Source organism: Pituophis catenifer, unplaced genomic scaffold (assembly GCF_029215685.1).
Source record: "Pituophis catenifer annectens isolate HBS135680 unplaced genomic scaffold, rPitCat1.0.hap2 SCAF_6, whole genome shotgun sequence".
Lineage (NCBI taxonomy): Eukaryota > Metazoa > Chordata > Lepidosauria > Squamata > Colubridae > Pituophis > Pituophis catenifer.
Window position 1 is genome coordinate 22,306,500 of NW_027256886.1, and position 72,089 is coordinate 22,378,588.

At 39.0% G+C, this 72,089-nt stretch overlaps 1 protein-coding gene and 1 pseudogene across 2 annotated transcripts; both read right to left on the reverse strand.

The window, feature by feature from the left end:
- Window positions 1-18,268: 18,268 nt before the first annotated feature.
- On the reverse strand, window positions 18,269-52,364 carry TIPARP (TCDD inducible poly(ADP-ribose) polymerase). 2 transcript variants are annotated; one of them, XM_070945180.1, is made up of 6 exons: window positions 52,038-52,364; window positions 47,820-48,782; window positions 25,721-25,889; window positions 24,762-24,943; window positions 20,926-21,195; window positions 18,269-19,046 (listed from the first exon to the last, which is right to left on the reverse strand). In XM_070945180.1, the coding sequence occupies exons 2-6, from the start codon at window positions 48,719-48,721 to the stop codon at window positions 18,599-18,601; spliced, it is 1,971 nt and encodes a 656-aa protein (XP_070801281.1). In that variant the 5' UTR covers window positions 48,722-48,782; window positions 52,038-52,364; the 3' UTR covers window positions 18,269-18,598. The 2 variants fall into 2 exon arrangements, with proteins under 2 accessions (XP_070801281.1, XP_070801282.1); XM_070945181.1 differs by lacking the exon at window positions 52,038-52,364 and adding an exon at window positions 51,730-51,779.
- A 2,610-nt stretch (window positions 52,365-54,974) lies between these two features.
- Window positions 54,975-56,480, reverse strand: LOC139318359 (protein phosphatase 1 regulatory subunit 12A pseudogene; annotated as a pseudogene).
- Between the last annotated feature and the right edge of the window lie 15,609 nt (window positions 56,481-72,089).

Below are 72,089 nucleotides of genomic sequence, written 5' to 3' on the forward strand. Positions count from 1 at the left end.
TGAAGAACACAATTGATTGTTCTGGTGTTTACAATCTGTAATTTTATAATACTAATTGGATGCTGAGCTTGTCAATTGAAAGATCGGCAGTTCAGAAGTTCGAATCCCTAGTGCTGCATAACAGGGTGAGCTCCCGTTACTTGTCCCAGCTTCTGCCAACCTAACAGTTCGAAAGCACATAAAAATGCAAGTAGAAAAATAGGGACCACCTTTGGTGGGAAGGTAACAGCATTCTGTGAGCCTTTGGCATTTAGTCATGCCAGCCATATGACCACAGAGACATCTTCGGATAGCGCTGGCTCTTCGGCTTTGAAATGGAGATGAGCACCGCCCCCTAGAGTCGGGAACGACTAGCACATATGTGCGAGGGGAACCTTTACTTACCTTTTTAATTCTGTTTTGTAAGCCTGCTTTGGGATTATTACATTTACCAGGAAAAACAGAGAATGAATGCTATCAATCAATAAGTAAATAGTCCCTAATTCTATTCCAAGTTCAATTTTTTTTAATATTGTCAATTTTTAGCTATTAAATCTTCAGACTTGATTTAGATGGATCAAGTTAAGAACATTACACCATTAGTAAAACAAAGTCATTGGATGTCAGAAAGTAATCATGAACCAAGGCACTACTTGTATAAATATCTCCTGTTTCTGAAAGATTGAAAATGAAATGCCTTCAAGTTGGTCTATCTGTATTATTGATACCATGTTGACCTGGGTAACGTATTCTTTTTTCAGGAGCAGTGGATAGACATCAGAAAGCTTAAATTATGATTGGTCAAAATTTAATAATCTCCAAACCTTGATTTTGCTCTGCAGAGCATTTCCCAGAACAAGATGGGAATATGTGCCTGAATATCTAGTTTTTTGTAAGGAACAGAAATACATTTAAAAAAAAAAAAGTGATTTTCTTTATTTTCCATACTTTCACAATCCACCTTTTTGCTGTTATGAACCTAGGAAAATTCTTGGTCATCAGACCAATTGGACTATCTAAAAAAGAAGCAGCAAATCATCTGGCCTTTGGAACACATTGTTAATGCATTTAGAAAAAGCAGGATAATTGAAAGAAACAAATATTTTCTAGATGGCAGGAATGAATCTGAGAATTTGCCAAACTCTGGAAACAGTTGGACTGTCAGAGGATGTAAAGTTTCACTGAACCTTATAGAAGGAATGCCCTCCAGAAAAGAGAAACACGTGGAATGTCCAGATCTTTGAAAAATGGATTGCTTTATTGAGAAGAAAGAACATATTTTCAGGAGCAATAAGAAATGCAACAAAGAAGGCTTAATCATGAGTTAGGCACGTCTGCATCACATCTGCATCATGTGGTTGTCAGGCAGATTAGAGATTAGTGAAGCAGTCCATTGCCAGTGTAACCCAATTACAGGAAGAAGTTTAGAGCTGCCCCAAATTCATTAAAGAAAGCCAGCAATTGTACCAGTTTATATAGCCTTGGTTTTTCTTTTTGTCCAAACTCTCAGTTTTACATTTTTTTAAACAGTTTGAGTAGATGATGCTAAAGTACTTTTCCTAAACCCTGTGGAATTATGTTCTATGAGGGCACATAAAAAGCGGGGCTAAATTGTTGTATTATAATATTATTTAATATTTAATATTAATATTAAAATATTTAAAAAAATTCTTTAATATTAAAAAAATTCTTTTTGACAAGTTTTCATAATGCCCAGAACTATGAAATAGTCAATCATATTTGAATCTAGTGTGAGATGTAAACACAGCCTGTGAATAAATCAGTATGCCTTAAAAAGGGCCAGGGTATTTACGAGACCGCCTTCTGCTACCGATAACCTCCCACCGGCCAATACGCTCTCACAGAGAGGGCCTCCTCAGGGTGCCGTCGGTCAAGCAATGTTGGCTGGCGGCCCCCAGGGGGAGAGCCTTCTCTGTGGGAGCACCCGCCCTCTGGAATGAGCTACCTCCCAGAATACGGCTGATTCCGGATCTCCGCACTTTCCGTAAGGCCCTGAAGACGTTTTTATTTCAGCAAGCCGGCCTGGCCTGAATAGGTTTTATGGGTTAGTTTTTAATTGTATCGCTAGGGGTTTTAAATTGGGGTTTTAATTTAATTTATTTTTAATTATTTTAACTTTTATATTGTATGTCATTTTAATTCTCGGCTGTTCACCGCCCTGAGTCCCTTCGGGGAGAAGGGCGGGATATAAATTTAATAAATAAATTAATTAATAAATAAATAAAAAGATGGAAATGTGAATTAATTCCATAAATCATAATCATTAGACACCTTACACAAAGATGGTCATCCTCTGCTACTTGTAGAGAAAGACTAAGTAAATCCAATTTTTTTTTTTAATTTGATTTATATGCCGCCCTTCTCTGGAGACTCAGGCGGCTTACAATGTGCTCAGCAATAGCCTTCATCCTTTTGTATATTTATACAAAGTCAGCTTATTGCCCCCCACAACTGGGTCTTCAATTTACCTACCTTGAAAGGATGGAAGGCTGAGTCAACCTTGAGCCTTGGCGAGATTCAAACCTGCAGTAATTGCAGGCAGCTGGTCTTAATAACCAGCTTAATAACAGGGTGCCTTAGACCACTGTACTACCAAGGCTCATTTGACCTGCAATATTTTCCTACTTGCTTTTTAATCACTGACTTCTCTGCCCTTCCTAAGTGCAAGCAGTTCAGGCAGGGATTTGCTCTCTTGCACTTTGTAATGTGCAATACGTATTATACTGATGCTGTAAAAACCAAGGTAATAATAACAATGCATCTTAATCAATGTAAGATAGCAGACTGGTTCATATTTAATTGTAGAAATTACATATTTATTTGGATAGAGTTGCTTTCCTTGTTTAGCAAACACTTGAAGTTTCTGGTTTAATTTGATATTAGTTTTTATTCTCAGAGAATTAGTTTTTATTCTCAGAATTTTGGTTGCCAAAAATTCAACAGGAAAAAAAATGCATGAATCATTCTCTGTTTTCTCTTGCCATATCCAGGATTGGCTCCTATACATGTAGCTCCTGATTTTGCATATTCACTCAGCGGGAATGTGTTGAAGAAAAGAGGTGGGGGGGGGATGACTCTTAGCAGCCTGTCTCTTTCCTTTTAACTACAGGGAATGTGCTAGTAATTTTGCAATGTTTGTGTAAACATCCTGTCATGGGCAGTGAGTTGGATATTTGCTCATGACCTTAAATTAGGCTTTCAGTTTTGGTTTCCAAAAAAGGCAAGCCCAAATACCAACCCGTTGGCATTAATCCCAGCTCCTTGACAGCTTCAGTCTCTCAGATGCTCTGGGGACTTCATCTCTGCCAAATATATGGACAGCCCTTTAGATCTTTCCAAATTTTCCCACAAGGCTGGAAATAGCTACTGAAGTCTGGCCCATAGTGCAGCCTGTCTCCCTTGGAGGGCTCATTCCTGACGCCTGAAAGGCTAACCTTGTAGACATCTAGCAGACCCGCCTTCTTCTACCTGGCGCCTCCCAGCTGGATTTAGAAGATTGGAGATGAGATGAAAGCCTCGTTGTGAGGATGTGGCATAAAAAAAGGTTGCCTGGGTGGATGAGCCTTTGCTACCCCTCTCCATGTCTTCCTCCATTCCCCCTCTTGAAAGCAGGTGAAAGAAAGGAGCAACAGAGCAATCCTCCTTTTTTAAGGGACACAATGAATTCTTTTAATGCCTATCTCTAGATACCAGAAGGCATAGTTAATTCTCTCTTTTTCGTTTGCATGATACTACCTAGGTTTTTAGGTCATACAGGCTACTTTGGGGACTTGGGAGGCCTCTTTATGACCTGAAAATAATCTAATTGTGACCTGCTCTTGATCTGGGTTTGCATATCATTTGGGCTCTTTAAATGATCTTGTCAAGCATAATAGGCAAATAGAGTCATTGACTGTTAGATGGGCGGTAAGTGTACAGATTTATCCATGCATCTACCACTTACATATTCGGGATTACTGGGCATTATCTCTTCCTTTCAGTAGCCTTTCAGGAAATCAGCTCTCCTTGCCAGCTATCTGGTTAATGCTGATCTAAACTGGAGGATGAAGAAAAGCCAGTTAAATTTCTGGAAAATCTGTAGGGTCAGTGGGAGAGACCGGGTGAGTGGAGGAAGCATCTAAAGTTCTCTTTTTTCCACTGCTTTGCTATAGATAACAATTTCTCATTGCATTATCAGTGGAAAAACTGGTCTGCTCTCCACTGGTCAGTTTAGTTTGATCACCTTGCTAACCAGAGAAAGTAGATAGGTACTTTGCAGTACCTTTGCAGTCTGAGAATGGTGTAAGCTCAGTGATGCATGATCTTGCACGTTAATAGCAATAGGCACTATTTGTACTGAAATCCTGGTTTTCACTGTGGACCCCAGCATATTCATGAACACCATGGGACCGTGGTGGTGCAGTGGTTAGAATGCAGTATTGCATGCTAACTCTGCCCACTGTCAGGAGTTCAATCCTGACCGGCTCAAGGTTGATTCAGTCTTTCATCCTTCCGAGGTTGGTAAAATGAGAAGCCAGATTGTTGGGGGCAATATGCTGACACTGTAAACGACTTAGAGGGGGCTGTAAAGCAGTACTGTATGAAGTGGAATATAAATCTAAATGCTATCTCCCATTGATGACTATCAGTCCCTTGTTCCGGTGAAATTTAAAATTTAAATGTAGGGTTTAAAAAATGAATAGTAAGTGAGAATATTACCTAACAAACTACTGATTTCCAGAATCATTTCAACTTTTAAGAATGCCCTGAGCTCTTCAGGCATGCTTTGAAAATAAAGAGCTATATCTCACTGTCTTGCTTCAAATGTTTCTACTTCCCCCGAAAAAAGGCAAAGTTAATTAGAGAGATAATCATAGCTAATTTTTCCACCAGTTGTGCCTTCTAGGGAATTGGTGTTCTGGAACTGGCTAGAGTAATTGTGGCAACTGTTTTGTGAATGGGGAACTTGCCTAACTAACCGTGCCAGGGCAGCCATTGGATCCTCTCAAAATGTCAAACACAGTCACTGTGCCCAAATACCTGATGATGTTTGCATAAGAACAGGGGTCTCCAAACTTGGCAACTTTAAGACTTGTGGACTTCAGCTCCCAGAATTCCCCTTGCTGGCTGAAAATTCTGGGAGTTGAGGTCCCAAGTTTCCAGTTTTGGAGACCCCTGCATTAGATGATGTATGAAACCAGTGTCAGTTAACAATTGGTTAGCAATCAGCAGATCTGCCTTCACTGTACAGAACCTTTGCTTGGATTCTCGAGCAGACAGACACACCCAGTTTGGAGTATGCAAATATTTTCCAATGCTAGCAAAGACTAATGATTAACTGCTACCACTGGGTAGTTACAGTTCATCCCACCAAGCACGAGGCACGTTCATCTCCGTTTGAATGCAGAACTAGAACTTGGCTGTCATCTGATATGGAATTGCTAATTTGATAACAGGGCTGCTACATATGTTCCAGAGCTGTTGGTATGGAAACAAACACAGACACTGTCACGTTAGTACTTTACTGTCATATCTTCTTGTTGCATAAATAAATAAATAAATAAATAAATAAATAAATAAATAAATAAATAAATAAATAAATCTGGATAAATCTCAGGACAGGTTGGTAGGAAATGTAAATTAGTAGAGATTTAGAATAAAGTATGGAATTGCCCATATGCTTTCAGCCTTCTATAGAGCCAGTCAGTGTCAGGGTTCCAAGTAACAGCCCCAAGGAAAGAAAACTCCGAGGCTTGAGTTTCCTCAAAGTTCCATTTTATTAGAGATGTCATATTGGCACATCTGGGAAAACCCAAATCTGAAAGCTTCCAGGTTTTCCCCACCCAAAGGAAAATTCAAGAACCTGCCCAGCACCCACATGTCTATCACATGGTCCAATCCAAACACTGTGCCAACTGGAGATGCCTCCCAGTTCCAGCCTTTCAGGTGCAGGGCAAGATGTCCTTGACTCTCTGAGAAAGGAATGTTATTATGACTTATATCACCCTGGCTCCATACAATCCCCCCTCCCAATTTCCCACAGTAATAAATGTGGCAGGGCTGAAGGCCCAATGCAAAAGGTGGCTTCCAGGCCTGCCAGTCAGATTCAAAGAAATGCATAAGAGATTCATCAAGCCCACTATTACTAAACTTTTCTGTTGCCAAATCCACAACCCCATCATTTCTCATTCTTGTGGATTTCCAAGAAAAAGCAAGGCACTCATTTGTTGTTCAGCTCCCCACCCATCCTCACATCATTAGAAAGCTATGTTGGCATAACATTTGGCATAACATTTGCTATCCCTCTGCCAATCCCTGTTCTGGCTTTAAACCTTCTGTTCTGACTTGTTGTACAGCTCATGTTAATCAAAGTCAGTGGTTAAATCTAGTGGTTTGGCTGCCCTTCCTTTCTCTCAGCATCAGAACCCCATAGAAAATGATAAGCTAATCACAATGATCTGGGATATGGTAGGGAGAAATGGCTAGACACATGGAGTCAGACAGCTTTCAAAGTACTGAACAGATAGTCCCAACTTTTTGTTTAGCAATCATTTGAAGTTAGAATGACACTGGAAAAAAATGACTTATGACCTTCAAAAATGACTCACGTGACCTTCGATCACGTGACTTACGACAGTCCCGTGATCAAAATCCAGGTGCTTAGCAACTGGCATATATTTACAATAGTAGCGGTATCCCAGGTCATGTGCTCGCTATTGGTGACCTGCCCATCCAGCTTCCAACAAGCAAAGTCAATGGGGGAAGCCAGATTTGCTTAACGACCATATGATTCACTTAGCAACTATGGTGATTCGCTTAAGAACCGTGGCAAAAAAATAATCATCATAAATCGAGCTTAACAACTTAACAACTACCTGGCTTAGCAGTGGAAATTCTAGTCCCAGTTACGCTCATAAATCAAGGAGTACCTGTAGTGAAGTAGCTGATCCAAAGTGAAGCAGTGGGAGGGGGTTCTGCTTTTATGGGAAGTTTTTCTACAACCCTCAGTTCAGGCATTAGGTTGTGGCTGATTCATAGATGGCAGAAACTGTCTAGTAAAGCAGAAGAGCTTTTGCTACTTCAGTAAGCCTTCCCCAAAGTCATGGGATAGTGTGCCATTTCAGTCATGGGATAGTGTGCCATTTCTTTAGATAACCCTGACTCCCCTTAGGGCTTTGGCGGAAAAACACTAAACTCGTGTTTTGCCTGCTTTTAGAAGAAGGCTGAAGTTAGGTATGAAATCTGCCTAATAGTTGATAGGAAGGGGGGAAATTGCTTAGTGCAGTCGGAGGCCTCCTTTGCATTCTAGTTCCCCACATCTTTCACTCCTATGTCTGCCATCTATTAGCTCACATTATTTTTAAACATACTTTAGTGCACTTTAGATCCCCAACCAGGGGTAGGTTCTACTTACCTTTACCACCAGTTCGCAACGGGATTGCGTACGTGCCCTTGCTTCACTCGCGCATGCGCAGATCGCTGATGATGACATCCGGGGTGGTGGGCGGGGCCTCCCGCTGGTTTTACTACCGGTTCTTGTGAACCGGTCCAAACTGAGGGCAACCCACCACTGTCACCAACCTTTCCGGCTCTGCAGACTAGCAGTGGCGGCGGCAGAGGTGGCAGTGGCAGGTTGAAGGGATAGTTTCAGGCATGCGCACTAATCCCGCACATGCACAAATGAGCTTCATGCACTCTCCCACTGCTTGTGCAGCCTGGTTCCCACTGGGCTGTGAACTGGTATTGGTCCACAGCCTGAGGCAGGGATGAAATCCAGCAGGTTGTGACAGGTTCTGGAAAACCGGTAGCGGAAATTTTGAGCAGTTTGGAGAACCGGTAGCAGAAATAGAGCGTTGATAGTACAGTGGTTTAGTGCACCCTGTTATTAACACAGCTGCCTGCAATTTCTGCTGGTTCAAATCTCTCCAAGGCTCAAGGTTGACTCAGCCTTCCATCCTTTCTAAGGTAGGTGAAATGAGGACCCAGTTTGTGGGGGCAATAAGCTGACTTTGTATAAAATATACAAAAGAATGAAGGCTATTGCTTAACGCATTGTAAGCCGCCCTGAGTCTCCGGAGAAGGGCGGCATATAAATCAAATTTAAAAAAAAAAAAAAAATTCAAGTAGTTCGGAGAACCGGCAAGTACCACCTCTGGCTGGCCCCAGAGTGAGCTGGGAATGGAGATTTTGCAACATCCTTCCCACAGGAGTGAGGTGGGAATAGAGATTTTGCAGTACCCTTCCCCTGCCATGCCCACCAAGCCACACCATGCCCACCAAGCCACGCCCACAAAACTGGTAGTTAAAAAATTTGGATTTCACCATTGGCCTGAGGGTTGGGGAAACCTGCTTTAGTGTGTTTGTTTAAAAGTTGGTGAAGGGGTGTTTCCTGAATTTCTCTCACTCTCCTCCAGTCAAAATCCCCCTCCACCATCAATTTCTCAGCTACTCTTGGGAGCCCAACTTGGGCTTTTGAGCTAGAGATGGGCTCAGGGACTCACAGGGGAGAGCCTGCTACTCAAAATAAAATTGCCTCCTAAAGCTATTCCCCAGGGATTGGAGGAGGGGTGGCTGCCCATGATGGTCATTGAATGCTGGACCCATCCCATTTGCCTGATGATGCTGACAGAATGATTAAGCAAAAGAGGCCAGATTGTATCCATGATAATACCTGTGCTAGGATAAGGGAGGAAACTTTTTTAAAATACTGGAGCAGTTAAGGATGATAATATTCCTAAATGTGTGCTGTGGATGTGATGAGAGCAACCTAATGAGGACATGGCAGAAAGAAATGAATTTGCAGGGATGTTTGAGCTATGGATCAGTGCAAATAGGAAAAATGTTTGGTGTCCTTTTCAGCTTTGTTGTATCATCTTTACTATGTAATCTTTAATCAATTACCTTTCTTAGAGCTTTCTTAGTGCTTCAGAGACTAAAGATTGCATTCTCCTAGCTGTCTTATGGCTACAGAATTGTTTGGTTTTCTCTTCCAAAGACAGAGCTCAGGTTCCAATTTCAAACCAACATCAGATTTCTCTTCCTTACGGTCATGCCTGCAAGGGGGGGTATCAGAAATCAGAATGGGACAACTTGCCAAAGCTCCTAGAAATATCAGAAAAGATGGATGTGGTAGAGATCAAGATTAATGGCTCTCAGCTCTTAGCATTCTTCCTATCCCAGGGGTGAAATCCAGCAGGTTCTGACAGGTTCTAGAAAACCGGTAGCGGAAATTTTGAGCAGTTCGGAGAACTGGTAGTGGAAATTTTGAGTAGTTCAGAGAACCGGCAAATACCACCTCTGGCTGGCCCCAGAGTGGGGTGGGAATGGAGATTTTGCAATATCCTTCCCCCAGGAGTGGGGGGGAAATGGGGATTTTGCAATATCCTTCCCCTGGAGTTGGGTGGGAATGGAGATTTTGCAGTCTCCTTCCCCTGCCACACCCACCAAGCCACACCACGCCCACCAAGCCACACCCACAAAACCAGTAGTAAAAAAGTTTGGATTTCACTACTGTTCTATCCCCTCACAGTTGACCATCGTATTAGGAGGTGTTGAATATGTTCAAAATAGTTGAATATGTTCAAAATGGAATGTAAAAGAGAAGGTGGGAGAAAAATCAGTTTTCTGGCAATGCTGGAGCACTGCAACTTTGAAGTGTTGCAACTCAGTTATGTCTATGGAGATGCTCAGTTATCCATGGTCATAGTTGTTCCAAAGGTGCTTTTTCAAAAGGAAACTGGACTTTGTTTTACCTTGAAGACATTTTGCTTCCCATCCAAGAGGCGTCTTCAGTCAGAACTGAAAAGCTTTTGGATGAGAAGCAAAATATCAGTTAATTTTTGAGGAAGTGAGATCTAGAATTTAAAGTACATCATTCCTTTTCTTTCAGCACTGGTTTCATTGTCAACACTGAACCTAGAACATGAAAACTGAGTGAAGAGAGAATATAAAAATGTTAGGCCAGGCTGCTGAAAAATGGGCTCTTAATTCATAATTTTGAAGAATTTAGTACTGTACATTGCATCAGCGCTACATTGAGAAATTGCAAAAATCAAGCATTGTTAACCTGTTAGATATTCCAGTTCTCATAAGAACAGCTCAGACTTTATCAACGGGGGGGAAAAGAAAGAAAATTAATTACATGGAATCAAATAAAAATATTTATAGAGTTGACTGTTTGGAGAATTTCCTCCCCACCACTCTAGAGAAAAATTGAGTTTGCTCTGGAGAAAATTCTATTGTATAATTGGCCAAAGATGTAAGAAGGGAAAGGAAGATAGATTTATCTTTAACACTCAGCTGGATGTTTAGCACCTGCAGAGAGAGAATTGGCTCAGAGCTTTGCACAATATGTCCCAATGTGCGTGCTTCTACCCAGGAGGTCCTTCCTTATGGGCCACGTGAAGGAACAAGAATGGAAGAACAGTTTTACAGCATTCCCAAACTCAGTATCGCTATACCAGCCAAAAAAATCATGCTGCTAATAATATGTAAGGGTTACAGTGAGGATTGAAGGAATAGTTGGAATACCAGAACTGTTTATTTAATCAGTTGACTTCTAGAAATTAAAAATGTTTTTGTTTCCTTCTGAGATAATTGCCCCCAACAATTTGAGCCCTCATTTTACCCACCTCAGAAGGCTCAGTCAACCTTGAGCCTGGTGAGATTTGAACTGCCAAATTGCAGCCAGCCAGCAGAAATAGCCTATAGTACTGCACTCTAACCACTGCGCCACCGTGGCTCAGATGTTATATTACAGCAGATTTCTGCTTTGTTGCTTTGTATCTCTATCCATTTGAGCAACCATCAACAAAATATATTAGACAATTCACAAGTTTGCAAGATACTCCAGCTGCAGCAGATTCCATGTTCTTATTATGCAGCCTTGGATCTTAGAAGTATCAGTGGAGGTTCTGTCTAGGTCTTATCAGAGGTTAGGACAACTTCCCTTTCAATCCTTCAACTAGCATAAGAATTAACATACATAATTAACATTAACATACATAACATACATCCCAACTAAAGAAATCTATCTTGAGGATCTGAGACTGTCAGCAGGATCTTGTACTAATAAACCTTTCATTGCCAACTTTAAAATTCCATGAGGGTTTAGCTCAAGGTGCTTGTGCAGGTGGCTTACATAGATTAAACATTAAGAATAACCTTGTTTAGATCCTACTTTCTACCATTGTTGAATGCAAAATAGTCAGCATGGAATTCCCCCTAGACTTTGATCAACAGAGATCCACTTATTCATATGGGATATCTGTGTTACCAGGACCACAAAATATGCTGGCTAGGAAGGTTCCGTTTTGAATGGAACTCTCCCTGGCTGGCAGTTATGATATAGTCCTTACAAGAAAGAAAGAAGAAATGAAAGAAAGGAGGTCTTAAGAGTACACGTTTCAAGAACTGATAACTTTTTTCAGGCTAAGGACTTCCCATTGTCTTTTGAGAGGTGCCCTGAAGCTCTGTAAAACCAGGAGAAAGATAAATGGGCAGGGTTAGGATAAAAATAAAATGTTGATGTAATTTCAGTTTAATTAAATATTGCCCATATGATTGTTATCTGGCTAAGTTCTTACAAGACGTGAGTTTGAGGACCCAGTTTGTGGGGGCAATAAGCTGACTTTGTATAAAATATACAAAAGAATGAAGGCTATTGCTTAACGCATTGTAAGCCGCCCTGAGTCTCCGGAGAAGGGCGGCATATAAATCAAATTAAAAAAAAAAAATTCACCACTTATACAGTCTTCTGAAGTCATCCAACCAACTTTTGTGCCAAAATAAGAGTAATAAAGGTGATTTTTCTATCATCTCAACACTGCCAGTTTCTAATGAGGAATTTATCTTGATTCTGAATGAAGCCAGTTTTCTGGGTTTGCAAAATACATTACACTATAAACTAATCAAACAGGGTGGCTTTTCCCAACATATTAACCCATAAGATACCAATCAAGATTATTCGTAACCAAGATTAGATATTGTGTTCATCCTACCGTTACCTGACTCAGTTAAAAATATTAGATGAACACAGCTTTTGCATACTTCATATCTTTCTTCTGTCACATTCGCAATCAGTTTAATTGGATTTGGGGGATACATCCAATGATGTCATGCTTTTTTCTTTTATCTTTTCTTTTATGTACACTGAGAGCATATGCACCAAGACAAATTCCTTGTGTGTCCAATCATACTTGGCCAATAAAATATTCTATTTTCTATTCTATTCTATTCTATTCTATTCTATTCTATTCTATTCTATTCTATTCTATTCTATTCTATTCTATTCTATTCTATTCTATTCTGTAAGCAGCACTGAGTCTCACTGTGTAGCCCTGGCATATTGCAAGAAACTCAGTTCTTCTGCAAGTTTGAAATAACTACTTCTTCAGCTGAGAAGCTGTACTTTTTGCTTTTCAAGTTCAGAATGGTTTACACAGGTTTTTTCCTCCAAACATTCAACAATTTGTGACCAGGGGCAGAATTATTGTCTCTGTGAAGTATATAACATATGGAGCCCTATGGATAAGTTGCTATTTTATTCCAGTCAAATCCTGCATTTTTCCTTCATTGCTATCTATGTCCTACTGATATATTTTTTAAAAAAGTTTGACATTGTGGACAAACTCCAGCCTAGAAGCATTCATAAGATTTTCCTGAACTTTGTTCTAGTGGGGTTACTTTACTGCCCAGATTCCACAAATTGCTTGTTCAATAAAAAGGGTATGTTTTTTAACAGTCCACTTAGTTAAAATTTACCTTCAACCTTTTAACAACCTTAGCTGCAAGAAATATTTTCCATACCAAGGAACAGATACCACCCCCTTTTTTTTAACTTCTGTGAAAATCACGTCCTGTGAACATCGAGAAACAACCATGAAAGTTAAGTGTTTCCTTTTCTAGATATAGGTAGAGTGTGTGGAGAAATAAAGATAAGAATCTTTGCAGATGGTGGTTCATCCATCTATCACACAATCTGTTTTCTGTACAAAGGAAATGGAGGCCTATCACTTGGGCAAAGCAAAGCACAGGGTAGTGAACTGAAAAGAAAAGCAATAAAATAGAAGCCAGGTGTTCTGTGATAAGTGCTGCTGTATACGCATCTGTGGTTTTCTCAGGAAAAAAAAATCATTACAAACAAATGTCCCCAATATTCAGGAACAAATACTATCCTTAGATAAAAAGCCCATTAACAACAACAAAAGTGGCAATAATTCTAAACGGGGATTGCTTTTGGCAAGGTAACTTGAAACCCTCCAAATGTTTCAGATAAGAGCTGCCATAATTCCTTCTGTCTGGCTATGTTGGTTGCATTAGATGGAGGTTAAAATTGAGAACAAGTGAAGGGTACTATTACACTGCTTATCCCTGGCATGTGGGAAAGGAGGTGGTTTTATTCTATTTTATCTGAAATTTACATTACTGCCCAATTCACACAAATAGGGAAGTCATGGTCTAAGTGAGAAGTCTGGGTCCCATCAAATGACATTGCCTTAAGAAAGTCACCTGAACTATACTTATCCTATTAGAGAAGGGCTGTCAAACTCGTGGCCTGCAGCCTAGATGCATCATGCACTGGCCATGCCCATGCCCGGTTTAGCGAAGAGGAAAAAATTCAGGATGCTGCCATGATGACATGAGTTTGACACTCCTGTATTAGAGCATCTGGAATATAGTACTACAACTAACTCAGTCCTGTGCCATGGTGGGTGGGTGAGGGGACTCTGTAGGGTATACCAAGCCCCTTAACCAGCTCTGAAAACTCTTTGGAGCCAGGACAACAAAGTAGTAGTCTTACATGAGCATTTAAGAGTGCACTCAAGACTTCATTGCTGCAGTCTAGCCATGCTGCCATTATGTACTCCCTTCTCAACATGTTTGTATACATGAATAATGCAGTCTAGGTCCATCCAACAGCAAACTGAGATGGTATCATAGCAACAGCACTTAGATTTATATACTGCCCCATAGTGCTTTACAACACTCGCTGGACAGTCAAAGTATTGCCCCCAACAATTTGGGTTCTCATTTTACTGACCTCAGAAAGATGGAAGGCTGAGTCAACCTTGAGCCCCTTCACGATTGAATTCCAGGCTGTGGGCAGATTTGCCTGCAATACTGCATTCTAACCACTGAGCCTGATGCAGTGCTGCCATTATGTACTCACGTGTGCTCTCATCCTAACATATGCAGATCCACGAGTCACGACATTTGCACAAGGACCTGGTCATACATTTCAACCTCTGGCAGTTTGTATGCCTGTGAATCTATCCTTTTGAATTTTGACTGCCATTTCTGTGTTTAATAAATATGCCACTGATTGATTAGACCCCTATACCTTTTTTTGTCGAGACCAGACAGATGATGGAAATCTTACTAGAGGTTATGGTGTATACATTTCACTTGACTCTTAAGAATTCATCTCCATGAGTTGCAGAAAGCATAACATGGCACAGCCCCTGCTAGTGTTCAATTCCATATGATCCTCAATATATAAAAAATATATTGCCCAAACTTGTGTTTTCTTCCCTGAAATGCTGATTAAAAAAAATAAAACCCTCCAGAGAGCAGTTTGAATGAGAAAACATTTAAGCATGTGATCCTTCAGCAGCAGCCTGAAGTGATCAGAATCCAAGAGCAGTACTATTTTAAGCTGCTTGGTTCTAAGAAGCCAAGCCAGAGAATAATATAGATGCCTAAGGATGAAGGAGCCTTCTGTTGTATGTCCCAATGCCAACATGGGTGTTGCCATCACTGGGAAGGCAGCCTGGGTGGAATCTTCATTCCAGAAATCTGTATGCCACTGAAGTTTCCTCTGATCCAAGCTAATCTCAATTCAATGACTGGAAACAATATAATTAAACTAGGGCCCCCATTCTTTATTATTTCCTGAACTCTTGAAACAGCTTAGTTTTTCAGTGAAAAGTATGCAGGCATACAGTGGGGACAGCTGAAATACTACAATTTCCTTTTCCCCTCTCAATTTCTTCAGGTTTTCATTAAGAATGCGAGTTGTAATAAAAGTGTATATCAGCGACAGAAGTATAATGCATATTTTATGTAATGTAACCTACCCAGAGATTTTCAGATAGGTGGAGATAGGGCTGTAGTACAGGTAGTCCTCAATTTACGACCATAATGAAGTCCAAAATTTTTGTCGTTTGTTAACGTCTCACTTAATTTTCCCTCATTTTACGTCCTTATTTGCCACAATTGTTAAGTGAATCTCTGCAGTTGTTAAGTTAGTAACATGGTTAAGTGAATTTGCTTCTCCATTGACTTTGCTTATCCAAAAGTTTAAAAAACGTTCACGTGACCTCAGGACACTGGAACTGTCATAAATATGAGTCAGTTGTCAAGCATTTGAATTTTGATCACATGACCCTGAAGATGTTACAATGGTTGTAAGTGTGAAAAATTGTCAGAAGTCACTTTTTTCAGTGCCACTGTAACTTCGAATGGTCACTAAATGGACTCTTGTAAAGTTGAGGACTATCTGTATTCAAGTAAATAACAAATAAGCCAGGGGTGAAATGCTCCCGGTTCGGACCAGATCGCCCGATCCGGTAGCGATGGTGGCGGGTGGTTTGGAGAACCGGTAGCAAAAATCCCTGCGCCCCTCCCCCCCACCATGCCCAGCTGAGCCGCACAATCATCAGAGGCTTTTTCTTTTTTTTACTTTTAAAAGCATTTTTTCTACCACCTCTTCCGATGAAAAAATGCTTTTAAAAGTAAAAGAAAAAGCCTCTGATGATCGTGCGGCTCAGCTGGGATCGTCACAGGCTTTTCAAAACATTTTTTTCTGCAACCTCTTGGCCGAACAGGTGGTAGAAAAAACGCTTTGAAAAGTCTCTGACAATCCCAGCTGAGTTGCCTGATTGTCAGAGAGGCATTTTTTAAAAAGCCTCTCTATCAGGCAACTCAGCTGGCATCGTCAGAGAGGCATTTTTTAAAAAGCCTCTCTGATGATCCCAGCTGAGTTGCCTGATTGGCAGAGGCTTTTCAAAGCCTTAGAAAAAATGCTTTGAAAAGTTAAAAAAAAAAAGTTGGCCATGCCCACCCAGTCACATTACCCCCCCAAGCCACGCCCACAGAACCTGTAGTAACTAATTTTACATTTCACCCCTGAAATAAGCCATTTGGACAATGTAAATGTAAAGCATGTAAGACAACGATGGCCTTTCAACAATCAAAATTAATTCTCGTACTATAGTGTGCTTGTTTGTGAGTTAAGAGTGTTGAGTGAACCCAATCATCATGAACCATGGTTAGATATGTTGTAGGACCACAGTCACAATACTGTGCACTGCAAAACTGACTGGGTGGGGAAAGCATTAATTCTCACTTCTGAACAAATGGAAAACACCTGGCCAATGTTAGCATTATTTTAGCCTGCTTCAGTGATTATAGTGGAGCAGAAGTGAAGACTATGCTATGTTTACATATGACTGGCAGCTGGCTTGCCCTTCATTTTAAAAGCAATCTCATATATTATTTTTCTTTTGGAAAAAGATAACAATAGATATCTATAGCTATATAAGACAAAGAATTCCCTACCGAAATTAGCAAGGCAGAAAATAGAAAGGAATAATTTTTTAAAAAGTGATATTTATGCATTGTTTCCCTGACAACTGTGAATACCATAATGTTCACAATGAGTTGAAGAGTACAAGTGAATAGAAATAAGCAACTTTGTTATAAGAGACAACTTCAACAGCACTGGCCTGCAACCTGCACTTATTTATTGTTCAGTGGGCTATTTCTGACTATAAATAATTGGTCCTGTGTAAGACTAGAGACATTCTTTAAAAGTAGAAATATCTGGCCCCTTGCAATTTTCCTTTCTTCATTTAAAGATCAAAGGCCAAGGGCCTACCTTGAGTTCCAAGAATGGAATTTTGTTTTGAATGGATAAGCTTTAGCCTTTTGTACCAAATTATCTAAAATATAATCAATACCTTCTTTCTGGAAGGTAGGCCTTTCTTTTCAAACCCTGTTCAATGCATCTGGGCAAACCCTGTATTTTATCATCTGCATGCCAAACCAGCAGCATTAATCGATGAAACATAACAGTTGCAACCAGATAATTTAGGGCACAGCTGGAAATGCATTAGCCAAGTAGGCAAGGGACACTGGCATCCTCAGTGCAGCTACCGGTATCTTCTTTCATGAAAAGCCAGATAACATTCTAGATAACACAGGAAGAGTAGCTTGACAAAATATTGGGGAAAAAAGGAAATAGGAACAAAATGTTGTTTTTTAAAGTTAAAACACACAAGGGCATCAGCTTCTGAATGAAAAAACAAACTGACCTGGCTAAATTTGGAGCTTAAGCCATATGGGATCTATATATATTGCTTGCTTCTTAATTAGGGCCATTAGAAACTGGTGAAATTATGAGAAAGACATGGATGTTACATGCAAGTAAGGAATGCAACTAGTTTCCACAATGGACTCATTGTCAAGGTGCTATCCAATGAACTTGTTAGGTTTGCATCTCATAGGTGTCCCCATTCAAAAATCTCCACGGCCCTAAAGGATTTTTTTTTTTTAAAGGCAGGAAAATAAACCCTTTCTAAGTATAAATCAATTTCATCATCTCCCCAAGCATGTCATTTTGTTGTCTTTATCTCTTAGCCATCTCTTCTCATTCATGAAAACCCCAATTGCTGAACGCTTAAGAGGGAAAGTAGCCATGAGAAAATGAAGTGTTTCTATGGAAGCAGTTGGCTTTCCCTTCCTGCTATCACTATGTTTTCTCTAGCAGGAACTGAATCCTCAACCTTGTTCCTTTTACTGAAGCAGATAATATATTACACTTGGGCATGTTGCCAGGAGATACCTGTACAGGTGCAGAGTTGTGATGTAGCCACACCTGCCCTCCAGATATAATTCAACGGTGAAGTAAGGGGACAAGTACCTCCAAAAGCCCAAGAAAGAAGCCAGGTAGGAAGAGCAAGAACTCAAGGCAGACAAAGAGCCTTGGTACTACAGTGGTTTAAAGCACCCTGTTATTAACACAGCTGCCTGCAATTTACTGCTGGTTCGAATCTCTCCAAGGCTCAAGGTTGACTCAGCCTTCCATCCTTTCTAAGGTAGGTTAAATGAGGACCCAGTTTGTGGGGGCAATAAGCTGACTTTGTATAAAATATACAAAAGTATGAAGGCTATTGCTGAGCACATTGTAAGCCGCCCTGAGTCTCCGGAGAAGGGCGGCATATAAATCAAATTAAAAAAAAAAAAAAAAAAAAATTACAAGTTTTCAAGATATCACTGGGTCACACTATTAAGTTTTTAAAACATTAAATTTACTAACATAAATAGTGTTTATAACAAAAGGCACAGTCTTTTTTTTCTTCTCAGCTATAAACAATGGAAAATATTTACAATTTGCACAATTGGTCTTTTCAGGATTCTTTTTCTTTCTTTTTTTTTGTTTTGTTTTGTTTTGTTAAAAAGGTTATTTTTTTCCACTCCCTGTTCCTCAATACCTTTATTAAAACTTCCCCAAACTTGATTTCTTCTTCCCCAAAAAAGGGGTTCATTCTACAAACAGCAGATTAAAGTCCATTAACAACAATAATTTATCAATGGAAATTATTTCTCTCTCTGTCTCTCAGATGGTAACAGTATTACTAACTTCTTCATACTGGATAACAAAATAAGGGTAACTCTGGTCATCGTTAAAAATGACAAAAATCTGTGGTTCAAAGTAGTTGTCCACACAAGAATCATACAGATCACTGGTGATGCTGGCAGGGTTCACAGGTGGAGGTCTTCTCATGGTGTGGTTCCCTACTGTGTACTTTCCGGTCAGTACTTTTGCCAAAAACATGTAGTGGATCCCTTTGGGTGACCGCTTGGAGAAATTATGGGAGTAGCTGGCTTTCCGAGCAAAGTAGCTCCCTTGCCCGAACATGGTGGCGTGTTTCCCACATACCCGAGGGTCGAAGTTGTGCTTGCAGATACCATCTACCACGTCTTGGGAGGTCCCATGGAACAAGTGTCTTTCATTCATAATCTTGTCTAAGCCGGTCATTTTTTTAGACATGTATTCTTTTTTCCTGGAAATGAAATATAGACACAGATATGGGTATATCTTTTCAAATTCCTAAAAGTTAAAAGTCTGCCTAATGGAACTTTAAAAAGAGCAAGGCATTTTGTAGACCCTGGAGTTTGAGTGGTATGTCTTTGCCCGAAATAACTCTCAAAGCTGTCCATGATTCATATCTGGAAGATTGGATGGCTTGCTTTCTCTACTGCTTATCTGGTGCTCTTTAGCTGTCCTTAACAACTGCCCCCATTGCCAATGCTTATCCTGCTTCTTTTGTGTCTGTTTTGACTCGTTGCCAAATGGTACTGCCTGATCCTTGCACACACCGACTGTGAAAAACCAAAAAAGCAGGTTGATTCAACCAAAGAAATTGGTTGATTCCACCAGTTTTCTCTACTGAATGACACTGCCAACAAGATCAATCATAGTCTTGCAGCAAGAATGATTACTTACTGCTTAACATCCACATTTACTTAATGATTCCTGCAAAAAAGGGCAGAAAATTACTTCTGGTCATGTGGGTGCCTTGACTTATGATCACAAGGACTGTAATTCCAGGCTCAATTACAGTCATAAGCTGAGGACTACTTGTAGACTTCCCTTACTTTGTAGGCTAGGAATGAGATGGAGGCAACATCATTGAGACATGGCAAAAACAAAAACAATGCCAGGCCATGTTTGTACTGTGCTTAAATGAAACTGGGGAAAACACAATACACAACCTAATTATAAAATGCAGAAATAGTAGCATTGCAAAATCCTCTCCTGGGTCTACCACCTGCCTTTCTGCTCTTCTTAAGGGGAACCTTAATCCTGAGAAAACTTACTTGCAGTCAAATGTAACTAAGATTTAGAAAACACAATTATAAATTACTAATCTGTACCATTTCAGAGGGAAAGCTTTGTAAGTAGAATACTTGGCTAGACCGTAACATTAGCAATACCTTTTTAAAAAATTGCTATCTTAGAAATTTACCCCCATCCCAGATGGTACTTTTTCTATCAGCATGCAGTACAATATATAGAAGTGATATTCCAGGGACAGAAAAAAAGCAAATAAAATTTGATTTTGTAGCTCTATTTGTGGGATCTGTCACTGGGATTTCTGCTCTTCTCAGTTTGGGTTAGAAGCTAAAACACAGTGCCAACTTAACAAAACGAGAGAAGCCAGGAAGCTCTATTCAAATTCAATCAGGCCAAACAAAACAGCTGTTCATCACCAAGGCTGGTGCTTCAACAAAAGGCCTCTTTCATCGGTTGCAAGAGAGATGCAGGTTTTAGTTCAGAGGGTGGCTTTCAGCAAAGCAGGAGGCACTTTTTCTGTCTAGGCTGCACTCCTTCTGAACAATTTGTACACTACGACGACCATTCCTGATATTTCCCAACAGACAGCTTGCCTGCAGTTTTCCTCCCTCCAATGTAGCTGAAGTTCTTGTTTGTGTTTCTAAGGACAAGCTCTTCACCGACATCTAGGCCAATAGTATATAAGGCGGTGCAGCAACTGGCCCCTTTAAGAAGCAAGATTTGTTTAATTTATATGCCTCCTTTGTTATTTTTATACATAACTCAAGGCAGTGAATATATCCAACTTTCCTTCTCCTAGTTTCCTCCCAAACAACAACCCTGGTCAGGTTGAGTTGGGCTGACTGTGTGTGACCGATCTAATGTCACCCAGCAGATTTCATGAGTAAGGCAGGGCTAGAAGTCACAGACTTCCACTTTCTAGCCTGGTACCTTAACCACTAGAACATGCTGGCTCTCTTGTTGAAGGCATTGGCAGTAAAAAAAAAAAAAAGCTTTTCCAAGAGATGTCACTATTATTGTCCCATCTCTCCCAAAACCATGAAATAATGAAGTTAAAGGAGATTATTTATCTGATTTTGACTCACCTTTTGTACTTCTCCCACAAAAACTGGTTCTGAACTCGCAGTATTTTCAAGATTTTATATTTGGTCTCGGGCACAGTCTTATGAAAGAGATTATAAATGGTTCTGTAGCTTTTGTCTTCCTTTGAAACAGGCACTTGGATAAAGTCCTGAGCCGGGTCCATGTTAATCCATGTTTCTGGATAGAAACTGGGAGAGGTAACAGCATTTGGGGATAAAACTTGTGATGGGATAGATTCTGTCATTGGCACTGCCAGGCTGCCACTAAGTGTCCTGGAGAAATTGGGAGAGAAATGGAAGAAAAGGATTCAATAGGATATCTGTAACGTCTGTAAACTGTTGGGGGTCCTCCATATTTTTTTTAAAAGTGGGAAAGGGTGCTAAAAGAAAAAAAGAAACACTGCTCTAACCTCTCACCTTTTGTATTCTTCAATACATTATTGATTCTCTTCAGTTTTTTGTTATCTGAACTTTGATAAACATTATCTCTTCATTGAGGTTATTAATGAAAATACTTAAAGACTGTTGTGTCTTGAACTAAACCACAAGGCATACCAGTTTGATGAAGAACCGCTGATGACCTATCTTTAGTATAGCTTTCAAGTTTGCTATGAACCCAATCAATAAATATAATCTCCATCCCATGCTTATAAACCATGTCATGGTAACTTTGTCAAGATGTTTTGCTGAAGTCTAGATGTATTATCTCCATAGCTTTCCCTCAACTAAGGAATTTCTCCAATCTGAAAATAAGATTTGTTCCCAAGAAATCCATGCTGAATTCTTAACAACCTGCATAATTTTCAAGGAGGTGCCTTCAGATCTCTCTCTTTCATGATCTATTCTAGAATCTTCCCATATAGTAATGTCAGACTGATTGATAGTCCGTATTTTGTATCCTTCCTTTTCTCATTTCACAAGACAGGAATATATTTTCCTTTCCCAGGTTTGTGTTATTTTGAACTCTGTTGATGCTCCTTTTATAGATTTTTGGCCAGACTATCATCAGATTACTTCTGTATCGTAGAATGCAAACATCTCTGACCCAGAAAGTATTGACTCATTTAGATCAGTACATATTCTCACTTATATTTCTGTTGAGCTTAAGCTGACAGAGATTCTGTTCCTTCAACTAGGTTTTCCTAACTGTTTGGTAGAATGCATATTTCTTACACTTAGAAGATATCTGAAGAAATACTTTTAGTTGTTCTTAACATTTCCTAAGGGTACCTTATATCTGAATTTTAGTTATCTTGACCCCATCTCTACAAATTTGGGTTACTTGCACATTGTTGTCTTTGCTGACCTATTCTTCTTTCTAACTCCTTTATATCGCATACACATAAACACACAGGTTTGGTTTTTCAGATTTTCTTTTACATCATTTTCTTCCACTGTAGTTGCTATCATTATCCCCAATTGAGTTTCTAGTTATTTTTAGGATTTCCCATTGCTACCCATCTTGAATTCCCTTTTTCCATTCCTTTTGCTATCATATAATCCTATTAATCCTTGTTCTGATCCGTGTATATTAAAATTTGCACCTTTAATTGCATTCTGCTTAGTGTCCCATCCTAAACAGAATTTCAGCATTCACTGGTCACTTTTGCTCAAATCCACATTCTCTAGTAGCTCTTCCCTATTGGTTAAGGTCAAACAAAGAATGGCTAATCTCTCTTGTCTCCTAGACAAGAGAAAGGTCAGGAATTTCCTGGAAGTAGAGGCCTTGGCAGAGTTTTTCTCCCAGCAAATGCTGCAGTAATTAAAAAAAAAAAAAAAAAAAGCCCATCACAACTAATTGATGCTTGTTGAAAGATCAGCAATTTGCTCTTTAAAAATAACCACATTTTCTCTTTGGTTGGATGATCAATGGTAGACACCAACAATGAAACTATTTTTATTCCACTTATTTTAAATCCGATGCTCTCAATAGAGAGCTATAAACAGTATATGTGCTGAACTACGGCAATTTCAAATGCCTATTAACTCTTAGAAAGCAAATAATGCACCCAGAAAGAGCTAGATCCAGATGAGGTCAATTCCATTTTGGTCCTTTCGAAGTCAGTGCAGTTCATGCTAAATATAAATAGTTTTTCAAAGGAATTTAAAGGGAACTTGAGTGCAAATTTGACTGGATCCGGCTAGCAAAGCCATCCAAAGAATTAAGATTCAATTCCAAAACAAGTGTATGCCAAAGCAATTTTGTCAAAATATGGATTGTTGTGTTTCCAGAAAGAAATATTTATACATTGCTCACTTCTACACTGAACTGTTCAGCAGTCCAACCTGCCTCATTCCCAACAAAACAGAATCAATTTTAAAAACAGCTGAGAACTGGAAAATGACTTGAAAATGGAAAGCAACTTCCTTGCAGAAAAAGAGCTCCTCGAATAATGTTTTTTCTTATTAAAATTAAATTTTTACAGGTTTTTAAAATCATTTGTGGCTGCATACTTTCGTCAATTTAGCAAAAGCAAATTGTGTAAGGCTAGTGCAATTCCACCCTTATTAAAACAAAAGTTATGTTCAAACTATTTTGTTGCCTTTAGCATAAGTGAAAGCTGTGCACCTTGTACAATCCCATCGGATTAGTAGTTAGTCAAAGGAGCAGAATCATTTGAATAGAGAGGATTAATAGAAATCCAATAGAAAAAAGAGGGGAGAAAACAGGAGCGCAATTCAGTTCAGTGTTTCCACAACAGAAACCAGTGCAATTAGTATCTGCAGTTAAAAGGAAGACATCTGAGCAGACTGCCAGGCAGAGTTGTTCACATTTACACTCCAGATACGGCAAGTAATTCCATTGCTAAGCAATGTGGTCATAAGGTGTAACATCACATGATCATGCCAACTTATGCCAGCAGTTCAAGCTGCCCCAGTTGCTATCATTAGGTGAATTCTGCATGGTTTGCACTGTTCTGCACTCAGGTGATCACCATCTGTGACCTCCTGTTGGCTTTTCCATTAACTTTGCTGGCAGTGAAGAGAGCAAATGGCAGTTCATGGGACTGTGCGATGCTGTGGTGTCGTAATTGTAAAGTTGCAATCATATGACTGTACAGATGCTGCAATGGCCATAACTGCAAGGACTGTTCATTCAGTGCCATCGTAACTTTGAACACTCACTGAATGAGTAAACCTTGAACGAGGACTACCTGTGGTATCAGAAGAACATCTAACAAAGCCACTGTCTGTTTCTATTATGTTGAGCATGTATTTGTATGTGCATGATGGACAAATAGATTGTTTATTTGTGCAGTCTTGGTTGTTGGCAACAGCTTTTAGTGGTATGCAAGTACCAGGAGGGAAGAATACGATGTTTTGCAAACACAAAGAGTTGGCTAACACTATGACTAAGAGAAAAAAACCCAATTAAAGCTACATAATCAACTTACAGATTACAGATTACCAGAGTTGGAAGGGACTTTGTAGGTCATCTACTCCAACCCCCCACCCAAGCAGGAGACCCTATACCATTTCTGACAAATGGCAGTCCAATTTCTTCCTGAAAGCCTCCAGTGATGAAGCTCCCACAACTTCCAAAGGCAAGCTGTTCCATTGGTTGATTGCTCTCACTGTCAGAAAATTTCTCCTTATTTCTAGGTTGAATCTCTCCTTGATCAATTTCCATCCATTATTCTTTGTCTGGCCTTTGGTGCCTTGGAAAATAATTTGACCCACTCCTCTCTGTGGCAGCCCCTCAAATATTGGAAAACTGCTATCATGTCTCCCCTGTTCCTTCTCTTCACTAGACTATATTGTATATTATATACCTGTGCCACCACCCCATCATTATTACTGAGGACACCAAGAGATACATGAAAGGTTGCAATACTTACTGCAAAAATGGCATGAGAATCACACAGGAGCGGAAGAGAGGCCTCTTCTTGATTTCTCTTCGAACACATGCGTTTTGCTGGAAGCCATCTTTAATGTTCAAGATATAACGATTGTGCCATGTAACAAATCGGACCTCTGCCAACCCTCGGTAGTTGGCTTCTTCTATTAATCGTACTACAGGCTGTTTGAAATAAAAATAAATAAATAATTCACTTAAATCCATTTCATGTTCAATTTCTTTTTATTTTGTTGAATTACTCATCAGAGTAAGCAATACTTCCTTCTCCTTTCAAACACAGCCAAGCTTTCTTAATAATTTTAATAAAAATGTAATCATACATTATGACCTGTTCATAGGTAGGACAGTCTCACTCTAACCAACAATCAAAGCAACCCAAAACCACAACAACGAATTCAGTATCTAAAATTACTAAAACTGGGGAGATCAACTTGTGTTCCCTCGAAACTGAATTATAATTCTTAAGGATCTCTCACAATAGACCCTATTTTCTCTGGATGCTGAGAATTACATTTCCATAACAAATGAACTGTCACATGTTATGTATCCTTGTAAATTTGAAACAGCCTGCTCAACGTTTGGCTGAAAAGTTTCACTTTCTTCATACAAGGAAGTAGATGAATAAATGAATATAATATGTAAAATCCTTTGAGCATATCCCTTATTTTTGTATTAAGAAAATTACTGTTCTCTTGACAGCACCTTCAAGCATTCAAAGCTCTTAAGACCAACCAAGGAGCTGAGTTTGCACAATTCATTAAGCCACAAAAAGAATTCATGTTATAAGACTAACTAAGTCTAGCATGTAGTACAAACATTAGGTCTTTAACTGACCTGATTAAACATGTTGCAGAAACCCAGCTTCCTAACTAAGTGGTAGTTTCAAAGCAGACTAACACAACCAAACCCAGTATGTTACCCCAATGATGGGAAAATTACCTCAGAATATTCTCTCCAGCCAAAGTGATCCCTGCAGAAATATTTCCAGACTGTATAATAGTTGGAGTCAGTACTTGTGCAGACAGGTGTAGAGAGTCTCCTCAACTGGTCAAACTCAGTTGTATCATAAAACGTCAGGGCATTCAGGTCCACTAAAAACTCCTGACCTCTGAAGGAGAAAATGACAAAAGGTTTAGTTATTCCATTTGTTCAAAATTGGATTGAAAGCTATATTAGCAGTACTATTTTTACAAGGGCTGCCATTTGGGACTGGAAGCCAAAGTAAACTTGTTATTAAATGCGTAGAAATAACTAACTATAGGCTTCTCATTATTCTCCAATTCCATAATCAACTCTCTATCCCCTGGAGCTTTAATTTAGCTTAGTTTTTCCTTCAAACAGATCTGCAAGAAGGATATTATTAATTAGAATGTTCTAACAGTTGGTATGTAGACATATAAATCTTCCACAACTATCTTCAGTCCTTTCATGCTTCATTCTCCCAGTAATTTTTATTTTAATAGTACACATTATCTATTCTTTCATATCTATCTTTCTCAATTTTAACTGGAAATTGAGAAGAATATGAGCAGAAACAAGAAAAAACAAAATGGGGAGATACTGTAGGAGTATCAGGCCTGGGTTGAAAACTTCTAGATGATCACTTGACAGATCATCTGAAAAAAGAACTGAAGTAGTGTTTGTTTCGTTTGTTTTTTTAAAAAAAATCTCTTTGCTGTCCTTAAGTCTGCATTTTTTGCAGCCCACTCTGATAATTTGAGCTCTTGAGAACAAGGAGTAGAAACTATGCTCCAATAAATGATACAATCACCAGCACCACCATCCAAAACAAAGACCGGGTAGAATTTAATCTCCTTCTTTGATTACTTTGACAGGCTTTGAAAGACTACCCCTTCTTCATCACCACTGCAATAAATCCCAGACGGAACAATATATTATATTCTATGGAGTGATGTTTTTTCTTTATACATGTATAATGCAAGGCACGCTTGTTTTGTATGAATTTGGCTACTAATAATTATTTTTGGATTTAAAATACTAAAATATTGAACTACATCTGATAATAAAGGATTTTATGTCCTTTATGTTTTACATTACCACATATTTTATTACGTTTAAATTATTTACTAAAATTTTGTACACTGCCTGCAGGTACACTGCACAACAGGTAGAGATATTTTTAAATTAAAAAAAAAAAACAAATGAATAAACTATTCCTTTCTCTAGAGCACAGTCCATAAACTGGGGATCTCCGGAAATGGGGATAGAAACCATCCAAGACTAAATACAACTCTTGAGTACTTTCCAATCTTGGCTGTGTTGGTCTCTCGTTGTTCTGCATTGCTATGGAAATTCTTACGATAGGTATAATTGCTTCTTTGGAGAACTCCAGCAAGTGGAAGATAAGGTATTTTATGATACCACTGTTTATTTGCAGTAAGTCATTCTATTGTAAAGCAGAAACAGGGCAAAAGCCAACTACACTGCACCATATTTTTTTGCACTGTGTAGAGAGTTCATGGTTCAATAACCCTTTCCGACTTCCAAATTATGTGCCTTCCTCCAGGCAAGATAACTTGTTTCATTATGAGTAGTTAGTTACAGATCCATGGGTCTTTCTCCTCTTCTCCATTAACCACCCAAGGACTACTCCTACTTTCTAATCAATTTAGATGGAGAAATACCTGAATATGACATATATTATAAACTCATCGCATTTTGAATAAGATGTTCAAAAATTCAATCTGACAACTGCTTTTGTGAGCATGATACGTATTGATTGCCTGCACATTCCAAGGGAACTGCTGTTTATATTGTTCTCTTACAATTTATGCTCCCAAAGCCTTAGAGGCAAAGGAAGACTTTTTTAAAAAGTCCCCCCCTCCCCATATTATAGATAGCACAGCACACTCTCTGGGAGTTCACCTACAAATCGCTTTAGTATGAGCAATCATTCTTTTGAGTTTTCAGGGAAAAAAAATATGGAGCATTTTCTAATACAGATATTCCCCAACTGTAGCTCAAAAGCATGCAAACGTGAATAGATAAATAGGTACCACTGGGAAGATAATACTGTTCTGTGCACCTCAGCATATACTGGTCACATGACCACAGAGGTTTCTTCAGACAATGCTGGCTCCCTTGGCTAAGAAACAGAGATGAGCACCACCCCTAGCGTTGGGCATGATTGGACAGGATACTTTTAATTTTCTGTGAAAACTACCTGATTCAGATTTAATTCAGAACTTCATTTTGGAGAACCTAAAGTTTTGTGCTTACAATTGACCATAGGAAAGGATAAAAAGTCATATGGCTTTTTTTTCTTTTCATTTTATAAAAAAAAACAACTTTGATAACATGTTCAGGCTCAAATGACCTTTCTTAGAGGGCTTTACCTACCAGATTCCAGATGGATAGCATTTCAGAGACACACTAATCCAGTAGTGGGATTCAAATAATTTAACAACTGGTTCTCTGCCCTAATGATTTCTTCTAATAACCAGTCTGCCGAACTGTTCAGAAAGTTAACAACCGGTTTTCCTGAAGTGGTGCAAATTGGCTGAATCCCACCACTGCACTTATCTGTTTGAATCTTCCAGCCTCACAATGAGTACCATATTTGCTAGGAATCTATTTGTTAAAATCTATAGACGACTTGATTCCCATTTCCCTTCTACAACAAAGAGGGCATATCAAACTACAGCTATGGACCTTAAGATTGCTATAAATTGGCAACACTTAAAACTGTTTTTGCTGGATTAATTCACTGATTTCATAAGCACATTTTTTTTTTACTTTGCCTATAATGTAAAAAAACACAATTTTAATGGCAAGTTAAGAAGCAGAGCGTGAACATAGTGAAAGTAAGGATGAGTTATAAGAATAGAAAGTATGGGGAGGTAGAGTAAATGATGGTGTAAACAGATTTAGCTATTAAAAAAAAATCTAATCATTCTGTATTTGATTTATTCTAATTGTTACTTCTAATTCCTTTTCTGTGTTTTGCATATGGTCGCTTACTTCAAAAGTATTAGGCTAGTGGCTATGCACATGTGCATCTGAAACTTCATGGTGATTTAGAAATTCAATATTCAAATGCTGTATTGCCACACAGCTCATTTGCAATTTCCTGTACCTTCCAGATGTACTAAATGACAATTACCAGAGCATGGAGTCATGTACCAAATTTATTGCATGGATCCTTTGAAACACAGAGCCCAACCTTAGTTTTAAAAGTCCCTGGGAAAGAAATAAAATTTAAAAATGGCTAAGGATACACAGTCTAGTTATACTGTTTTTGGATTATAAGAAGGTTTTCCTATTTCTTAATGAAATGGTGGTAAGGGCGAGAAGAAGATTTGGAAGAATCTTTATAAGTGGACTGGCAAGTGAAGTCGCAAAGGTTCCCCACCATTAGCTCTAAGGAGAATAACAACATTTGTCACTACAATAACATTCTGTTCTTAGTGGTACTAAGAGACATACAGCATTTCTAATTCTGTTTCTAGTACAAGGAGGAAGGGTTCAATTCAGCTTCCTTTGCAGGAGAAGGCATGCAAAATTGTGCTAAAGTTCATCAACTCTCTTTAAAGCCTTTGCAACAGATTATAAACACACACAAACACTGTGCTGATCCTACCACGACAGCTGAATAAAAAAGATATGCAAGCTCTAGTAATAAAAACCAAGGAATACATTTTAAAAAAATGGGAGTAAAACTAAAGGTAAAGACCAAACTAATGACAGTAAGTAGAACAACCAGCCTTAGAACTGACCAATGAAAATAATTGGAGTGGTAGATGGCGTCTATTGTTGATCAACCATTAATAGTAAAGAAATAAACAGTCAAAAATACACCGCAGACTAGCACTTAGTAGAACTGTCATAAATGCCTTGGAAAATATATTCAAATGCTGTGATGTGTCTCTACCTACAAAGATCAGAACTGTGTAAGCAACAACATTCCTTCTGACAGTCTATGGAAGTGAAGGTTGGTCTTTGAAGAAGCAGGATATGAAGACTTGATTATTTCAAGATCTAGCTCTCTGGAGAAGGCTCTAAAGATGGAAAGGTGGGAAGAAAGAGAAGAAGACAAGCTAAGTGGGTAAGCTTAGTTACAGCAGGGATAACTGCATCATCTGAAAAGCAGAAAGACCAAGCTAGGATAGACTGTCATAAAGAAAATCTATGTGGTTGCTAGGAGTCGAAAATGACTTAATGGCACCTAATCAGATAAGACAGAGATGTTTTTAAAACAATCTCAGTCCAAACTTTAGAAGAGGGCATCTGCTTTTAGCAAAAGTGCTACTTAAAAAGGCCAGTCCACTTCTGGGAAGGCTGTGAGGAAGACATTGCCCTCTTTGTTCTTGCTCAGAACACATCTGTGCCTGGAATCTCAAAAGTTCAATTAACATGTGCAGGACTACTATTAGTAAAGAAGGTTTCAGTGTGGGTTATGGTTCCTTGCAACCTAACCTACCCATCCAATAAACCACATATATCCTCCTCCCACAAATGAGAAGTAACACTTTGAACTCATAAATTGTATTTGCTATTCAAGAAAGGGCTCCAAAATCTGCCTAACTGGACTCTATCACAAGAAACTTCCTTAAGTAAGCTTATTTCTTGTCAGTAGCTAAAACATTTCCAAATGATTTTATTAATTTGCATTTCACCAAAAAGAACTCAAGCCATTTCTGCAAGGGGTAGAGCTTGCTTAATTTCAACCAGAGCATTTAGTGAAAAAGGGAACGGCATGGTAGCCTAGTGGTGAAGACGCTCGCCTCCCACTTGGAAGGTTGAGGGTTCAATCCTAGGTAGGAGAGATGTTTCTATCGTAGGGTGCAAAGAAAACACATCTGCTGCAAATTCCACATAGGTGTCAGGAAGGGCATCCAGCCAGTAAATGCTCAGCTCCATCCAGTCGCCCAGACTCTACCCCAAATAAGGACTACAGGGTCGTAAAAAGGGAGAGTTTTTTATTTAATCAAAAGGGCTTAATCTTTTAAAAAAAGATAATATTGGAACATGTGAATAATTGGATGGGAAACCCACAGGAAACCCCAGAACTATAGGCTAAGCTTAGAAGTTCAAAAAAACATCACAGAACAAGGAAACTACTGTCACATTGTTGACAGGAATCCTTCTTAGATATCTCTACAAGGTCACCTAGAGGTAAAGCTAAAAGTAGCACAGCAAAGTTGCTTTTAATAAATTTTCTTAAATTGTCAGCAACTTCATATAAACATGCAAGGAACTGAGCAACACATAATCCTCCAAATGTTGAACTCAGTTCTGATTAATCTAGATGTAAAACAGTCCAGGTATACCAAGTCTCTTAAGTTTTTGTAAGTTAAGAACAAGTCATCTAGCTAAGGAGAACTAGACACAACATTAAATAGCTAGCTGCGGGTAGGCTTTATAAGGATTAACACAACAAACTATGTTCTTCCTCACACCTTACTGCATAGAGATTTATACTTATATATGCTAATTAATTCAACAATCAAACTCACCTTGATTGTTGAATTGTAGTTTCCAAGAGTCAGGTTACAGCATCTGTATCCTGGCAGGAATCTAGCACCTTAACAAGCCGCTCATTTGAGGAATGGATCAAGCTCAAACTGATTTATGAGATTAGACTGGCTGACAAGATTTATGGGTTCTTGTGTTCATCGGTTTTAATATTTTATAATATTTGCTACTGGAAGGATATGTCTCAGTAGTTGGATAATTACATTTATTTAATAATTATATACATTATATAAAATGTTAAATCAGAATGTGAGTTTGTTGAATTAATTAGTATATAAAAGGGAATGAACCTTTATCAATAATATCAATAATAATTTATTAAAACTTGTACGCCGTCCAGCTCTCAATAACTCTGGGCGGCTCACAAGTAGACTCAAAATCATCTACGTAACCTCAAATGAATTCTGGATTATCATCTCAATTCTGCCCTGTCATAACAACACTGGAGATACCATCAGCCTACTTTACAGTGATTTGTGAAGATCAAGATTTTTGTGGATAGTACGCAGGAAAGTACAACATGAAATCTGAGGGCTCGATGCCATGAAAGTTGCAAAAATTCTACACTGGTGAAAGAAGCGGTGACGTTCAGCCATTTAAAGCCTATCCAACTTCCCAAGAGTTGCCATTTGACAGGAGCATGGTGGAGCAGTGGTTAGAATTCTGTATTGCAGGCTAATTCTGCTGAATGCCAGGGGTTCAATCCTCACCAGCTAAAGGTTGACTCAGCCTTCCATCCTTCCAAGGTTGATAAAAATGAGATTGTTGGGGGCAATCTGCTGACTCTGTAAGCTCTGTAAGACTCTGTAAGCTTAGAGAGGCTGTAAAACACTGTGAAGCGGTATGTAAGTCTAAGTGCCATTGCTATTACTCCTAGTAAAAAGCATCCCTTTGCATCACATGTTGACACTGCACGAGTGTCAAAAATGAGTGTGTGGAAGAGAGCCAGATGCAGGTTGATTTCCATGCGCAAGTTACACAATGGAAACTTCTGCAGACATGATTTTTCTAATCTGCACACAGGGTGTGGAAGCAGCATTCATATTCAATTAATGCCTTGCTGAGAAAGACAGGACAGACTATAGGAGTCAGTTCACCGTGCCATGAACGGCTTCCATGTACCACATTAACTTCAGCCTCCTGGCTAAAAGGCTCCTGACAGGAGACAGGAGGATACTGTGCCCCATCATTTAAGGCTTTGCTTCAGTGACTATGCCCTGATTCATCAGCACTGGTCAAGTGGTCTGTGCCCTGCAGTTATAAGGGAGGAAGGAGGAAAACCACATGCAGAAGGTTTTGCTTAATCACTCTTGGAAACTGGCTGACAAAGCTCTTTGTTCCCCTTTTGCCAAACCCTTTGTGGCTTAGCAACAGTAGCTAGGCATACACGCAAATACAACCAAAGTTAACATATAATGCAATTCCTAGTTTTAAAGTTTTAAAGTAATTCAGCAAAGGAGAGTGTGTGGAAGTCAATGCCTCCTTTCAGGTTACTGAGAAAACATAAAGCAGGACACAGAGCAATTTGCTGTATGGAACAGAGGAGAGGTTTGAGTGCCAACATCTCTGCCAAGATTATGCAGAAGCCGAGAGCCTTTATCCCCTCCACGAAGACCGGGCTCGAAGAAAACAACTTCTGCAATAGGAATGGACAAATTGCAAGTTTGTTTGTGACTCTTATTTAGGTATTTAAAACATTTATGTAGCAGCCCATCTTGTAACTAATTCTTGGCAGCTCCCAATCGAAAGTTAAAACAGCATAAAAGCCATCTTAAAATTATAAAAGTGAAACAAGGTTAACAGTAACAGAGTTGGAAGGGACCTTGGAGGTCATCTAATCCAACCCCCTGCTCACGCAGGAGACCTGTACTAGGGATTTGAACGGCTGACCTTTCTGATTAACAAGCTCAGTGTCTTAGCCACTGAGCCACCTAGTCATGAACATAATGTATTTAAAACATAAACCTGGTGCTAAGTCAAACCTCTGATGTGCAGCCACCTCATCTTTCTGGGGAAAGCCAGATCTTCATAGCTTTACCGAAAGCTAGGAAGCCTGCTAAAAAGTTCAGGGACAGAGTGTTCCACAGGGTAGGAGCTCCCATGGAGAAGTCACGCTTGCCAGCTCACATCAGATGCCAATATTTAGTCAAAGAAACTAGAAGCACGTCCATCTTATCTGGCCTGGTAGAATGGGGGAAACGTCCTTAGGGAAAGTGGGTTCCACAGATAATCTGGCTCCTGATTCTTTCAGTTCATTGTAACTTTTAAATCACAAAGAAAGACAAAGCACTACTTAAAATATTATCAGGAAAAATACAGCCTACTAACAAAAGAAGCTTTTTGGAAGAAACCCAAAATGACCTTAACCATTTTTAAAAACAGAAAGGCCAGTTTTCAAAGTCCTAACAATTCAATTACAAATAAAGCCAATTTGGGAATAATAGCCTGGTTCAAGATCATTATCAGTACTTACCAATCTAAATAATTAGTTGAGTTTGTTTTAGGGCATCTATACATTCCACAATTTTGAAGAAGTATCTTTTTTTGAGTAAATGTCAGCTCACATTTTCCAAAATGGTGGTCCAGAACAAACTTTAAATTTAATTCAATTAAGCTTCAGTTTTGTTAAAAGTTAATCAAATAAAATTTATATGTTCACTCCTATGTATAGTATAAGCAATGTTCTATCCCGAAGTACTGTTACAAAGAATGAACTTCCTAAGAGTCTAAAGTAAAGGATGGATTTGCTAAGGCTTCTATAATTGAAAATTAGACTTTTGTTTATCTAAGTGATGAAAATTACCACTAAAAATATCACCTAAAATAACAGTTAATCCCCAATTATGTGTTCCTAAAGGAAGTGATGTTTAATATTTGATTTCTAATTATTATATTGTAAGAAAAAAATAAAAGACAAATGTAAAAAAACAAACAAACCTACTATATAATCAACACATAACTCCATTAATCTGGGTATTTCTCTCAAAAAAGATTTAGTAATAGAACAATTTGTCCATTTTTATTAAGTGAATACACAGATCTAAATTGTTAATTTTTGCAAGTATTGTGACAAAGAATCCTGTTTAAACAGCATAAAAGTTGGTCTAAGTAGCACATCTTCCAGGGCAAAAGAAACACATACCAAAGCAGAGAAGACGACCAATTTCTCATTGTCAATTTACAATGGACTTGGACTTCTATCATTCTTTACTCTCCTGCCATCCCAAAAGCACTCCTATTATAGAACCATAGCAGTTATAGAAACATTAATAGTTCGCACAATCTGCATTGCTAGTTGCACAAATAAGGAAACGATAAGACTGGGGGAGACATCGCAGGTGGCAGACTGACAAAAAGGCCTCAGTTCCCAAAGAGATTTATGACCACTTTTCACACTTACGACCATTGCAGCATTCCCATGGTCACATGATCAAAATTCAGATGCTTGGCAACTGGCATGTATTTATGATGGTTGCAGTGTCCTAGGGTCATGGAATCACCTTTTGTGACCTTCTGACAAAATCAATGGGGAAGCCAGATTCACTTAACAACCGTGTTACTAATTTAACATTGCAGTGATTCACCTAACAACTTGCCAAGAAAGGTCATCAAATGGGACAAAAGTCACTTAACTGTCTTGTTTGGCAACAGAAATGTGGGGCTCAATTGTAAATTGAGGACCACCTTTATTGAAAGCAATTCTATTTACGAAAGAAATGCTTAGATATAGTAAAGACTGGGCCTGGATAAAAAACCCCTTGTCCACAAAACATTTTTCTATATTTTACTTATTTTTATATCCTTAACTACATGAGAAAACAACATTCCCTATTTTATCTTCTGAACAATAATCCTGTGAGGAAAGTTGGGCTGATATGAAGTAACTAGTCCTGAACCACCTATGAACATCATACTCGTCTTCATTACTATCCAACTGTAACTACCTGCAGGACTATTACTACTTAGGTCAATGGGAATTGATACTATTCTCCACATGGATTTTATAACAAATTCTCAATATTCATTTGTACCATATAAAGGCCAAGCATATTTGATAGTGATAGTTTTTGATTCAAAACTAATTCCTATTCCATTTTTAATGTGAAGCTATCTGTTTCCAGAATTTTGGAAGTGTCCTAAACTTGAAACAAAAACTGCTTTGAGTACGAAGTACTATTTTGAGCTTGGAACACTTTTAAACATGCACAAATATTGGGAGGATGTTTTTCCCTCTTCATGGCTAACAAAACTAAAACACAGGTGGTAATCAGAACTTTCTTGGAACAATTCACTTGAATAGGCTAAACTGAATTGCTGCGTTTACCTATGCCTTCTTTTCCTGTTAGGCTGCCATGCATTTATTATCACTATACAAGGAACAGACTGACCCAGATCAAACCAGGTGACAGCTGCTTCCCCAATCTTATCATCATAGTAACAGAAGTAAATAGGAGAGTGTTGACAGTTACCGACTCTGGCCCCACTACTTCCAACATGTGCCTTTCAGTTTTCTGAGATCTATAAGGAGAGAGTCTAATCACTTTGTTTCCTGTATAAACACAGCATATGAGTTTGCAGGAACCTATAACACAGATATCCACAATCATTCAAAGCTGCTCCCATTTTAGATCTTTGGTTCTTTTAGTCTTGGCACAGCCAAAGCACCCAGCCGATGCAATTCTCAGAACCAGCCCAGAAATCAAATTAATCTGTATTGATTCATAGAAAGTTATCTCTGTCACCGAAACAGCGTACAGGTAGTCTTCAGTTTATGACCGTAATGGAGCCAGTCCATTATGATCATAAATCAAACTGAGTCATCACGTGACTGACCCAATTTTACAAACTTTTTTTCCAATGGCAGTCATTAATCAAATCACCATGGTCATTAAATGTATCTGTGGTCATTAAGCAAGCACAGCCCACTGTTCACTATGGAACATTTTTTCCCAAAACCAGAAGTAAATACCAGCTTTTGGCAAAAATGGTGTAAACTGCCATCATGTGACCACAGGATGCTGCCAATAACTATAAATGAGAATTAGTTGTCAAGAACCTGAATGGGGTCACATCAGAACTGGGAAATGGGGGTCATCAGAACTTAGTCACAAGTACCTTTTGGAGGTACTAAGCTATAGTCACTAACAGTCGTAAATTGAGGAGTACCTATACAGATCACCCTGCATAATTTTCAAGTTAAGTAAACTCTGTCTTCCAGGAAAATATGGGTTTTAAGTCAAAGAACATTGACTTAAATAGCTACAGGACTTTTAAAAAAAGTCTGGCATCTTTTCACATCAAAATATAATCTGCAATCCATGTCGAAAGCAAATAAAAATGCCAACAGTTTCAGTTATGGCAATCTGATTCTGATCATATTATACAACAGATGCAAATAAAAATAAGTTCCATTATGTACTAGAATTTATTTTTAAATAAGCTATCGGGACACCTGCAGCTAAAATAGCAAACACTTTGACTCAACAGGAGCAGCTTTATGTGCCTTTATATGGTGCCAGAAGTATAATCACTACATTCTGTTTTGAAAAACAGATTAGCAGAAAACCTTTGAACTTCCTGTTCCAAATGCAAGGGGGAAATTATTTACATGGTACTGGGCCTACACATGAAAAAGAATCAGATGCAAGAATGTGAAGATGATAAAATGAACTGAACTATGCTAGTCAGCAGATGGATTTTGCCTTGTGAATCCTCCTTAATATGATTTTTAAACTTAAACACACATACACATGGGTTTTAAAATTAACACACACACACACACATAGAGATGTTAAGTCTATTTGTTAAGGCTTTTGTATGTAATGAAGCATTCAAAATTCTACCTACAGAGTAGCACAGTCCATTCTTTTAACACATTCTCACAACACAGCAAATTTCCCATTCTTCTTTGTAGGCATGGCTTCAGATGAGGAGTAGAGGATCAACAGACCATCAATCAAAACATGTTCCTGAGAACCAACCCAGATTTTTTTTCAGTCCAAGCTCATAAAGAAAAATAAAGTTATTTGTAATAATGTTGAAGAAAATTAACTAGAATTAACCGTTTTAATAATTCTAAACTTTAAAAAAAACAAATGTAAAGTTTATTCAAAATATATGTCCTTCTAAATTTAGAAGGATCGACTTCCATGTAAGTATGCATGTTATCAACTGCCAGAAGACATAGACCATATTACATAGTCAACACAGATTTTAAAAAGTGAAAATGTAATATGTTATACGACTGGCAGTCCAAGGACAACTTCTGCATATATAAGCAGAACTTCTATAAAAGCCTCCTAAAAATTATAAGTAAAAAACAATAGAAAACAGACTTCAATAAGCATAAACTATCAACGGGCACAAAATTTTCAAGAGCCTGTAATGATGGAAACTTGGGAAAAGATTTGGATTAGAAATGTGAAATTTACACAAGCACAAAATTTAAGAGAAAATTTTTATAAAATGTTTTATAGATGGCATTTAGATCCTAAAAAATTATCATGTATGTATTCTAATGTGCAAGCTAAATGTTGGAGATGTGACTGTGATGACGCAACTTATTATCATATATGGTGGACTTGTAGAAAGATCAAAGCATTTTGGATAAAGATTTGGTGGGTGATGCAGAATATTTTTAAAAAGAGGCTGAAATTTACTCCACAGTTGTTCTTACTGGGTATAACTACGGACTGTACAGTTGTAGAGACTAAATTGATTTTGAACTTGATAACAGCAGCAAGATTGTTGGTTGCACAACACTGGAAGAAGGACTTTTTGCCTACTATTCATGATTGGATATTGAAAGTAACTAATTTAGCTGAAATGGCTAAAATTTCAGCATATCTGAAGGATCATACACAAGAAAGGTACATACAGGATTGGAGAAGATGGATTGATTATATACAAAATAAGTATCAGACCAAAAAATACCAAATAGCTTATGAATGATCTTTTTTATTTGTATAAGCGTTATATAAGTGATATTAGATGTATTATGTTTAAGAAATAGGATTTTATATATGGGGGTTAAGAAATTTTTCTTATAGGGGTGTTAGTTTAATGATTGGTTATGCAATTTAGATTATTGTTAAAGATCAATAGAAATACCTTGTGTTCTGCTCTGGGAAGTCGGGGAGGGGGAGGGGGAGAGGGGGTTGGGGGGGGTGGGGAAAATTTGTTTGTCTTAAAAAATTTTTTTCAATAGAAAAAAGATGTATTTAGAAGATATACTGAATTATTGATTATGTATTGTTTGCTTGTTTATAAAATAAAAAACTTTTTAAATAAAAATAAGCATAAACTATCAATTCCAAAGAGATTTTAAGGAAGAGGAAGAGAGCTTGGGCAAGAAAAACTAAATGGATACCCCCCATTTTGTGTTCCCCCAATTCCTTATCAGTACAAAGTCCATTTCCTTCTCTCCTTTCATGGCCCCAAACAATTCTACGCCCAAAGAGGAAGTCAAGGCCATGTGCTCTACCACTTCACTCCTTGCATATTTGGACAAAGCAATCAGCTAAGCAAGTGATAGCACAGAGGAACAGCAGCTGTGAGGGACATCCCAAGTACAAACAAGTCCCCTTTAACTGGCATAGGCTATGGCAGCTGCTCAATACTCCTCACCCCCACATCCACCCTATCTGTACATATGGGCTATTTATTCTTTCTTACATTGCCAATAAGGCTTGGCAGCAGAAAAGAAAAAGGAATGCAATGTTGAATTTAAGTTTTAGAATAGATACAGGGGGTAAGATCAACTGAAAAGCAAGCTACTTGTAGGGCACTTTGTTCTTTAGCCTCTGGATGAGCCATTGGTCCAGAATCATGAATGGACTTAAAAGCACCAAACAATGAAGGTATTATGGATACCAAGCGCAGTGATGGGTCACTGTGCCATGTAAACCATTCAAAACAAAGGGAAAAAAACAAACAGCTACCCCCTGCAGGTTACTACCCAAGGCTGGCTGCAGCTTGTCATCTCTTGGATACTCAGAACTGCTGAATTAGACATTTCCTTGTTCCTGGCAAGCTTTGCAGATAGTCCACTGAAGTTTTAATAGCTTTAGCCAAATCAGAGTGGTAACCATGTGAACTAGGAAGCTCACAAACTAAATGCTAAAGGAGTCAGGTTCAAAAATACCACTATCCATGTCGAGTTGCCAGGATACACAACATCCTCTGAAAAACAGGGAAAGTTGGAGTGCAGCGGCCACATGTAGGCTCCATGTGAAACTGGCATGGGCTTCAAAAGTTCAGATTTTCTAGACTTCAATGAAGACTAGAAGAATCCAATGCACAACACATTAGACGAGTTTATAAAATACATTAAATTAAAACTCAGGGGAGAAAACCATAATTCATGTAATGTACTACGCCTAAATAATGAAATTAATGACTTAAATCAATAACAAAGTTTTCACAATATGCAAACGGAACAGTCAGTTATTTTAACACTGGAGTACAAACTAAACCGCATCATATACTAAGTCACAAATTAACCAATCCCATTGTATCCTAACATGTTACTTTAAAAGTTAGCTACTGGATGTATGCAACAATAATAATGTGGATTGGTAAAATAAGAATAATTTGGTTTTTAAAAAAGAGATTAGTGGACAGGTTTGCTCTAAAAGATATTTCATGGCAAATTCAAGGGATCGTGTTCTTCAATAAACCTCACGTGGATCCTGGAAGAAAAAGAATTCCTAAATTTGGTGCTTGTTTTATTTATTTCGCAAAGAAGGCAATCCAACATGTTAACATGCTCATGTGAAGAAGTAATCACCCCATGAATGCAGTTATTCATTGCATTATTCTTACCAGAAAACAGATACTTCCTCTACCTACTAATAACCTCTCACATGGCTGTGTAGAAAGTTAGGCCTGTTTCTCCAGAATGGGATGCTTCAACTCCCTAACTCTAACATCTGAGAGTTTTCTAGCATTTTCTAGCTTTATTACCATAAACTTTCTATGGGTTTAACTCTGGGCTTTGACCTGATTATTCAAAAATGCTGAATTTGTTTTTCTTCATCCGCTAAATTTGCTCATACAATATATTGAGACCCTTGCCTTGCGCCACAAACTACTTCTGTTTCAGCATCATCTGAAAGAAAGATAAGATGGCCTGCCAATTATTTTGATACAAAACAGAATATACACTTCCTTTAATCGTGGCATGTCCTAAGGCAGCAAAGCATTCCGAAACCATGACTGTATCACCTCTATGCTTGACAGTTGGTATGAGGTTCTTACTGCGAACGAAATGTTTGGTTTATGACAAATGCAACAATACCCACATAGCTAAAAAGTTTCAATTTGATTCATTTGGTTTTTAGAGCATTCCTCCAGAAATCTCAAGTAAAATTCTTGGGAAGCTTCTCTATCACTCCCAATCTTCTCCACATGAAGACTACATAACTTTTCTGCTAATATTCAGCGGCAGTAATATGCAAACATTCTGAAAACCTAAAAAGAGTGCAAACAGATTTTCACAGAATTGTTTTTGATGGACAGATACTAACATATTTAAGATACATTAGATAGTGGAATTCCACCTTTTTTCCTAAATAGAACAAATCAGGGAAGCTTGGCAGCGTACAAGGTTGGGATACGCCGATGAAGATTCTCAGCCATCTAGGTAGAGTTGTTTGGAAGCTGAGTCATAGCAACTGGACTTCTTGTTGATTCAAAACATTTCACTGCTTGTCCAAGTAGCTTCTTCAGCTGAAGAAGCTCCTTGTACAAGTAGCAAAATGTTTCAAATCAACAAGAGTCCAGTTGCCATAACTCAACTTCCAGAGATAATTAAGTCCCTTTGGGAGTTAATATCGGTCCCTATAAATGCAGCAAATCCTAGGTCACCAGAATTCTCTCCATGGGCAGGTAGTCCTCGACTTACAAAAGCTTATTTAGTGACCGTTTGAAGTTACAACGGTACTAGAAAAAGTGACATGACCATTTTTCACACTTACCTTTGCAGCATCCCCATGATCCTGTGATCAAATTCAGATGTTTGGCAGCTGGTTCATATTTATGACCATTGCTGCATCCTAAGGTCATGTGATTACCTTTTGCAACCTTTTGACAAGCAAAAACAATGGGAAAGCCAGATGCACTTAACAACCATGTTGCTAACTTAGCAACTGCAGTGGTTCACTTAACAACCGTGGCAAGAAAGGTTGTAAAATGGTGAAAAACTCACTTAACCAATGTCTCAACAACAGAAATTTTGGGATTTAAAAATTTTTTTTATCAAATTTATTTTAATAAAATGCTTTTGGAGTAAAAATCTATCTAAAGATAGTTTTCTATTTAAGATACACTAATAATTTAGTTTATTCAGCATGAAATGGAGCCTAGTTATGTACCATGAGGCTGTATATTCTGCAATATTGGGACTGTCGGTGAGTCAACAGCAGGTCAGAGGAAGAACTGCTGCGGGACAGAGATGACAGTTGCTCTTTAAAAATTTTGATTTAAATCGAGTTGATTTAAATCAAGCCTTTTTACTAGTGATTTAAATCATGATTTAAATTGTGATTTAAATGGACTTGATTTAAATAAAATCCACCCTGCTCGAGATGGAAGTTGGGTTGGTAAGGATGTTTGGGTCCACTCCTCAGGCATAGGAATCTGTGGTCCAATTCTCATTTGAGACAGCAGTTTTTTCTTGCAATTTCAGAAGATTTTGGCTGTCCCATACACGTTTAGAGCATTTCAACAATTCTTCTTCCCACCCAGCAGGTGAGAGGCTGGGTAGGAAGGGAAACACTGCAGAATCCAATGTGAGTCAGTCACCGAGACCAAAGGTGACCGACTAAGATTGGAGCCTGCAACGTTATCCTAGCAGTATATCCTAACAGTATATTTACCTTTGTTCACGATAAAGGGAAATGCTGATGGGAGAATGCACTAATTTGCAGCCCTTAAATTGTTCTATATTAAAGATAGTATCAGTTGCCACCTTTTCACTGAGACAGTTCTCATCAGGGCAGCAAAATATTTAATCAGCAACCTTTCCCGCTGACTCAAGGATAGAAGGAATACACATCCATGTGAGGAAATATCCTTTGTCTATCATTGCAATGTACTTGAGTATAAAATAATACAGCTACCAGATCTAGGCTGTAAATCATAGCCAACAAAGAAACATAGAAAACCCAAACTCTTTTCTGTCTTAACATAAGAACAAAAGTTGTGCTCTGGTGGATCAGACCCTCGTTCTGTTCTTCTAGTCCATGGGTGTCAAACTTGCATCATCACGGCAGTGTCACATGACATATCAGGACTTTTTTTCCCTTTGCTAAACCGGGCGGGGCCAGGGCCAGCACATGACACATCTGGACCGCGGGCCACGAGTTTAACACCCCTGTTCTAGTCAGTGGCCATAAGGAAAGCCCGTTAGTCTTCCAGCAGATGACCTTGGTAAATAATGAAAATGGTAAAGTTGTGTTTTAAGATACAAGAATGACTTGTCACTTCAAACATTTTAAGTCTTTTTGGCAACCATTAGCAAGATGATAGGGCAGATATGCTAAATCATAACAGAGTGTAGCCCTTTTGGATCAAAGCAGCTTAATAGCAAAAAAGCAAACAACAATTCAGTTGCATTAATCAATAAACCATCTGAACACATTTAGGAAAAAGAAGGGTGCAAGCTTTAAAAATTCATTAGCTTCCATCACTAATAATTATCCTAGCAGCAGTCTTCAAAACTCAAATGCTTCAATGGCTTGAGTATAAAAATAAGTTTTCACATTCTTTCAATGCCCAGGAAAATAATCAACATATGTAGTCTTTGACTTACAACCATTCGTTTAGTGACCATTCGAAGTTACAACAGCCCTGAAAAAAAGTGACTTACCAGTTTTCACACTTACAACCGTCACAACATCCCATGATCATGTGATCAAAATTTGGGCATTTGGCAACTGGCATTTATTGCACTGACCAGTGTCATGTGATTACCATTTTTAACCTTCCCAACTGGCTTGTCACAAACAAAATCAATGGGGGAAGCATGATTCACATAACCACCACACAATTCACTTAATAACTGCTGTGATTCACTTAACAACAGTGGCAAAAAGGTCATAAGATGAAGTGCTCACTTAACTGTCTGGCTTAGCAACAGAAATTTTGGGCTCGTATACTTTTTATGGCAACCTTGTTGTTTATTTGAAGTTATTTTTAATACAGTACTTTAATTGTATTTGTACCAGGAGTGAATGGAAAACAATACAAATAATTCCAACAAAGTAGTTTTGAACACTATAACCAGCCAGAAATTCTGCATTATAAAAATAAGAGTTAAATTTTATGGAGTTGTACGAATACAGAGAGATTAAGTAAAATCTTTAAGTGCCCTGAAGACTTTTAAATTTATCCAAACCACATTGTAAAAGGTACTTTACTATTTTCCTCTGTGGAAAACAACTCTATTTAATGCCATGGTTTCTTCTATATTTTCACTTTTTCCTCTTTTCATCAATAATTTGCCCTGTATGCACATGTGCCGAGAAGCCACAATTTGGCTTTTCCCAACTACATTTCATACTCTTCCTTATATGAACATACTTTCTACATCTGAAAATTGCAACTTATAGTAAGATGCAATGTGTCCATTTCCTACACACATATAAGAATAAAGTGAATGATTTGGGAGACCAAACCAAAACCAGATTTGTTATCATTTAATGATTTAAAGTGACATTCTGATGTAGACAAGAGTAAAGTAACCTTGATTGCTGCTGAAATAACATACAAGTTTTAAATCAATTTATCTTCCCTTTATAGATTTCAAAAGGAAAGCATCACATCTCCAAGAATTAACAAGAATAGTATTTGAATTATTGATTTGAATTACCCCTCTAAAGTTTGGAGTCCTGAGACTAGAGATTTGGGCTCATTCTCTACAACGTGCACACTAGACATTCCTCAGACCCAAGCCATCCTCAATAGAGGGGTTCATTCAGCTTCTGCTTTAATGTCACAAACAGAAATTCCACAACTTCCCCAAGGCAACTGTGCAACCAGCCAACTGCTCCTACTCTTTGAGAGCCACCCTTGTCCCTCCTCCTACTCCCAACACTTTCACTGTGTCAATTAAATCACTCTGATTACTCTTCCTTCCGCATTTGCATAAGCCTAGGCTACTTCTGTGCTGACTTAGACTGGAATGTCAAGTGGGTCCTGCAAAACCAGCCCAGCTGCCCCAGCAATTGCTTGGAGCAGCAGTAATTTTGTGGGTGCAACTAAGGCTTTGTTCCATCCAAGTGGAATGTCCCAGGATGAGAGATGAGGGCATGAACTTGTGGGTCATGCAGTGCAGCTGTTTCAAAGTATGGCAAATAGCTGTGGGTTAGAGCTATGCAAAATCATTTCTCCCAGCCCTGTTTTTGCTATTGTTGATTGTTTAATAACAAGGTCAGGTGCAAGCTAATTTCTCTGGCACAGTTCCCCCAAAGCACCACAGGCACACAGATTAAAGCCAACCAGTTTTGACATTTCTCTCTAGATTCAGGTCTGAATCTAAAGAAGTACTCAAATAAATTCTACAATCAATACGGATGTAATATGCCATGATGTTAGTGAATCAGCAGCGTCAAAGAGAGATTTGCAGAGGGAGCTCAAAATACTTGTTGACTTTCAAGAGGTTTCTTTTGACATCCTTTGCAGGGAAATTAGAAGAGTGTTTCTCCACCTTAGCAACTTTTAAGATTTGCGTACTTCAACCTCCAGAATTCTCCAGCCAACATGGAGAGCTGGAATTCATGCATCCTAAAGTTGCCAAGATTGAGAAGGACTGATCTAGAAAGAGGCATCCCATGTTCTTTTCAGCTGTGCAAAATATGAACAAGGGCAATGCTGATACTCTCCCACAAGCAGCTGAGTCAATAAAGCAGCTTAGCAAGGAAGAAAGACATTGAATGAGCAAGCCCCTGTAGTACAATGGCCAGACAGACTAGCAACCCATTTGTGAGTTACTCTCTGGTTTCCAATAACTTTGTGTGTGTGGCTTTTTAAGTATTTGTTAACCAGTTCCAATGGGATCCCATTAAAGACCCTCCATAATCCTGTGAATTGTTTTGATCAACAATAACTTGCCAAGACAGCTTTCCAAGAACAACACTTAAGGAGCATGACAAACAGCTGGATAAACTCAGAAGTAATGAAGTAAAATGATATTAACATTCTTTATATAAACATTTTATCATATTTAATACAATTAAAAATATGAATGCATAGACATGCAATCCTATCACATGAACAATTTGGTTCAGTGGCCACTTTCAGATGTAATTTCAGGGGCCTCTCTCAAACACTTCTGGGTGTGCTTTTAGAGTCACATGTATCCTTGGGAATTCAGATTATGTATGAATCTCTGCTTTAAAGAAATTAGTAAGGACTGGTATACAAGTTCTTCCACTCTGTATCTCTATCCTGTTGCCTAAAATGTAATCCAATTTTGTACTGGCAAATATAGACAACAGACTGTATGTTCCTCTCCCAAAGGTCTGTTAGTCTACATGTTACTTCATACACTCCTTTGTTCTTAGCACAGATTGCTCTGCTTGCATCACAGACAATTCAAGCCTAAAGTCCTTTGGTGCTTAGCCAAGCCTGGGTGTAACCCAATCTAAAGAGTTCCCAGAGAGCTCTGTGTGCATTAGACACTCTGAGATCCTCCATTAAAGGGATCCTCCCTTTAATGAATGTTTTAGCCTCCATTAAAGGGAGGCTAAAACATATAAAGCATGGGTGTCAAACTTGATCACATCATGTGATGTATCATATTTTTTTTGCCTTTGCAGAACAGGGATGGCTGTGGCCTGCGTGTGATGCATCTGGCCGTGGGCTGCCAGTTTGGCAGCCCTGATATAAAGAATGGTTGATGGAATTGGGTATGTCTAGTTTAATGAAAAGAAAGACTAAGGGTGACATGAGAGCACTGTTCCAATATCTCAGGTGTTGCCACAAAGTGCGTCTCCAACGCACTTGAAGGCAGGACAAGAAGCAATAGATGGAAACTAATCAAGGAGAGAAGCAACCTAGAACTAAGGAGAAATTTCCTAACAGTGAGAGCAATCAATCGATCGATTGATCAATCCATCCATCCATCCATCCATCCAGAAGTTGTAAGTTTTTAAGAAGAGATTGGACAACCATTTGTCTGAAATGGTATAGTGTTTCATGCCTGAGCAGAGGGTTGGACTAGAAGACCTCCAAGGTCCCTTCCAACTCTGTTATTTTATTAATCTTTAGGGATCAACAGCTGCCTGCAACAGCTATTATTATTTCATTTAACTTCACTATTTCTTACCAATTTATCACCGTTGGAAGTCAAACTCTATGTTGTTTCTTACTCATGGTGATAAAGCACATTTTTGGAATCTCAATATTTTAGCAGTGTGTAAAATAGTGTGCACAGCTATTTCAACTTTTGCCTTTGTATAAATCCAACCACATTTGGAATAGTGCATGTATCTTCTGCAACTTAGAAAGGACATTTGGAAAAAAATGTAGAAAAAGGCAATCAACATGGTCAATTCAGCCACTGCTCTGTAAGGAAAGGTAACAACTTTGGGGCTTTTACATATGATAAAAGTGAACGCAGTTATTAATGTAGAAAATAAAAAAAATGTATAAAAGAAGTTCCCATCTCATATTGAGAAAGCAATATCAATTATAGCTTAATATAAGACAAATAAGAAAACTTAATTCATTTGTTGAAAATTCCATGTGCCTCTAGAAATATATGGCAGTGGCCATCAGTAATATGACATTAAAAATGCATTTAAGAACACTGTTAGTGCATGCTCTTTAAATCTAATCAGAAAAGAAGAAAAACAGGAGACAAGCATCTGTTTGTTGACTATGGGAATCTAGTTGTTCTAATTAAGGTCTGTGATCTGCCCAGAAATGTGCATGGTAGTATAGTGATAAAGAGACTATAAGTGAGCCAGACTAAAATGCAGACGCTCACTGGATAACTACTATCTCTCAACCCAAGTTATTTCAGAGATAGGGAAACTGGCAGGAAAGGTGAGATATTGATTTAACAAAGCAGTCAATCAAAACTTTTTAACACAGTTTCCACACTACACCACCACTTTTTGTTTCCATACCAGAATTAATCATCTGCAACCAACTCAAATAGTTACTTCCACCAACATGATCCGTTTTCTTCAATTACTTGTTTGACTTTTACTTTGGTTTTAAAGCGTATCTCTTGAATTATTATTTCACTATTACTGACATTAGACAACCATTAATGAATTAATGAACCTAGAAACAAGTCTGAATTATGTAGAAAGTCTTCAGAAAAAGTTCTTTTCTACACAAAATTGTTTTCTAGAAGGTGAGGGGAAGAGGGAAGGTAGGAAACTGTTACATTTGAACCTGTTCCCCAGCATGTACATCATCTGCCCTAATCAGACATGAACTGTTATGTTCTACTGCACAAATTCTGCAACTCTAGTAAGATTTCTAAATCCTAATTTTTGTTCCATCAGCACCAATTGTATTAAAGACCTACCGGTATCTCATTTTGACCTTGTCGTTGTCTGGATTGCAGTAGAGTCTCTCCAGATGCTCCTGGGAGTCGGTAGTCACACTTTGCCACGCCTGTGTAGCGGTTCTCCTGGCTTGCCAGTGATATGGCAGGACAGTATGATGCTTGGGGCAATCACTGCCATACACGCACATGCCTTGAAGAAAGTGCACACAGATCTCAATCCCATCCTTCTGGTGGGTGTGATACTGCAACTGATTCAAAAGTTCAAACACCAGGTCAAGGGAAGCGTCTTCACTTTTGTCCTGGAAAAGACCAGCTCCAAACTTATCACCTGGATTCCCATTACACTGGAGCAGGCACTGGTTGTTACTTGGGGATATTCCAGATGGGTAACCTTCAAGTATCTTGCCAGGGTATGCAAGGAGAGCAGCAGCATTAGAGGCAGCATGCAAGCAGCTATCTTGGAATGGCTCATTAGCAGGAGAGGTAATGGAGGGGAAGCTCTGCTCCTGTGGCTGGACCTCCTCTTCAAGATGTCCATCAGATAGTTGTCCCTGAACTGCTGGAGCTCCTGGCACTAAAACATTGCTATCAGGTTGTGGGCATGGAGCTGCAATCCCCAATTTCTTTTTTGCAACAGATTCACACAAGTTACTATGGCTACTATTTTGTCCCCTGGGCACGAAAATTCCATCCAAGGTGCCCGTGCCAAGCAAGCTGGTGAAGATCGGCCGCAGAGCCCTCAATGCTTCTGAATCCAGCCTTTTCTGTATCTGTTGCTTCTTCTTAAAGCATGGCTTGATTGGTGGTATCTTTTCGGGAACACTTGCAGGTGGAGGAAACGCCTCTGGAGGATCAGGGGGCTTTGTTTCCGGACAGGCAGCTGGCTGGACTTCACACGGAGACTCCATTTCAGTTTCCATTGGGCGGTTGTGTGCCTCCTGGGCCCACCCTGTTCAGAGTTACTTTCCAAGTCCTAAAGACCTACAGATAAACAAAATAAAACTTATAGAAGGAGAAGTTGCATCACGTCTATGGTGTCAAAGAACCAGGACTCCGGCAACACTTTTATAATGCATTTTATTGACTCTTTCATCAAGAGATGAAAGTTAGAAAAGATGCTACAGGGTTCCCAATATAAAAAGGTAGTTAATCTCTCCCCAATTCTTGAGGCTGGACACAAAGCCTGAAACCAATTAAAAACCAAAGACCTAGCCTAGGACCCAATTAAGCCCAATAAACATATTCAAGTTTCTCTGAATCCATAAATAGTCCAGTTCTGGAAAAGGCATTAAAACTACCTCCCCGCCCACCCACCCACAATTTCCCTATTTACTTACCCAGGACAGATTGTCCTGGATTCTTAACATGTTCACTGTTTTCCTTCCTTCTCCTGATCTTTCACTGATTAATGAAGATAAAGGACAAACATGCCTGCACCAGTTGGTTATCCCAACAACAGGAAAAGATTCATTTTCCTTCCACGGATGACCTTGCAAGTTGCCACATTCAGAATTAATGACTAGCAGCATGTGGGAATGTGAAACTCTTTTCAAAAGGCTCTTTTGAAAGAGACCTTGTGCACAGTGGCTTCAGAACTGCCAATTGTTCCTCCCTCCATGCTTCCGGGACAGTTTCGTATTCCCACATACTGCCAGTCATTCTGTCTGAATCACATTCCACAAACCCTGGCTGTTTCTGGCTAAATGACACAGCAAATAAACATGCTGCCACCCGCAGGCGGAGCCAAATACTGCAGTCGCAGAAAGAAAATGCAAAAACAGCAGCTGCACACAAACACACATATGCAAAAATTAAAGTTTGGAAATGTTCTCTTCTGACAAGAGCCTGGGGAGGGAGTTAAAATGCTTAAAAGAGAGGGGGGGTAGAAGCTCTTTTGAATTGCTTCTCTGGCTTTCTAAATAAGCAGCACAAAGACTGTAGCTAGGAGCAAGAAGAAACTGGATACAAGAATACATACTAAATGTTAAGAAACATTCTCCTGCATTTTTCCCACCAGGCCTTTCTCAATTTTACAAAAGCGAATTTGCATGAACATTTGCTTTCAGAGGAGAACAGAATTTCAGTTAAACTCTCATGGGTGGAGTATTCTTCCACTTCCTTAATTACAAGGTGGCCTAGAGTGCTGCCTTGCCTGTCATCTTTCCAGCAGCCAACAGCTCTTGTCTCAGATTTTACAAGTGTCAATTAAATCCCTAAGGAATTCTTCCTGCTGGGATGTTCAGACTGGGGACATGTGGGCAACCAGGCAGGGTTTAGAAGGCTAGAGAACTACACCACAAAAAAATGTTACCACTGCTAGCTGTACTGTATTGTCATCAATCCTCTCCACAAACAAAGGAAACAACACACTCCCCTAAAATTCAAAAGAAATTCTTGGGCTCCTTGTAAAATAGAAAAAGAGGAGCCACTTTTGCTAGGGAAGAAATCCTGAGAAATTGCAAAGGCAGATTTGGGTATGATATGAATACTGCATCCAGCAAGCCAGTGAAGGTTCCCTATCCTTCTGTGCCAGTACAGAAAAGATGCCTTAAGACACAGAGCTGCACCAGTCAGGCTACCGTACAAAAGACTAAACTGGCCATCCCATTCTACTGCCAGGCCAAACAGATAAGACATTTTATTCATGCATCTTATGGACTAGAAACCTTTGCAAGCTTGTTTACAGGGTTGTTTTTATTTTTATCTAATAAATGCTTTAAAGTTTTGCTTCTGCAAACAAAACAACCCATCCATTTCTGGGACTACAGCTTTATTTTTCGCCAAGATTTTTATAAATACCCTAAAATGAACCTTTCCATCTTATCATTAATACAAGGTTACACTTGCTTTATGCCATCATAAAAAAACTTCAAATCATTATACACTTTGCTTGTATCAGAACAATTCCCATAAGGAAAAATGGATACACACATACATATACACCCTGAATTAGTATGTAGAGTCATCTATCCCTAGACGAAGTAGTTTTGGAGAGGCTGCCAACCAATTTACTCTCCGTGCAAACCTTCAGGTGTCTAGCAAGTTTATGCAGCACCCAAAGATTACTCAGATGGATGAGTCCCTTTCCTGTTCACCAGCTCCTGACACGCAGCGCTTGATTCATTACACTTCCTGAAGTTTTACGATTCCAGGATTATGCACCATCATTAAAAGACGCCCCCCTCCCCGTTATTTTGGCTACGAGGGGATCTCATTCCAAGAAGATCAATTATTCAAGAGCGAAGAGGCTGCTCCTCTCGCCTAACATAGATCCAAAGCGTCGAAACGGCGGTGGGCGTACGGTTTTGCTTGCATTCTTTTGCTAAACGTTGTTTTGAATTGTGGGATTCTCTAATCCAGATTTGTCCCTGCGCCGAAAGGTCCGGATTATTCGCCCTGCATTAATTAATATACCATTGTTGCGTTCCTGCCAAAACAATCGAAGGGGGATTCCGAGACTCCTGGTTCTGGAAGGAGCTGAAATCTCATTCACTTCTATGGGATCCCCCCCCCCTCTTGAGAGTGGGACGGAAGCCGTCCCGCTTTCAGACAAGCGCCTTAAAACTTTTCTCTCCTTCTCTCTTTTGTCCCGGTTGCTTCCTGCCTGGGCAATGCAACCCTAACTTCGAAACAAATCCTGGCCAAGCTTAAAGCGACGCTTCTGAGGGGTTTGGGATCCAGCCCGTGGACCGAGCCCGAAACGGCTGTCCGGGAAGACCCGAACCACAGGACTCGAGAAGGACGCGCGTTTTGAGCCAAAAGCAGGCTGGAAAAAAAAATGAAAAAGAAAAACAAAACAAAACACCAAAACGCCCGCGCCCACCTTCGCCTCTGCTTTCTTTCTCGTCTTCAGCGCTCCCACCCAACCCTCTCCCCAACCCCAACCCCCCCCACCCGGACCCCTTTTTGTTCCCTTCACGACCCGAACCTGTCTTCAAGAAGTCGATCCGCGACGCTCGTTCGCAATAACGAGAGGGCATTTCTCAACTCAACCGAACCTCCAAAAGCCGCCAAGCATTTAAAAAAAAAAAAAAAGAACTATACTCCTGCGCGTAAATCCCTCGGCTCCGTTCTACCCGGGGCCTGCCCTCCCCCCCCCCCAAAAAAAAATAAAGTAAGGACGCCTTTGCTGAGGAAGGGGAGAAAGAAAGAAAGAAAGGAAGGATGGAAGGAAGGAAGGAAGGGAAGGAAGAAGTTTTCCCCCACCCCACCCCCGAGTCCGCGGCTTGGACGCACCTCGCTTCCCGCTGCTCGGCGGCCGGCACCAGCAGCTAAAAAGGCGGCGAAAGTCGAACCTCCGGGTCTCCGGACTGGAGCAGCGGCTCGCTCGCTCCCTTCCTTCCTTCCTTGGGCACCGTCCGTGCGCTCAGCGCAGTCTGCTAGGGGACGGTGGCGCTCGGCGAGCTGGAGCAGCGGTTCCTGCCCATACGTGACCAAGCTCCCATTCCGGCCGTGGGGGTGGAGGGAGGCCGGCGCTCGCACCAATTCCCAGCCAGCTCCCTCTCTTTCTCTCTCTCACTCCTCTCGCCTCCGCCTCCTCCGAGCCCTTCCGAAGACTGCGCGGTTCACATGTTCCTGGCAGCCTGTTTTAAATGCCGCTTCCTGCAAAAGCCCTCGGCCAACAGCTGCACGATCCGAGGGGAGGAGCCTTGCAGCCTGCAAAAGGGGAGGGGAGGCGGAGCGCTTCCCACCTTTCTTCTCTGTGTGTGTGTGAGTGAGGGGGGGAGGTTGGGGCTGTGTGAGAGGAACTCCGGTCCACAGAGAGGCATTCCAGGCCGACCCCCGACCTCCTTTCCCTCAGGCCTCGCCTCGCTTCTGCCTTCCCCCCCTCCCCGCCCCAATCCCGAGCAGGGCGGGCGGAGAGGAAGGGCCGAGCTGGCTCCCTATTTGCATACAGTTCTCGCGGCTTGGGGAAAGGGGGGGAAAAAAACACCGAGGAACACGCACGCACGAAGCCGGCAACTGGCCTGGTTGCAAAGAGCCACTTTGTTCCCAAGCCGGCAGAAAAAGAAGAAGAAGAAAGTGGGGGGGGGAAGCACGCTTGTGCACACGTTTGCGTGGGGTTAAACACCTCCCCCCCTCACTCCACCTTTCTTTTACAAAAAGGGCTTCTCGTTTTTTCCCCCAAATCTTTAACAGTAAACCCGGATCCTGTTTTTGAATCCAGAAGCTGGAAACTTGGATGCAAAGAGTGGAGCAGTTATTGTATATTCACACACACACAGAGAGAGCGAGAGAGAGCGAGACAACGGTTGGGCAACAGCCTCAGGTATACATTTCGGGTAAAACAAGAATTCCATTTCAAGTGTCAGTTTCTGGCTTTTGAGCCGAAAAGGGAGGGAATCCGAAATGGGCGAGAATGACTGGTTGGTTGGGTGAAACTGGCCTGTGTTCCTAACTTAAGTCCCTGCCCTCTTTGAGGGCTTTTAAATCAAACCGTCATTTAATATAAATTAAAAAAGAAAAAGAAAAGAAAGCGAGGAACCTTAGCCAAAAAGGGTGGGGACGAAAGAGGAAACTGCGAAGTGGTTCCAGGAATACTGTCTCTTGTGAGAAAGTTTGTGAAGATACCATAATTCGTACTCCCTTTTGATGTGCGGGGCTCTTGCAACAAGAATTGCAATCGCGTGTGTGTGTGTGTGTGTATTAAAAGTGAATGTGAATTATTGCTTCTCACAAACTTTCTCACATAGGAACAGCACCGTGTGCCTGTTTTAACTCTTTACAGCTTTGACTTTGACTGGCAAGAATAAGGTTTCGCTTATTGAGAAATATTGAGTTACAAGTAGAGAAAGAGTAATTTCACAAAGAGGGAAGTACAAGTGGACAGATAATAAATTTATAGATTTGGACAAGGTCATTTACATTATCAAATCCAATCTTTTGTTTAGTACAGGACTAACCTCTATTTTAATTTCACTCATCCTCCCTGCTTTTCACACCATTCATCTGAAACCATTAAATCAATATGTCCACATCTGACACAATGAACTGTAACAATCATAGACTAATCCTTTTTTCCAGCTTAGTTTTAGCACAATAATAGTACAGAAACTTGTTCCAAGACACAAATCCCTATTAGGTTAACAGGAAATGTAGTTAAAACTGCTGTCAAAATCTAAATCATCAATGCAAAGCTTTTTGATATAGGTAATATTCAATTTACAACAGTTCATTTAGTGACTTCAAAGTTACAACAGCGCTGAAAAAAAAATTATGGCCATTTTTCACATTTATGACCATTTCAGCATTCCCCATTGTCATGTGATCAAAATTTAGACACTTGGCAACTGACTCATTTGTGACGATTGCCAAAGTCCTGGGATCATGTAATCCCCTTTTGCAATCTTCTGACAAGTAAAGTCAATTGTGAAGTTAGATTCACTTAACAACAATCTTACTCACTTAACACCTGCAGTGATTCACTTAATAACTGTCTCACTTAGCAACATAAATTTTGGGCTCAATTGTGGTCGTAAATCAAAGATTATTTGTATTGCCATGAAGTAATACTATGGATCTGCGACATTGAATTTCATGGTTTTTATACCAAAGCTACCACACTAAGATTATATTTGGCATTAAATTGGTCAGTGGATAGTCGGGGAATAGAGTGGAGAATGTGACTTTTGATTCTCTTTTATCTCTCAGTGGCTATTGACTCTTCAACCTTCATATTCTTTTGGAGCACTTTTTAAAATTAGGACATCCGACTGTGTAATGAATCTTTTATGTTCATTTATTTTATTTATTAAGGAAATTTATATGGCTACCTAATTCATAGTGATTCCAAGCAGCATATAGGAATAAAATCCCCCCCAAAAAAACCAGAAACAGTGACAAAGCAACAAAATAAGGTAACAGATAGCAGAAAGCTGTTTTTAAAAAATGTGTTTATGTACAATTAAGGCTTACTGATTAAATTTTTGAGGTTTATCAGACGTAAACAAGATTTCTCAGTCATTTTCTCTTCTCAGCAGCTGCTTTTAACATATAAAAATAGGATCTTGGTTTAAAACACACACTCATACAGGTAAAAGGGCTTTTGACAGAATATCTGAAAACAACAGTCTCCAAGAAATCTTCCCAGGAATCCAGTGACTTCTATTCTGTGGTCCACTGGAGTTACTAATTATGTGCAATCCCCTGATTTGCTGATAGGAGTAAACAATTTTATTTGGAAAGTTTGCTGATTACCCTGATCAAAGCCCAATATTCATCCTTTAGCCCCTGGTTATCTACCTTCAGGTCTGATAACATCTTGAATTCTTCCATTTCATATATTTGCCTTTTCAGAGCTATTCACTCCCCTTTTTCCATTTCTTGCAGAGATCGATCAACACATTTTTTTTTTTTGTCTCTGGGTTACCTTCGCCAAATTGTAGTTTAAGGGCCATTAATTTGTATCATGCAATTATGCTTTCAGTTTTTCATTGTGAGCTATAATCTTTCATAAAATTTCTAAAAAATAAGTTGTATCTTCTTTTTCTAGTTTACTGGCATATAATTTGTGATTTTCCAAGTAACTGTAACCGGGTCATCCTAATACTGAGTCATAACAATCTCCAGATGACCCTGTGTCATATCTTGAATGACTGTCACTCTTCGCTTCTTTTTTATTAGTTTCCTCTTCTGGAATTAGGTACATGTTCTTGTTTCATCATTATCCTAAGTCCAAAAACAAATTCCAGTGGATCTTTGTTTTTCTCTTTCTTTTATTGATTTTGTTCATGATTTATCTTTTACCTTCTTTCTTGTCTGTTTTTCTCTCTAATTTTCTTTTGCTGCACTTCTTGAGTAGGCAGAAGTTATGTCTATAATGCTGTTTGCGCTATTCATTTGGCTTGAAAAATTAGAAGATGCGGCTACTAAGAAATTGATGAAGCAGTTGAAGATGTAGTTCTATAACTATGATACAGTTCTTCTAAGGTTCACACATAACTTTATCATCATCCTTAGTTTCTGGTTCTTCCTTTTCTACTTGGTTTCCTTTGTCTTGTTTTTCTTTTCCTTTCTATTCTTCATTCTCTTGTTCTCTAATTCATGTAGCCCAACTTCTATCATTTTTTTCCCCAGCTTCCTGGACATGGGTTAATGTTACACCCTCTGTGGATGTTCTGGATTGCCTTGTTTGTCTTGATCTAGCTTTTCTTTGGAATTCCAATTCTTCTTCCTGAACAAGAATGAAGTATGACCTGTGCCTCTCCCTGACTTCTGAAGGTGACATAGTACCGCTGGTCGTTGTAGACCAGGCGGTTGTAGTACTCACAGTACTTACAACTAATGGTTGTAGGTAACAGGAGCAGTCAGTGCTGTAGAAACATTGTATTCCTCAGCCCATAAACAATTTGAAATGCTTTGCATGGCTGATGCTGCTGAACCTGTGATGGCCTTTGTAGGAGTGTTTGTGCTAGAAAGCAGATTTTTCTGAACACCAGTCACAGAGATAACAGTCGATGGGGAAGTAATGTTTGGAATACTACAGTTAGTCAAGTCATCTTGTCTTTTACAAAAGGAACCACTTTTAAGATAGCTTGAATTAAGTGATGAAGTTCCTTTGTTTCATATATTTCCTCTGCATCTTATTCCCATTTTCTTCTAGTATAAGATCCACTGCCATATTATTATACTGGCTTAAGAATTCCTATTTTCTTACTCTTCAGATTCAGAGCCAGACATGTTATAGATATAGATATTGTAAGTGTCATATAATCACGTTGTTGTTTTTGTATCTTTCTCCTAATCTCCCAATCTAAGGCTTGGAGCTGAATGCGTAACACAGTTCAATCTTTTTCCTTCTGAATTGGTTTGCTAACTGTAATCTTTGCCAGAACCCTGTAATTTTTATTTATGTAGTTATATCCCGCCTTTATTGTTTTTACAAGTAATTCAAGGTGGTGAATGTATCCAACACATTTTCCCCCTCCATTGGTGCACAGGGGAGACTCGAAAAAGGTCTTAACAGAAATGGCCTTCAGATTTTTGGGAAACTCTTCAACCACCTCCAGAAAGCAAATGAATCTTGCAGAATTGATGTTAGTCCTATGAGATAGACCCTACAAGAAGCACAACCAGGAGTTCTAGCTCTGTTCTTTATTGTAAGGTTATATTAACAGAAACTTGCAAGACTGAAAGTATTTCTTACTCTCTGAAAAACTAGGGAGGGTCCCTTCTGAAATGTTTTCCACACCCTCCTTCTCTTCTGTGGGTTGAGACATCTTTTATATGCCTGTTATCCTGTCTGTAGCTCTTCCTAAAGTTCCCCAGGATCATTCCCACATACCATTACAACAGATTCATCCATCTATGAATGCTCTGACTGTAGTAGTCTTGACACACCATGCTCCTCCTTTCCCATTCTGGCATAGTTGCATGGTTTTGCAGATTCTACTTGTGACCCCCTAGGTCACATCCCATCCAGCTCCATCCTCAGCGAGATGAGTCTGAACTCTGTCTGTGATCACCATTCATCCCACATTGTTCATTGTGCTATTCTATTCACTTCAATTTCTGCCAATCTCTGTATCCTCCCATATGTCCTTATCATCAACCACCCAACAGGCCAGTTCTTCCTGCCTGGTTAAAACACTTGCCATTCTCCTTTTATCTGAACAATAATCCCACCCAAATCAACCTTTGTCCTGATCACTAGGTCCCTGAACAAACAAAATTATATATATATATATCAAATGTTAAAGAATGTGATCCTCTATCTCACAATTAATCTACCCTCCTGTTGTCTGGAATGTAGATTATTATTAGGCATCGAGTTACACTTTCAGAATCAACTACCCCTGAAGAAATTATTCAGCTAACAATGTTGTTACACTTTAATACTTTCACAGTGGAGATTTAGACAATAGAAAATATCAGTCCTTTCAGCCAAGATACTTGTTTTATTTAGCAAGCTTTTGTCTGTGGAACTAATGTGCAACAATATAGACACAATTAATAAGCAATCTGTAACTGTAATTATAATGAATATTACAAACAATACAACAGAGACTAAACCATGATGCTGAGAATTAAATCGGTAGCTTGAGATAAATATTTTAAAATACTGCCACTTGATGCCTTACAAATAGTATACATGAACGTCACGCTCACCTCAGTCCCTCTTTTCTTTAGGAGATTAAAAAGAAAGAAAGCAATCCCATGCCTGAGTACAGCTCAGAGCCTAATTTGTAGCCATTACAGGAGTCGTGCTGATGAAGTCTGACTGCAGCAGCTTATTTAAACATTTTTGCTTGTCCTTGATGTTCAGCCTGGCAAAGGCTTTATAATTTCAATTTTGCTGAGCTATTTGGTCTTGAGATCAATTGATCCTATTTCAGCCTTAATTCTCCTTTGTTAGTTACCCCTACTATATTACAATTATTAATTATTTGACGCAAATTTCAGCTTCTTTACTCTTTGTCCCTTTGTGAATTGCTTCCAAGGATTTACACTGGAACTCCCTTACTGTTTTAGGCCTCTCTGTTAACGGCATTCCTTTCAAACAGAATAGATCTCCAGTAAGCACACATCAGTGGCCCAAGGTCAGTATCTGTTTCATTTAATATATGAGCATAAAGCGCACATCAATGCATATTATACTCCCTATCCCGAATCAATGAAGATTAAAACTAAGGAGGCTTATTATGTCTTTCAATGCATGTGGCTGCCTTTGAAGACTACATGGAAATTTCACCGCTGTCCAGAATGCAGTGGTGTGAACAGTTATCAGCAAGCCTCTGTTTGTCCTCTGCTTCGCAAGCTTCCCTGGTTGCCGGTTTGTGTCCAGGTGTGATTCAAGATGCTGGTTATGACCTATAAGTCTATACACAGCATTGGGTTCACTTACTTGAAGGGTCACTACCTCCCTTGGTCCCTGCCCAGTCAATTCAAGCTGACTGGGTAGGTAAGGTCCAGTTTCCTTCAATTAAACAACATCACTTATCAGGACTCGGGAAGTGCACCTTCTCTATGTGGTGCTTGCTCTCTCGAATGAGATTCCGCCTGAATCCAAAGAAGCACAAAAGACCTGACTGTTGTCCTAGGATTTGCACTGGAATGTTTGTTGTCCCCTTTGTTGAATGTCAGTTGTTAATGGGAGGTTGGGGGGGGGGGGAGGAGGTTGCTGGATTTGCCATTTTGTTCTTCTTTGAATTGGGTTCTGGTGTTTGTATGTCTGTTTTTATATTGTTTTGGTGTATGAACCACCTAGAGGCAGCATGACCAAGCGCAATAATGATTTCATTGAGCACGTTGTACATACTCAGCCATAGTGTTGCAAGTGCAAGAGAAATAGGTTAAAATATAATGCATTTATAAACATAATGCATTTTTTTAAAAAAATGGAATGCTTCAGAACTAGGATCCTGTTGCTGTCAGTCAATTAACTATTATGTGCATTATAATTAAAATAATATAAAATTGATTCTGCATGTTCATAAATATACTCCTGCCCCAGCTCCATTAGTTGCCCTTCTCTTTTCTTCAAACAGAGGCATCCACAACAGCAGTCACTGGCTTTGAAAGGAAAAGTGGAATTGCACAATCATTGTATGCACCTAAAAAGAGACATGGTTTTGATTGCCAATTCTTTCTGTCTTTTGAAGCCAGAGACTTCAAACACAGGTTACTGTGTATATTCCAGTAATTTATCCTATAAATTCTCATTTATGCTTGTCAATTTCCCTTGCAAATTTCTATCCTGTAGTCAAGTTTCTAAATAAGATCTTATCAGCAGATCCCAGCTTTATCTGTTGTTATGCTGTAAGGTTGGCAAACTGCTTGGATTATTTTCTTTCTTTTACAAGTTTGTGTGTGTAAATTTTCCTTTAGCAAAACTCTGGAATTAAGATGAATATTGTTGAGCTTTCAAACATATTACTCTTACCAGTACAAAATAGACACTCTCACTGCACAAAATATCTGTCATAACCCCCCATACACACACACATTTATAGTCACTGTTCTACACAGCCAGTGTGTATAAACAGCTGTGTTTTAGAAAGAGAAAAACAAGCAGCTCATTTTCTTAGGAATTCTAATACGTTTTTTTGTCAATAGCATTTCTCAAGAAAAACAGGTGTAAGTGGGCAAAAGTCCACTCTATACTGTGAAATTTCCTTGTCTTGCACAGTATGGTCCGTAGGTGTGTATAAATAGGATGTGAATGCTTTTATAGCTATTGCTTAGCTTTTATGCCAAAAGGCAGAATCTTAGCTTTTAATGCCAAAAAGCAATTATGCCAAAAGGCAGAATTTCTACTAGGTGACTATTCTGCTTGCAATTTGTCTTAGGGAAAGAGAAATAAGGAAAGAGAGAGGGGAAGAGGAAAAGAAAAGAAAAGGAAAGGGGTAATCATGCACATATTTTTTCAGATCCATGGGTTTAGACTTTTTTTTATATTGCATCATGCATGTGCAAAATGACACATATGAAAAACATATTTTACATATAGGGTTAGATGTTTAATGTATCTGTTTTTGTTTTTTCTTCTCCTCATTCAGCTGCAGCAGGTCTGACTGGGTCAGCCTAGTCACAAGGCTCCATGTGGCTATCTTAGAGCAGCTGGCTCTTTCCTTCCTTGAACTGACTCACTAGGCTGGTCAAGGAGAGAGTCATGTGGCTCATACTGGCTTCATGTTCCACTTGGTTCTTTTATGATTTTGGTTTCTCATATTGCTGCTGGATCCTGGGACTCTCCAGATGCTATTAATGGATCAATGTCTATGTGACTGAGATAGTCCCATTTCTACTGAAGTCTCCAGCCACAGAGATGAGCTGGTGATGACATATGGAACATGATCATTTGAATATAAGAGGAGTAGATGGTAAACACCATGAATTAATGGAATTGAAAAAATAGAGATGGATACTTGATAGAGAGAAGGAAATAAGAGGTCTGAATGAAGGTGGATTGATCTTCTGGAGACATGCCTTTATATGTATATGTATATGTATATGTATATGTATATGTATATGTATATGTATATGTATATGTATATGTATATGTATATGTATATGTATATAATGGAATTTTAATATGAAGATGATTATTTTGGGAGCAGCCCTTTCAGTTTTATTAAGAATACGGTTTGGAAACTGGTCTTCTTTATTTACTGTAATTACATCATTTCCTGCTAATTATATAAAAGCCCTTGTTATATCTCTGATAGAATTTGAGGAGGCTTCTTGGACAACTTGAAAATAGTTTTACTTCCCCTTTTATACTTTAATTGGTAATTTTCATGCAAAGGTGGACAGTGATAAAAATAAATTATCTATACATTTAAGCCTGGGGCTCTATGGAGATTCTCAGTCATCCAGGACATGATTGTTCCAAAGATGCTTTTTCAAAAGGCAACTGGACTTCCTTTGTTTTTCCTTGGAGACATTTCACTTCTCATCCAAGAAACTTCAAACCACAAAGAAAACAAGTCCAGTTGCCTTTTGAAAAAGCATCTTTGGGATATTTAAGTCTGAAGATACTGAAAATATTTCGTCCCAAGTATTTTCAAATGTGGGACATACCTGGCATATTTATTCAAGTCTCAAGTGTACTGTTCATCCTGTGCTGTTTATAGTAGTCACAACACAGGGAGGAATAATAAACTTGTCAACACTTTTTTTTTCTTTTATAGGGAACATGAAGGAAAGGTAACGCCTAATGTTTTGTAATAGGCTAATGGACACATGGAACATAATATGCGTAGCTCATACTACAGTAAACCACTGTCCTTTGTTGTTTCATGAGTTTCTAATCTAGAGTATTATGTTTGGTATTTAATTGTCAATGACTTGTAAATTTTTTTTCTCACCTTAAGGGATATTTTCTAGGGACTGCTTGGTGATGCAAGGGTTGAAAACAGTAAAAAGATAAAAGTTTCTCTTGTCCAGTTATCTGTGACTCTAGGGGGCGATACTCATTTCCGTTTCTTAGCCGAGGGAGCCAGTGTTGTTCAAAGATACTTCTGTTGTCATGTGGCCAGCATGACTATATACTGATGCATGGAATGCTGTTACCTTCCCACCAAAATGGTACCTATTTATCTATTTGCATTTGTATGCTTTCAAACTGCTAGATGGGCAGGAGCTGGGACAAGTAACGGAGCTCACCCCGTCGCATGACGCTTGGGTCTTGAACCCAGGCTGTCAGCTTTCCAGCTGACAAGCTCAGCGTTTTTAACCCCTAGGCCATGAAAAAAAAAGGTATATTTCATCAATAATTGCAGGCTTACTGAAATAAACATATTGAAAGAAATATTGTAAGGGAAGTTATCCATGTCAGAAACAAATAGGAATTAAGTGAACTGCTATTTTAGTCCCATAAAAAGGCGAACAGGAAGCATTCATGCAGAACGGTGCAGAACATCTTCCCAACTGGAGAATTGCTTTTAACTAACATTAAATGAGGCATGCATATAATTGGTTCTCCACCATGGTTGCTAGGGTACACTTTGCACTTAACTATTCCTTGCTTTACATACTTAGTGTAATCCCCTGCTTTTGCTGCTTTAACAATCTAAACCTTTTGCTCAAAGCAGGATCTGTAGGTACAGCATCCTTATTAGATAGTTGTGGCAAGAAAACTGCTAGATTTTATTGATATCAACGAATCACCAGGCCTTGATGGCATCCATCCAAGGATGGATGTTATTAAGGTGCTTACAGCTGAGATTGTGGACCTCCTAACTAAAATATGCAACCTGTCTACACTCTGTGGTTGAGGACTGGAATATGGCCAACATAACTCCCATTTTTAAAGAAGGGCTCACACGGAGATGCAGGAAATTATAGACCTGTCAGCTTAACATCTTTTCTGGGGAAGATAGCAGAAACTGCTGTTAAAGATTAAATTACCAAATTTAGGGAGACACAGCCTTATTAAAGGATATTGAACATGGTTTCAGTAAGGGGAGGTGCTGTCTATTTAACTAACTACTATAGTATTTTGAGGATATTAACAAAGACATGGATAAAGGCAAGCCAGCAGACATCATCTACTTAGATTTTCAAAAAGTTTTTGATAAAATCCATCATCAAAGACTTCTTAATAAGCTTAACAACTGTGGAACAAAAGGACAGATCCTCTTTTGGATAAGCAACTGCTTAAGAATAGAAAACTTATTTTTATCACATTGAGAGGCATACATTATCTCAGGATGGAGGGACAGAACTACTGAGGTCCTGCATGGTTTTATCCTAGGATAAGTGGTTTTTAACTTTTAAAAATTATCTGGAATCAGGTGTGACAGGAAGATGCTGGTGATGCTATATTGTCCAGAGTGGTAAAAACAATATGAGAAGAACGAATAAAAAAAAAAAAGAAAAAAAGAAAAAAATATATAAAAAAACAAACAAACAAACAAAAAACAATGAGACTGCAAAGATCTCTGAAGGGATTTTGGCATGTTAGAGGAGTGGGCATCAAAATGGCAGATGTCATTTGACATGAGCAAATGTAAAATAATGCACTTTGGAGTCAAAAATCCTGCACACATCCTGGAGATTGAGAAGTTCCCTGAGGTTGGGCTCTAGCATGAGCCCAAAAGCTTGAATGAAAGAACAAACCTCTAGTCCCAGTGACCAATTCAGATTGGATCCAAAATCCCAATTACTCACACAAAGTAATGGGATCAGAACTGTGATCTCCAAAACAGGCAGAATAACTCCAAGAAGTAGGCAGGACTACAGCAAAACTTAAATTTGATTTCATTTCATTTATTTAGCATTAAAAAGAATGAATATAGGCAATATCACAACTCTAAATTTATTTATTTATTTTCTTTTAATTCACATTAAAAATACATTTAGGATGAGCCCTAAAAACTAGATACATGGGCTTTGGGAACATGTGAATTTGGAGCTCCAGGCAGAGTATCCCTACATCCCTGTGTCCTTTTCTTTGCTTAAGTGTCAGTAGAATAGCCAAGTGATCAGCTAAACTGAGTCTGCAGTCACAGAACTATGCATATTCAAGTGAGCCTAAGTCAAATTCATGGGAATTCACAGGATTGCAAAGGCAGATAAACATGCATGGAGACAATAGAAGAAAAAACTAATAAAAGACAGTATTTGTAATTCATTGTTAAATTGCAGGGTCTTGGTGCTCTCTGAGCTTGGTGGTTTTTTGCAGACATTTCATTACCAAACTAGGTAACATCATTGCATTGTGGTTACTGGTGATGTTATCTAGTTTGGTAATGAAACGTCTGCAAGAAAACCATCAAGCTCAGAGAGCACCAAGGACCCAACATTAGAAAAAAAGCTGTTGTCTGCAACTTTATCCCTCTGTGCTAAATTTCATGTCTTCTGAGAGCTTGTGTAATGTGGGGAAAATCAGTTCTTAGATGAGTGCAATTAATTAAATCAAGTGCATGTATAGACATATAAGCCCAAAGTCTATTATCAGAACCATCCCACAGATTTGCAATGGGACTTGTTTTTCTTTTTTGTATCTGGCATTTCCAAACCGATCCCTCCTCTTGATTTATGGGAGATGCTTCCTCCCTGTTTTAGAGTTTTATTGCTTTGGTTCTCCCTTTTGGTTTCTGAAGGAAAACAGGCCCAGGATGTAACCTGAGCTCTATTGCCTATAAGTAACTTGAGATCCTTTACCTATGAATGTGTATGCTTACATCCTACATACCTATGCATTAGTCTCTCCCGCCTTTCTGAGATTGGGTTGGGGTCTCTCAATATTCTTTGGAGGGAATCCCATCAGCACACGCTGTTTAATAGACATTGCCGTAAGCCTTGATTATTTGCTTTGGATCCTGTGTTTGATTCCACAGCAAGTCAAGTTTATTCTCATGATTTGGACACCAGCTCTATGTTAGTACAAACTCCATTCCCACCCCACTCTGGGACCAGCCAGAGGTGGTATTTGCCAGTTTTCCGAACGACTTAAAATTTCCACTACTGGTTCTCCAGAACCTGTCAGAACGTGCTGGATTTCACCCCTGCCTTTGCCTCTAATGATATTAGAACCTGAAACTGTGCCTTCTCAAAGTGTAGATTTTACAAGGAATTGTGTTTCCAAATATTTCAACCTGTGACTTCCTGGCCATTCAAACCAACAGTATTTAGATTTTTCCCACCTGAAAGATAAGCATCCTGAAATAACATTTTTAGTTATTTATCTATCAACCAACGGAACTTTGTGATAAGTCAATATGGTATAGCACTAATGTTCACAATGCATTCCTTTCAGTATCCCTACTGGCAAAGAATTATTTTGCTCCCTCTGAGTATATCCATCTACAGTGGAAATAGTCTGAGACTCCAGGCTGCAGGTAGCTTCTGAAAGCCTTGGGTAGGGCTCTCAAAAGGAACTACCAGCAAGTGGCATCTATTTAATGTTACAAAAGGAGAAAATTACACAGAGTTACATATAGTATGATTTATTTAACTGTTCTATTACCTACATAAATTGCATAACTATGTGTGTCTGTGTATACACACACATTTGCATACAGTTTATATTGTATCAATTATATGTGTGTGTGTGTGTGTGTTTGTGTGTGTGTGTGTATTATTTGGGTTTTCTCCCGCGTAAAATTGGAGGTTTCCAATTTTACGCGGGAGAAAACCCGAATAACCAAAGACCTACATACAAACACCTGCGAAAACCTCAGAAAACACACACACACACACACACACACACACACACACATATTTTTCACTTCATTTCAGAAACACAACTCCTGATATTCCTCTCAAAGGTCCAGCATAGTTCACAGGAGAAGATGCTAAGAAAATGTAGGTTGTCCACAGTTGTACTTTTGCATTTCTAACCTAGTTGGATTTGCAACAATAGGCAGATGAAGGCTTTTATTGGCATGGGACAAGATTTTGTGTAAATGACTGTACACCAAGTTGCACTAACAATGCAGCTACAAGACTGGTTCCAGCCACAATGAGAAAGCAAATGGAGAAAGACACTTCCCCTTATTATTTTTGTTTTTATTGCAGATTACAAAGGATGATTGTTAGCTTACAAACACATGCTGGGTAAGTTCCCAGTCACTCAAATGGGTGGCGAATGAATGAGTCAATGAATCAATCAAACAAACAAACAAACAATAAAGCAAATAAAGAGGCAGGCAACCCAGCCAGCTGTTCTGTTTGGTATAGTGTTTCTTGGCTAGCAACCAAGAAAATTTTGGGCCAGCCGTTTTTTCTCAGCCCTAGGAAAAAAGTAATGGCAACCCCTTTTCAAAAATGCTAGTAAGAAAACTGCAGCAATGTGTTTAAGTAGTTACCAAAAGTAAAGGCTGCCCTGAAGAGGAAGGAAGGATATATTCCTATGAATGAGGCTGCATCTTGGAAATGCTAGGCTCTTACTTTTCTAAGGAAACAATAGGCTTTGGCTTAATGGTTTTAGACCCTTATGTAGATAGTTCAGTAATTTCTGTTTCCAGATGCACAACTGACATTTCTGTCCTTCTCCATAGCAATTTCATGCCTTAGAATCCTTCTGTATCCCAAACAATTTGCAAACATTTGAATTTCTTAAAGAAATTAAACGCTGTTCATTTCTGCATTAAACTCAAACTATGACACCATGAAACTACACTTGTTTGTTGTAATGCAGAAACCATTTATTTCAGAATATAGGATGACTTTCTATGTCATCATAGAAAGGAACATAATTTAAAAATAGAATTAGAAGAGCATTTATATACAACCATCCACATTCCTGGCTTGTCATAAATACCATCTTTTAAAAGCTTTTCCATTAAATTAAGTATTGTGATAGTTGTCGCTAACCTCTCTCTCAAGCTCTCCCATTGGTTCAAAGGGGACAATGTAGGATCAGCAGTTACAGCCATCCACCATATGATATTTGATGCGCCCGATGTATGATCTTTCATGTTTCTGAATTCCTTCCCAAATCATGTGTTGTTTGTTCAAATCAGCATGGTGGTATAATTCCTTATGGGCCACTTCAGTTAGTATTTTCCTTCCCCAGAGTCTCTACATCTAGCCATACGTAGACATCAATCCATATGAACATATTAGTGCAAGAGTCTAGGTGTGATTTTACAGAAACTGTTATTAATTTAGATTTGGCACAACAGCTGTTTACTAACTGCAAGGTCATCTTTGCAGTTCACTGCATGCAACTGCATGCATGCCAGAACATGGTGGGTTAATTAAGCAGGCTGGTGCCATTGGCAGAGATGTTTTGTGTGTGAGTCATATACTTCCACTTGATTAGTAGGTTTCAGTGAAGGTGAGACTCCAGTCCACCAATTTCAACTGAGCTGAGAATAGCATAATTCTGTGGGTCTTGGTAATTGAAACTGCTGAATTAATTTATTATGCTAAGACTGACCCTGTTACCAATTGCTTCCGCAGGCTATTTGGAGAAGAAGAAACAGAGGATTTGGGTATGAGGTTTTGTTTTTTTTAAACATAGCAAAACAAGTAAACATAATTTGGATTTTTTTTTTCCAAAATAAAATGTTTGATGCACAAAAGATCTCAAGTCTTCTTAGTCTGCTAGAAAACTGGCTTACATCTGGATTTACTTCTAGAAAGCTTGCGTGAGTTTTCTTATAAGAACAGAATATACAATATATTCTTATATGTTATTATTATTATATGAAAGAGGATGTATTAATTGATGATGCAGACAGATGCAATGAAACTCTCAAAACAACCTTTGATGCAATGATGGTTACTATTTTTTTCCTGATCCTTCCTCCAAGAAGAATGCAGTAGCTACATTTTCATTCTGTTTTCTCAAAAGCTGACTTGCTCACTCACTTTAAGTTACCTGTCTTGACTACCAGGACAGGTAGTTCTGGTAGTCAAGATAGCAGAAGAAAGACTGCAGTGGATCATCCGATATGGACATGGAATCATGTCTAGCTAGCTCCTTTTTTCAGAGCATTATTTCTCAACCTCAACAGCTTTGAGATTTATTTATTAGAATTTGTCAAACAAAAACAAGAACAAGAATAAAAGAATAAAAATAAAATGACAGGGACGATAGGAACATTAGTGCACTTATGCACACCCCCTCTACTGACCACTTAAGTATGATGTAAGGTCCAAGGTAGTCAATTTGTGACTGAAATTTGTAGCTGAAACAACTGAATCAGGAACTGAAACTGAATACAGCATTCCAGACTTTCACAACTCTATTACAGAAATCATATTATTTACAGTCAAGTTTAGAACAATTTACATTGCGATTAAAACAGAAAAAGTCATTTACAGGTAAAACATTACTACGTATAATTTTGTATGCAATACTTAAATCTGACCACAAGTGACACAGTTCTAATTTATCCAAAATGAGAATTTTGAGCCTAGTAGCATAGGGAATTTTATTGTATACAGAAGAGTGCAAGACTTTTCTCGTGAAATACTTCTGAACCCGCTCAATTGTACTGATGTTAGATATATGGTGAGGATTCCAAACTGCTGAATAATACTCTAAGATTGGTCTAGCATAAGTTTTATAAGAGATGCATTGATTTCCAAAATTCCCCAGCCAGAAGGCTTGCCTGGAAAATTCTGGGAGTTGAAATCCACACAACTTGTTGAGGTTGATACACTGCTTTGGATTATTTAGAGAAAGCATAATTTCCAGGGCAGGATGTCACAGCCACATGAGGCACAGATCATCAGTTCTGTGCTCCAATGTTTTCAGAATCATATTGCTCCACTGAACTTTAGAATAATAGGAAAATAGAAAAAGCAAAACAAGAAAGTGCCCTTTAGAATAGAATACATATTCCAAGCCAGGGAGACCCAAGAGAGAGGTTGATATGTTTAAGATTGCAGAGTCCAAACAGCCATAAAAAAAGGTATATGTTTATGCAAATCTGCCAAACTCTTATTACACCCTTGGTATTATGCTTGCTTTCTATGCAGGTACAAAAATGATTTGTTTTAATCTGACAATAATTCAAACCCCTGCTGTGAATCTTTTTATACGGTTACTGCAAACCATCTCAATCATAACTATATGTTGTCACACCTCTGCACAATAGATTACGTTTATTCCAAATATCTAGAAGGAAGCAGTCTACAATGCTTGATTTGAATAACAAGGCAAACTAGCCTACAACACTGGTTCCTACTAGAATAACAAGATTAAATAATCATTGATAAAAAAAAATCAGGAAGCAGAGATTAAGGTTACCTCATAACATCCATTTTCTTCACATAACATCCATTTTCTTTAATGGAAGAGTGATTAAAAAAAACGGAGTGTTCCATGAATCAGTATCCTGGGTGGAGCTTTTTATTCATGAACAATTAGGACCAATTTATAATTATCTTAAAACATAGCCTTTAGAGTGCTCCATGGCTTAGGACCTGATTATTTACGGGACCGCCTGCTACCACCAATAGCCTCCCACCGACCAGTACGCTCCCATAGAGAGGGGCTCCTCCGGGTGCCGTCGGCCAAACAATGTCGACTGGCGGCCCCCAGGGGGAGAGCCTTCTCTGTGGGGGCACCTACTATCTGGAACGAGCTCCCCCCGGAGATACGGAGAATCCCGGATCTGCGTACCTTCCGTCGCGCGCTTAAGACGTTCCTATTTCATCAAGCTGGCCTGACCTAAATTTTCCTCTTTTAAATGGGAATTTTAAATTTGGTTTTAAATTATTGGGGTTTTAAAATGATTCAGCCAAATTTATTTAATCGGTTTTATCTCTATTTTAAATTTTGTATTTACATGTTTTATTTTATGGCTGTTCACCGCCCTGAGTCCTTGGGGAGTAGGGTGGTATACAAATTTAATTAATAAATAAATAAATAGCAGAGGATGACATCTGATACTAGAGAACTAAAATGTTTCTCCAAATCATGTGGATGGGTAACAGATAAGTGTGATTGTGGTGTAGAAAGTTCAGTGAAGATGTAGACATGCCCACTCAAAAATAACGAAAAGAGCAGATCTCACTAGGAATTAGTAACGAAAATGAATTGGCCAATATGAATTGTCCAAGTACTGCTGAGATGAAACTCTCATTTGTATGTCAACCACCATAAAGAAGACCACGTCTGGCTTTGCTAGTATCACTTTGGAATGTGGAAGGTCCAACGTCAGCACAGCACCAAATTAAAATCAAGAATCACACAGGAAACATACTGAGAGCAGGCTGTATAGCCAGAGAGTAGATACCAATGAGTAGTTATTCTCTTACACCACAAGGAAGTGGTTGAATCTGCCAAATAGAGGGAAACTGGATTATAAATTACAAAAGTCCAGTTCAATCCCCTCTCATTATTTTTTGGATTTTATAATGAGGAAAAATGAGGCTGTCACAAAAATGTGACAGACAAATGCCAACCCTTCTTAAATCTAAGATTTATAAAACAACGGTCATCCTGGTTGCACTGTATGGCACTGAATGCTGGGCAGCAACAACAGGGACCAAAAACTATCTCCATGGAAATGCAAATGCTCCATTGGATATCGGGCATCTCCCTTGACCACATCACAAATGACGCTATTCGACAACTTTTTGGTGTGGCACCAATGGTGTGGGAAGATGAGAGAAGGCCAGCTCCGCTGGTATGGACATGTCCTGAGAGCAGCACCTTCCACTGTTGCCAAGACTGCCTACCAGCTAGAAGTCAATGGCCAGTAACTTCGTGGATGCCCAGAACAGAGATGGCAATACACCATCAACAAAAAAATTCAAGCTGACCTTTGCATGGTCAGCTGAGACGCAGCTGACCATGCAAAGTGGTGCTCAATGATCCAAAAAGTGCACTTGAGGGAATACACTAGGAAGGAGAAGAAGAATGAGGAAAAATGAGCAGCTACTTATTAAAGCAAAGATACATGTTAGAATATTACTAAATTGGATTAGCAAGCCACATCTTCCTCAAGTAAAATAGTAAATGTCTGATCTTGTCCACCTTGTCAGAAGCTTGGAGAGGAATTATAAAAAGGGGGGTGGAGATGATGGGTAGGAATGGCAACCAGGAAACAAAATCTTATCAGAAAGGGCAAATACTTGAAGATAATTGTCTAAGGCGGAGGCTGACTTATGACCACAAGGGAAGGTGTGGGCATGTTTTCTGAAACTCCCCAAAGAAATCTTCAATCACACCCACAATTGATTATCTGGCTTTGCCCCCAAGCTAACGAATGACAAAGTGTGACAAATGTTATATAATGTCTTAAATAGTGCTATAAGAAGTAGAAAAAAATACTGCTGGAGAGAGCATTGATTTGTACCTGTCTCATTCACTAGCTTATGATGAGTGTGGCATTGTCAGAAATGATTGTGTCATGATTAAATACAGATGTGAATGGGGCTTAAGTGTTGAGATCTTAAAATGTATGTTTCAGAATTGGAAAAGGTTTAGGAAAGCAGAACTAAATCCATCAAGGGATTGAAACAAACATGTTGCTTGGCTGGTTTGAATTTAGAATTACAAAGTAAATTAGGAGATATTGTAATAGGTTCAGAATTAAGCAGGGCAATATTAGATTTATATACAGTTCAAACACAAGTTACCTTGAAGGTACAGTACATTCTTAGGAGAAATAGTACCATGAGCATGATAAGAAATGTACACTTTTCACAGTTACATATAGTATTTATTTATTCGTTGGTTTGGTGGCAAACATATCCAACATACTCAAAAGTGCTTTCCCAAAAGGAAACTCTGAATTCTAGTCCCACCGTAGCCATGAAAGCCAGCTTGGTGATCTTGGGCCAGTCACTCTCTCGGCCAGGGATAAAATCCAGCAGGTTCTGAAGGTTCTGGAGAACCGGTAGCGGAAATTTTGAGTAGTTAGGAGTGGGGTGGGAATGGGGATTTTGCAGTATCCTTCCCCTGGAGTGGGGTGGAAATGGAGATTTTGCAGTATCCTTCCCCTGCCACACCCACCAAGCCACACCCACAGAACTTGTAGTAAAAAAAATTGGATTTCACCACTGCTCTTGGCCCAGGGTTGTGGGGAAAATAGAAGGAAGACGGTATGTTGGATATGTCTATGGAGATTCTCAATCATCTCGGTCACAACTGTTCCAAAGGTGCTTTTCCAAAAGGCAACTGGACTTACTGTTTTTTTTTTTTCCTTTGAAAACATTTAACTTCTCACCCAAGAAGTTTCTTCAGTTCTGGACGAAAAGCAAAACATTTTCAAGGAAAAAAAACAAGAAAGTTCATTTGTCTTTTGGAAAAGCACCTTTGGAACAACCATGACTGGGATGATTGAGAAACTCCATAGACATATCCAACACACCTTCTTCCTCCTATTTTCCCCACAACAATAAGCCTGGGCCAAGAGAGAGTGACTGGCCCAAGAT

Bases quoted from the DNA above. Each gene is read 5' to 3' on its own strand.
- TIPARP (XM_070945180.1), bottom strand. From the start codon at position 48,721: ATGGAAACTGAAATGGAGTCTCCGTGTGAAGTCCAGCCAGCTGCCTGT. The intron at 24,944-25,720 runs GTAATTTTCCCA...TATTTCAAACAG, and splicing joins GCTGGAGAGAATATTCTGAG to CCTGTAGTACGATTAATAGA. The intron at 21,196-24,761 runs GTAAGTATTGCA...CAATTTCTCCAG, and splicing joins ATTCTCATGCCATTTTTGCA to GACACTTAGTGGCAGCCTGG.